This window comes from Dendropsophus ebraccatus, chromosome 4, assembly GCF_027789765.1.
Source record: "Dendropsophus ebraccatus isolate aDenEbr1 chromosome 4, aDenEbr1.pat, whole genome shotgun sequence".
Taxonomy (NCBI): Eukaryota; Metazoa; Chordata; class Amphibia; order Anura; family Hylidae; genus Dendropsophus; species Dendropsophus ebraccatus.
The window spans coordinates 141,891,894-141,963,982 of NC_091457.1; the positions used below are offsets into that span (position 1 = coordinate 141,891,894).

The 72,089-nt window shown below is 46.8% G+C and overlaps 1 protein-coding gene across 3 annotated transcripts; it reads right to left on the bottom strand.

The window, feature by feature from the left end:
* Positions 1-12,843: 12,843 nt before the first annotated feature.
* On the bottom strand, positions 12,844-42,866 carry KCNJ4 (potassium inwardly rectifying channel subfamily J member 4). Of its 3 annotated transcripts, none has more exons than XM_069968897.1 (2): positions 42,817-42,866; positions 12,844-14,411 (listed from the first exon to the last, which is right to left on the bottom strand). In XM_069968897.1, exons 1-2 carry the CDS (start codon positions 42,840-42,842, stop codon positions 13,112-13,114), a joined length of 1,326 nt encoding a protein of 441 aa, XP_069824998.1. In that variant the 5' UTR covers positions 42,843-42,866; the 3' UTR covers positions 12,844-13,111. The 3 variants fall into 3 exon arrangements, with proteins under 3 accessions (XP_069824998.1, XP_069824999.1, XP_069825000.1); XM_069968898.1 differs by lacking the exon at positions 42,817-42,866 and adding an exon at positions 36,649-36,715; XM_069968899.1 differs by lacking the exon at positions 42,817-42,866 and adding an exon at positions 24,888-24,925.
* Between the last annotated feature and the right edge of the window lie 29,223 nt (positions 42,867-72,089).

Here is a 72,089-nt window from a genome sequence, read left to right on the forward strand (position 1 = left end):
GCAGCGGATTTTGTGCTGCGATACGGTAGGTGTGAAGGCACCCTAAGTCTTTCACTGAGTAACATTATAAATAAACCTCTATTTGAAAGTCTTGCGAGTGTGCTTATCTGACCCTATATATATTAAACAGACATTCGCCAGATATGGCACCTCACATTACAGATATTTCTGGAGTGAGTTAAGATAAATGAAACAAAACTTTAAACGCTTCATTGTGAAAAACTAATTAACACTTACCATTGGTGAAAGAACCATTCAAGTACATGGAACATATGCTGAGACTTGTCTGCTTCAATATTTTTCTTCTATTGTTGATAATTAACTGAAAACTGTTACAACTGAAGAATAAAATCCAGTAATAATGAAACAAGGCCACTCTATCTATCTATCTATCTATCTATCTATCTATCTATCTATCTATCTATCTATCTATCTATCTGTTATCTTGGTGCCATACTACTTACTTATTACTCAGCTCTCACCTGAGTCCATCCAATATAAGGCCATGTTCACACAACGTATGTTTTGCATAAATCACAGCCATTTTTGCAATTTGCAACAACGGCCATGATTTATGCTAAACATTTGTTGTGTTTGAAATAATGGAATCCCGGCAGGAGTGTATACACATAGTACACACGCCGGCCGGGATTCCAACCGGCTGCGCAAAAAAACTGAACTGTCAGTTTTGTGCGGACACTATTCATTGAATAGCGGCCGCACAGACATGTCAGCTCACACAATGGAGAGTGCGGCTCCGGCTTCACTCTCCATTGTGTGCAATGTGAATTGGGATTAAGGGCACACAGATGTGCCCGCATCCGAATTCAACAGAAGTGAAGATCATCCAGCCAGTACTGCAGTACCAGCCGGGATGATCTTCACTAACACCGGCCGTTCTGTGACCTGGCCAGGTCACAGAACGGCCGGTGTTATATGCCGTGTGAACATGGCCTAAAGGCCTCTCCTCCTGTGATTTGCTTGTCCATCATGTACCATGCTGATGACCTATAGCTATTTCAATGCACCAACCAATAACCCTTCTTTCAGAGGGCTGAAATTTTGGAGTAGCACAGTACATACCCAGCTACAAAACGTATTCTGCTTTATATTGTTGCTCCCCAGCATCTCTGTCATACTTAGATCGTCATAGGGAATCCTATGCACCAGACAATGGCTTCTGGCACTGTCCTAATTTTTTAAAGGGGTACTGTAAAAAATATGTTATCCAGGCAAAAAAAAAAGTGCATGGGGGGTGCTGTAAACAACAAATAAGTGGACATGGAGAATAAGAAGCTGCTGCACCTCACACCTATGGCTGACTCTAATGCCTCCAGCTACATTTTTAAAAACCAACGCCAGGATGTTGGTATACAATTTGATCAAACCATATTGCCTCATTTACCACGTGCAGGTCCACGTGCATGTATACTAAATCAACCCTGTGTTGGTCAGCGACCGCCAACCCTGCAAAGCGAGCACAAGCAGGGAATGGAGGCCGCGGAATGGCCCTGCAACCCCAACGTCACAGGACCAAACCCCAAGGGTCCCCCCAAACCCAGTAGCCGCCACCGGTGGAGAAAGCGGCCACCAAGCAACACAAGAAGCACCTGTGCACACATGCTAAGTACATCCTGTTTCTCCCATTCTACCTCCGGTGCAGTGGTGAGTAGTAGGACCTTGTTCACACTTGTGTTGCTTGGTGGCCACTTTCTCCGTCGGCGGCGCCAGCTGGGTTTGGGGGGCCCTTGGGTTTTGGTCCTGTGACATTGGGGTTGCAGGGCCATTCCCTGGCATCCCTTCCCTGCTTGCGCTCGCTTTGCAGGGGTGGCGGTCGCTGACCGATACAGAGTTGATTTAGTGTAGAGACTCATGTGAGCCAGGGAACTGCACGTGGTACATGAGGAAATATGGTTTGATCAAATTATATACCAACATCCTGGAGTTGGTGTTTAAATGTAGCCGAGAGGCATTAGTGTCAGCCATAGGTGTGATGTGCAGCAGCTCCTTTCTCTCCATGTCCGTATTTTAAAACAAATAAGTGCCACTTACCGTCCTAGTCCGAGGAAGCTGCCAAAACACAACCTTCCATCTCCCACAGTACTCCTCTATCTCAGCATCATATGAGATGTCTGCTTAGCCAATCAGTGGCTGATGTGGTGTCCAGCCTTAGGAAATGTTTTATTTTGGCCGGAGTTACTCTTTAACTTATTAGGGATTGAAATGATTAATGAACAAGTTATACTGAATCTTTCCCCACAAAGCTGTACACCAACCTTCTCAGCTCCTCCTCTATAACATGATGCTGGCAGATCAGACTACACCTTAAAGGTGACAGGTTCCCTTAAAGGGGTTGTCCGGCGCTAAAAAATTATTCACAGAATAACACACATTACAAAGTTATACAACTTTGTAATGTATGTTATGTCTGTGAATGGCCCCCTTCCCCGTGTCCCACCACCCCCACCCGTGTACCCGGAAGTGTGGTGCGCTATACTCACATGTCACGTGCCGACCACGGTCTCCGATCCTCAGCAGTGACGTCTTCTTCGACGCGGCCACATCATCAGCTGCTCAGCTGCGATTGGCTGAGCACAGTTATGCTTAGCCAATCGCGGCTGAGCTTCGGATGACGCTGCAGAGGGCGGCCGGCACTCGGGAAGATCCGCCGTCCGCCCGAAGAAGACGTCACTGCTGAGGATCGGAGACCGTGGTCGGCACGTGACATGTGAGTATAGCGCACCACACTTCCGGGTACACGGGTGGGGGTGGTGGGACACGGGGAAGGGGGCCATTCACAGACATAACATACATTACAAAGTTGTATAACTTTGTAATGTGTGTTATTCTGTGAATAATTTTTTAGCGCCGGACAACCCCTTTAAAAGCAACTCTGTACCTATAATCTGCCCCCCCCCCCCAGACCGCTTTTACCTTCAGATAGCTGCTTCTAAACCAAGATCTGTCCTGGCGTCTATTGGCAGGTGATGCAGTTATTGTACTAAAAAACAACTTGTAAACTTGCAGCCCTGTGTCAAATTGGCATGGCCTAGAGCAGTGTTTCTCAACCTGCGGTACGCATACCCCAGGGGGTACGCGCCGCAGGCTGAGGGGGTACGCCGGGAGGTGGGGGAAAAAAATATTTTGGGTGCCGGGACACTGCTATCACCCAGCAATGTCCCGGCACCTGTCCCCGCCGCTGCTCTCACATCCTTCCCCCAGCAGCAACCTCACCAGCTTTCTGTACAGGACATGGTGAGGCTGCTGGGGGAAGGATGAAGTCCGAGGATACAAACCAGCAGCCTCTCAACTCACTGTCTCTGAGGCCCTGCTGGTCCGGCCGCCTGCGGGGACATCAGCCTGCATCTCCTCTCCGCCGGGTCACCTCAGGCAGCCTGTTCGGGATTCGTCCCCAGGCTGCCGCATATCCTGCTGGAGCCCCCGGCTGGACGCTGCAACCCGATCCGGGAGCCTCACGCTCTTCCCCCGCGGCTCCCGGATCGGGTTGCAGCGTCCAGCCGGGGGCTCCAGGAGGATATGCGGCAGCCTGGGGGCGAATCCCGAACAGGCTGCCTGAGGTGACCCGGCGGAGAGGAGAGGAGATGCGGCAGTGGCAGGCTGATGTCCCCGCAGGCGGCCGGACCAGCAGGGCCTCAGAGACAGTGAGTTGCGAGGGGGTAGTGGTGCTACCCTGCCCGCGGCTCCTGAAGTAGATTGTGGACCAGGATATGGGGCGCCCCCCATGTCCACCTGCCGCCGCTTCTCCCCGGTCTCCCCTACGGCTGACGCTGCTTCTCTCCGGTCAATCAGTGGTTTGTAGACCGGAAGATGGGGCCCCCCTCGTCCTACGGTTGACGCTGCTGCCTGTGGAAGTGGGGTGCCCCATCTCCCGGTCCACAATCCACTGCAGCAGAAGCCCCCAGCGCACCACTACATCATCACCTCTCTCCCCCCTCCACCTCCTCTCTACCCCCATCATCACCTCTCTCCCCCCTCCACCTCCTCTCTACCCCCATCATCACCTCTCTCCCCCCTCCACCTCCTCTCTACCCCCATCATCACCTCTCTCCCCCCTCCACCTCCTCTCTACCCCCATCATCACCTCTCTCCCCCCTCCACCTCCTCTCTACCCCCATCATCACCTCTCTCCCCCTCCACCTCCTCTCTACCCCCATCATCACCTCTCTCCCCCCTCCACCTCCTCTCTACCCCCATCATCACCTCTCTCCCCCCTCCACCTCCTTTCTACCCCCATCATCACCTCTCTCCCCCCTCCACCTCCTCTCTACCCCCATCATCACCTCTCTACCCCCATAATCACCTCTCTCCCCCCTCCACCTCTTTTCCCTCCATAATCACCTCTCTCCCCCTCCACCTCCTTTCTACCCTCATCATCACCTCTCTCCCCCCTCCACCTTCTCTCTACCCCCATCATCACCTCTCTACCCCCATCATCACCTATGAACCCCCATCATCACCTCTGTACCCCCATAATCACCTCTCTCCCCCTCCACCTCCTCTCTACCCCCATCATCACCTCTCTCCCCCCTCCACCTCTTTTCCCTCCATAATCACCTCTCTCCCCCTCCACCTCCTTTCTACCCTCATCATCACCTCTCTCCCCCCTCCACCTTCTCTCTACCCCCATCATCACCTCTCTACCCCCATCATCACCTATGAACCCCCATCATCACCTCTGTACCCCCATAATCACCTCTCTCCCCCTCCACCTCCTCTCTACCCCCATCATCACCTCTCTACCCCCATCATCACCTCTCTACCCCCTCCACCTCCTCTGTACCCCCATCATCACCTCTCTACCCCCATCATCACCTCTCTACCCCCATCATCACCTCTCTACCCCATCATCACCTCTCTACCCCCATCATCACCTCTCTACCCCCATAATCACCTCTCTCCCCCCTCCACCTCCTCTCTACCCTCATCATCACCTCTGTACCCCCTCCACCTCATCTCTACCCCCATCATCACCTCTCTACCCCCATCATCACCTCTCTACCCCATCTTAACCTCTGTACCCCCATCATCACCTCTCTCCCCCCTCCACCTCCTCTGTACCCCCATCATCACCTCTTACCCCCCCTCCACCTCCTCTCTACCCCCATCATCACCTCTCTACCCCCATCATCACCTCTGTCCCCCCTCCACTTCCTCTCTACCCCCATTATTACCTCTGTACCCCCATCATCACCTCTCTACCCCCATCATCACCTCCCTACCCCCATCATCTCCTCTGTACCCCCATCATCTCCTCTGTACCCCCATCATCTCCTCTGTACCCCCTCCACCTCCTCCCTACCCCCACCACCTCCTCTCACCCCTCATCACCCATCACCTTCTCTCACCCCCATCACCGCTCTCCTCCTCTGTCCTCCTCTCTCCCCTGTCTTCCTCTCCCCCCTTCACCTCCTCTCTCTTCCTCTCCCTTCTTCACCTCCTCTCTCCCCTGTCTTCCTCTCCCCCATCACCTCCTCTCTCCCCCGTCTTCCTCTCCCCATCACCTCCTCTCTCCCCCGTCTTCCTCTCCCCATCACCTCCTCTCTCCCCTGTCTTCCTCTCCCCCATTCACCTCGTCTCTCTTCCTCTCTCCCCTTCACCTCCTCTCTCTTCCTCTCCCTTCTTTACCTCCTCTCTCTTCCTCTCCCTTCTTCACCTCCTCTCTCTTCCTCTCCCTTCTTCGCCTCCTCTCTCTTCCTCTTCCATTTCACCTCCTCTCTCTTCCTCTCCCCCCTTCACCTTCTCTCTCTTCCACTCCCCCTTCACCTCCTCTATCCTCCTCTTTCCTTCTTTTTCCCCTCAGACCTTACTCTCCCCTTAATCTCCTTGTGGCTCAGAGGCTGGAGAAGAGAGGAAGACCCCTCCCCCCCATGGGCGGATAAGGTGAGTATGAATTTTTTTTGTTTGTTGGGGCAGGAGGGGGAGGGTGTAGAATGGTGGGCATTACTATGGGGGCAGGGCAGGAGGCATTATTACTATATGGAGGGTCATGGAAGGGGATATTATTTTTAATGAGGGATCCTAAATACAGGGATAACCCACACACCTACTCACTTTACAGCGCATTACACCAAACAGCGGAATTATTACTGTATGGGAGCCTATAGGTAGGAAAAAGGGAGGGAAGTTAAAGGAAAACTGTGATGCCTAAGATGTTTGGCAGGTTCTCTGGCAAGAGGTAAATTGTAGCTGCAAGAAATCATCATGGTGGTCTGGGCCAGATGGAGAGGAAAAGGAAAAGTGATATACGGCTACATGGGGAGGTATCTGGCTATAGAAGGAGGTATCTTAACTACATGGGGAGATGTCTGGCTGCAAGGGGGTAGGTATCTGGCTACATAGGGGAGGAGGTATCTGACTACATGGGGAGGTATCTGACTACATGGGGGAGGTATCTGACTACATAGGGGGAGGTATCTGACTACATGGGGAGATATCTGACTACATGGGGGAGGTATCTGGCTACATGGGGGAGGTGTCTGACTACATGGGGAGATATCTGACTACATGGGGAGGTATCTGACTACGTAGGGGGAGGTATCTGGCTACATGGGGGAGGTGTCTGACTACATGGGGAGATATCTGACTACATGGGGAGATATCTGGCTACATGGGGGAGAGATATCTGGCTACATGGGGGAGAGATATCTGGCTACATGGGGGAGAGGTATCTGGCTACATGGGGGAGAGGTATCTGGCTACATGGGGGAGAGGTATCTGGCTACATGGGGGAGGTATCTGGCTACATGGGGGAGGTATCTGACTACATTGCAGAGGTATCTGGCTACATAGGGAGGTATCTGACTACATGGGAGGAAGTATTTGGCTACATGGGGGAGGTATCTGACTACATGGGGAGGAGGTATCTGGCTACATGGGGGGATATCTTGCTACATATAAGGGGTATCTGGCTACATAGGGAAAATATCTGGCTACATAGAAGAAGGCCTCTTGACTACATGGGGGAGGTATCTGACTACATGGGGGAGATATCTGGCTACATAGAAGAAGGCCTCTTGACTACATGGGGGGAGGTATCTGGCTCCAGGGGGACATATCCATCTCTGTGGGATATATCCCACCTGCTTCTCTGGCACCCGGTTTACTGACAGCCTGCTCAGCCAATCAGTGCACAGTCCCACCGTAGCCACTGATTGGATGAGTGGGCTGTCAGTGAGCTGGGAGCCAGAGAAGCAGGTGGGAGTACAGGGAGGTAAGTATGATCTGTTAAGGGCCGGCAGCTAATTAGGTAAATAGGCAGCGGCTACATTCTCGCAGCAGATTGAAAATCCTCTGTGAGAATGCAGAGCCATAGGCCATAACAGTAAAGAGTATCGCAGTGGATTTTGCTGTGAAACGTACATGTAAATCTACCCTGGGCAATGTTATTAATGGATGGCATCGTTGGGGGTACTCGGCTGGAGCATCTTGTCGCATGGGGGTACTTGGCCTGAAAAGGTTGAGAAACACTGGCCTAGAGGGTCTGTGCCCTAGGCCTACAACTCCTCTATGTCCCTCCTCCCTGCCCTCTTCATCATGAGGAACACCCCTGGGCAGGATTTCTGTCAGTGTTCAGACAAGTGATTAGGAGAAATCCTGCCTGGGGCATTCCTAATGATGAGGAGGATGGGGAGGAGGAACAGAGAGGCAAACCTAGGGTATAGACACTCTAGGCCACGCCAATTTGACACAGGGCTGCAAGTTTAAGGTTACAAACCCACTTGCCGGATCTGCAGCGAGTCTCCTTGCTGCGTTTTTGCAGCGAGACTCGCTGCAGATCCTGGCCCTATACTTTCAATAGCAGAGAAACTCGCAGCAGGGATGTACATCCCTGCTGCGATTTTGTCTGCAGCCCGCCCCATTAACCCCCCGGCCGCCGGACATTATACATTACCGGGTCCCCGTTCCTGCTTGCTTTGGGGCTCCCGGTGTTTTCGCAGGGCAGCGCACTGATTGGCCGGGCGGAACGTGCCGGGAGCCGCTGAAGCAAGCAGGAGCCGGGATCAGGTAATGTATATCGCCCCCAGCCGCACGATCGCCCCCAGCCCCGCAGCCCCCGACCGCACCATCGCCCGCAGCCCCCGGCCGCACCATCGCCCCCAGCCCTGCAGCCCCCGACCTCACGATCGCCCCCAGCATCGCAGCCCCCGGCCGCACGATCGCCCCCAGCGGGCGATCGTGCAGCCGGGGGCTGCGGGGCTGCGGGCGATCATGCGGCCGGGGGCTGCAGAGCTGCGGGCGATCGTGCGGCCGGGGGCTGCGGGCGATGGTGCGGTCGGGGGCTGCGGGGCTGCAGGCGATCGTGCGGCCGGGGGCTGGGGGGCTGCAGGCGATCGTGCAGCCGGGGGCTGGGGGGCTGCAGGCGATCGTGCGGCCGGGGGCTGCGGGGCTGGGGGCGATCGTGCGTCCGGGGGCTGCGGGGCTGGGGGCGATCGTGCGGCCGGGGGCTGCGGGGCGATCGGGGCTGCAGGGGGGCGGGCAGGATATACATTACCAGGTCCCCGCTCCTGCTTGCTTCGGCGGCTCCCGGCACGTTCCGCCCGGCCAATCAGTGCGCTGCCCCGCCGCAGCGCACTGATTGGCCAGGCGGGCCGTGAAGACACCGGGAGCCCCGAAGCAAGCAGGAATGGGGACCCGGTAATGTATAATGTCCGGCGGCCGGGGGGTTAATGGGGCAGGCTGCAGACAAAATCGCAGCAGGGATGTACATCCCTGCTGCGAGTTTCTCTGCTATTGAAAGTATAGGGCCAGGATCTGCAGCGAGTCTCGCTGCAAAAACGCAGCAAGGAGACTCGCTGCAGATCCGGCAAGTGGGTTTGTAACCTAAAAGTTGTTTTTTAGGACAATAACTGCATCACCTGCCGAATGGACCACAGGACAGATCTTGGATTAAAAGCAGCTATCTGATGGTACAAGCGGTTTGGGGGGGGGGGGGGGTCACATTGGGGGTACAGAGTCGCTTTAAGATAACAGGATACAGAAGTAGCATAAAGAAACAATAGGTTTTGTACTGCAATGCATATTCTTTCGGCAGACTAAATACTGTCATCACAGAAATTAGATAACGAATATATCTACCTGAAGCTGATATTTATCATAGAGGAAATCATATGTTACTAAGAAAGAGTCACCGCTTACTGTTTTTACCTCAGACGGCTCTTTTGGATCTAATTGAAGCTTTTACAATGAAGCTCCAAAGAGTATTTAAAGTGAAACTCCGGATAGATTTTTGTATTCAGTAAAGTAGAGCTAAAAGAGTCATTTACCATTCAGGGTCATTTATGAACTCTGGGAACATTAATACACTATTCCCGGTGAGTCAGAAGTCTCAGGACATGCTTTTATTTCAGAAATGATAGGGAAAGGGGCATATCTGATACCACACCAAGTGATGGGTGAGAAAGAACATGGCCACCATCTTGAAAGACACCATATTGGATTAAGGGCAAGTTTTTTCTTCTGGGAGGGTGGTCATGTAGCATATTAATAAAGACCAGAATTATCTCCGAAATCGATTAGATTTGCTTGTGGGTCAAACGTTCATGACAAATGAATCCAGCGCCTTCAGCTCTGTGTTCAGCACCGGGGACAGCTCTACCTGCTCTTTGTGCATGATGCATGCAGGAGACCATAAGTGTAGGAAGTGATGTGTTATACCAGTGTTCCCCAACTCCAGTCCTCAAGGACCACCAACAGGTCATGTTTTGAGGATTTCCCACTCAAAGAACACCTGTGGCAATACCTGATGCACTGACTAAATCTATCATCTGTGAAATACTAAGGAAATCCTCAAAACATGACCTGTTGATGGTCCTTGAGAGCTGGAGTTGAGGAAATCCGTTATATAGAGCCTAGTAAACCACAGCAGCAGTGGTTATTGTCTGTGGTGTTGGGCATCTATAGCGTACAAAGTAACTTGCATTTAATTGACCAACATGAAAGTGTTAAAGAGGTATTCGGGTTAGGTAAAATACATGTTGAATCATCCCCCCTCCTGGAGACTAACAATTCATTCCATACTTGTTATTATCTATTCAATCTCCTTCCCCCAGTTTTGAACTGCTGCTTTCTGTTGAAGACACAGGAAACTGTGTGTGAGCTGTTTTTTTCATCTCCACTTAAATCTCCTTCCTCCCCCCTTACTTCCGAGACAGCTCATGTAAAGAGTCCCTTACCTGCTGTTTCTCCTCGCTGTAATGATGGGAGGGTTAATAACGGTGAGGTCACCAACAACTTGACCTCAGATTAACCCTCCCAGCATTACAGAGTGCAGAGACAGACAGCCAGGGACACAGTTTCCATGAGCCATCTTGAAAGGAAGGGTGGAGGAGGGAGATTGGAGTGGGGATGGAGAGTAGCTCACATGCAGTTTTCTGTGTCTTTAACAGAAAGCAGCAGCTCAGAGCTGGGGAAAGGAGACAGAGCAAGATTAACAGAATACCCCTTAATGGCCTTCATATATTAAATTAACCAAGTAGGCATATTTTAGCCATTATAAGCATTTTTCCAGATCTTCACTAAAAAATTCTTTAGATTGCAGCGTGTGGCTAAGAAACAAAGTGTTACTGTATTACTAACAGAACATGATAAAGTAAAATGTAAAATGTTGCCAAGGAACAGTTAAAGTGTCCCTGTCGTTATAACTTTCAAAATCTAAATCAGCAGTAGATGTGATGTAAAGCAAGTTTGCAATTTACATTCATTATTTATTTTCTTTTTTAGTTATCACGAAAAACACGGCACTTCCAGTTTTCTGACTGTTTTTTTTTCTCTGTACTGGCTGGAATTCCTGTGTTTTAGTCTGTTTTTTTACAACCAGCACAAGTCAGACTGGACCTGGATTTTTGATAAGTTCAGCTTTGTTTTACAGCATGATAACAACAACAACAACAAAAAATAATGAATGTAAATTGCAAACTTGCTTTATTTCACATATACTGTTGATTTAGCTTTTGAAAGTTATAACAACAGGTGCACTTTAAGAAAGTTATAAATGTTGCATGGGAACCGTGGGAAGTGTAAAGATGGAAGTACTTTTTAAAGAGGGTATCTCACAATCGGCCACTATCCAGCCAAGTACTGGAAACATATTGTTTTCGCATAAAGAGGTTGTCCCACTATTAGAAGTTATCCCCAAATCCCCAATCCACAGGATAGTGGATAACTGCCTTATGGACGGGGTCCTACCACAATCTCAATAAAAGGGATTCAAGGATGGAGCAGCAGTCACATGTTTGCAATACCGCTCCATTCATTCTCTTAGGTAGTGCCACACTTACAGTACACTGCTTAACTATCTCCAGCAGCTGTCATAGAGAATGCAAGAGTGGGAGTCATGCATGAGGAACTAGGACCCGTTTTAACAAGAGACGTGGCTCTGTTCCTTAGATTACAGGGGGACCCAGAGGGTGGACCCCCCTGTGATCATACAGTTAGCTACCTTCTAATATGATTCCGTTAGAATCAATGGAGCCGCGTCATAGAGGGGAGGGAATTCCCTCCCACTGGGGGCAGCCCAGCCTGCCTCCAGTGCTTGAGCACAGGCTGGTAACCGTAGATAGAACAGCGCCATACATGGGAACCGGGCCGCTGTTCGAAAAACGGACCACGGCACCGCCTTGCCCGTCACAGCGCTGTTCTATCCCTGTGTCAGGTTAAAGAGGATGTACCTGATGGTGCATCCTCTTTAAAGCATTGCTGTCACACAGACATGTCAAAACTTTTGATCAGTTGGGTATTCAGTCCCCCACGGCCACGAGATCTGAGATCACTTTACTCCCTGGCTCGCTGCTCTGCCCATCTTGTTCCAGGAGTCAAGTTCCTGCATAGTGATAGAGACCTGCAAACTGACGTGCATGGTTGCAACAGTCCCGATTTTGTCTGGACTGTCCCGATTTTGAGGAGACAGTCCCGGCAAAACCATGTCTCGGGTATGTCCCAGGAAGCTCTGCCCCGTGCCGGCGCAAGTGACATCACTCATGCAGAGCTGGGAGAGGAATCACTGGGGGACTAGAGGAACCATACAGGTGAGTATATATATATTTTTTTAATTACAGATGAAGGGGGTAGTAGTATGATGATGGAGGGGAAGGAGGGTGAAGGAGGTAGTTGTATGATGATGGAGGGGCAGGAGGATGAAGGGCGTAGTAGTATGATGGAGGGGCAGGAGGATGAAGAAGGTAGAAGTATGATGATGGAAGGTCAGGAGGATGAAGGGGGGAATAGTATGATGATGCAGGGGCAGGAGGATGAAGGGGTTGTAGTATGATTATGGAGGGGCAGGAGGATGAAGTGGGTAGTAGTATGATGATATTGGGTGCAGCTGCATCATATGGGCTCAAACTACCAGTATATACAGTCAGTCAGTAGAGTGCTATCCCTGGGCCACATGCTGTATGCTGCTCATTAGGGCACTTACTAGGTATTTTTTCTAGGTTCTTGGCCTCCAGTTCCTTCACTCTGCTTGCTGGACTCGTCCTCTCTTTACTGGGTGTTCCTTTGGAGCATCATGTGACCACCATCATGAAGTTTTACGCTACAATTTTTATAACCCTCTGGGCTCCATGTCCTCTTATGCATCCTTACTATGTGAATGTGCATGCGTGTTCCTTGCTTAGGGTAAGCATGCGCAGTCACGCAGCAAAGAGAGATGGCGCTCCGCAATAGTAAAATAACTGTACTGTACCACGCATGCAATAAATCTCTATAAATATAAATTTCTTTATGCCCTTTCAATAAATAGCTGAAAAAAAATCTCTGTATACAAACATATATTATTTGGAAGAGCACAGGTTAAAGGTTTATTTTTCATTTGTGTCTGTACAAAATATTTCTATACATTGAATATACCCGACCTTTTTTCCTCTGTCCCCTATAAGTAATGTCTCTGTCTCAAGAAAGAAATGGCAAATAAGCTCAATTTACAGAGCATAAGAGCATACGTATTGACCAGAAAAGTCAACGTCTTTCCATCAAAATATATGTTGCAAAAGGTCTTTAGTTTTAAAAGGTTATAGAGTCTTCAGACGCACAAAGTATAACTACACTATAACCCTGATAGGTAGCCATAGGAAATCATTGCCACTCCTTGCCATCATATGGCCGATTCTCTTCTGTATGAAATATTATCTAGTGCCATGGTAGCCTGGAGGCGATCTAGTTCTAGATGACTTCCCATAACATGGATGACCCCTTCATCAGGACCACCGACAGCTTCTTCATCCTCATCCTCCTCCTGACTTAGTAGAGCCAGTTCGTTTTCATAGCAGAAGGCGCTTGGGGAAGGTAAAGCAGTGATGCGACTTTCGTGCAGTTCGCGGGCGCTGCACACCGGGGTACCTGGCACCTGGTATGTTTTATGAAAGTGAGAATAGTCGACTTTGTAATGATTCTTTTCCTCGAATACAACTGGCTCAAACCTATGTCCCCAACGAATCTCACTTGCTAGGTATGAGCTGCGAGCTTGCGTTGTCATAGCCGTAGCCTCAACCATCCCTTCCAAAATGACGACAATCTCAAAGTCTTCCCCCTCCAGCTGCTCCTTCCCCATTGAGTATAAGGGACTCTCCTCGTCAATCTCATGGACTATAATTATGGGGGAAACAAGAAATATTCGATCCAGTCCACTATCATACCCCACATTCAGGTCCTGTTGATTCACAGGTAAGTACTCACCCTCTTGGGTGACATAGGGTCGGATGAGTTGTGCTCTTACATGGGCTTCTACAATGTGACTTTTACGCAGATTACCAACCCTCCACATTAGGCAGAGTTTACCATCCCTTAGGGCAATTACAGCGTGATGACTGAAGAGCAGTGTTTGAGCCCGTTTTTTGGGTCGAGCCATTTTGGCCATAATTGTTCCAATCATAAAAGAGTCAATGAGGCAGCCAAGGATTGATTGTGCCACTACGGCTAGTATGGCTAAAGGGCACTCATCAGTAACACATCGGAATCCATAGCCTATAGTGGTTTGTGTCTCTACAGAGAAAAGAAAAGCTTCCACAAAGCTGTTCACGTGCATTAGGCATGGTTTTGGTGGACCTGATCTTCCGGCAGGAATTGCGCCAGCACCTAAATCCCCATGGAGGAAAGCAATAAACCAGAAGAGGAAGGCAAAGAAAAGCCAGGAAGCTAAGAAAGCGGCAGAAAAGATGAGCAGCATGTAGCGCCAACGGGTGTCCACACATGTGGTGAAGATGTCAGCCATGTAGCGCTGTGATTTGTTGCTAAGGTTTGCAAAGTAGACGTTACATTGACCATTCTTTTTTACAAATCGATTACGTCGTTTCCGTCTTGAATGAGGATGGTGGAGCGAGGAGGCCCAGTGACCATTAAGGCCCATAGCTGGCATGCGGAGGCCTTCCTCATCTGTTGACACAATGCTGTACCTACTGTAAAAGACAGAGAGAGTTACTTCAATTAGTTTATACTGTGTTTAAAGAATACAGTAAGTAGTACTTTTTCTAAAAGAAGAACTCTGTCTGAATCTTAAAAATCCAGTGCTGGCAGGGTGGGAACTTAATGAAAATGGTATACTCACCTGTCCCCATACCACTGCAGCACACCCGCGTCCTGTCAGCCTCTGGTCTCCTGTTTTCCTGCAGTTCCTGTGTCATTACGACCCATGTCCCGCCTCAGGCAGTGATTGGCTGAGCAGTCATGACCGCACCAGCAGATCCAGGAGGCCGGTAGGAAGCTGTGAGTGGTGCAGCAGGGGCACGGGGACAGGTAAGTAGCAATTCTTTATTATGTTCCTGCCCTGCCCCGTCCCCTTTTATTTTTGGTGAGAGTTCTCCGTTAAATGTAATTTCTTAAAGTGCTACAACTTTTGTATTGATTTCAATAGTTTTATTTTCAGTACAGTTTTTATTTAAGCCTTTTAGTCACCTCACAGTGATATGGTGGTTGAAACCATATTATGGCATATTCACATGATACGGCATTAATGTCATACAGGTGGAGGCCCTTTACCTTACAGGGGTATTCTCACCTCAACTAATATAGTTTAAAGTTGTAGAAAATGTATTATTGCCAATACATTTATTTCCCTCTCGCTCTTCCCTCTACTTGTTGATAGCTTGTTGTCTAGGTTACCAACCACCAGTATGCTCTAAAAGCAGTGGACTGCCTGGTGTGTGTATGTATATAGTATTAATGTAGATGTATTAAGATTACACACATAAGACACACATATAAGACATAAGACAGTGTATAGTGATGTCAACAATAGAAGAGAAAGAGCAGCATATCAGGAGAAGGAGGCAAGTTTGCTAAATGGTTTTGCAAAAATATTTTTTACTTGACAAGTCCTACAATATACAGTATAACTATATAGTATAGATAAGAATACCTCCTCAATCTTGTAGGACTCATGAAGTTAAATATTTTTACATTCATTTGGCAAACTTACCTCCTTCTCCTAACAGGCCGCTCATTTCCTTACATTGTTGACAGCTCATTCTCACTGCTCTCTATAAGCAGTGGTCTGGCTAATGTGTATATAGCTATAGGGGGAGATTTATGAAAGGGTGTAAAATATACACTGGTGTAAACTTTCCATAGCAACCAATCACAGCTCAGCTATCAGCTCTTGTAAAATAAAAGTGGAGCTGTCATTGGTTGCTGTGAGCAGTTTATACCACTGTCTGTTTGACACCCTTTGATAAACCTGGGCCATAAAATACAGTGGTACCTTGGTTTAAGAGTAACTTGGATTAAGAGCTTTTTGCAAGAAGAGCTCAGAGTTTTTCAAAATTGTAACCTGGTTTAAGAGCATTGCTTTGGTGTAAGAGCTCCCTGTACTGGGTGGGAGCATGAGTGGGGGAGCAGCAAGGTCTGCACAGGGTGGTCTACAGCCCTGTACTCTAACCCAGCAAGTCTCCCTCACCTTCCAAATCATGGCAGATCCACTTCAGGCTGGGTCTTGCATCTGGGGACAGGACTGTGGAGGTAATCTGTTCATAGCCGTAAACCCTCTCTCCCCGAACAGAGAGTGCTGCATTTATGTACCCACATCTGTCCTGATCATTCCTTCATACTCCCCACAGTCTGTCAGCCCTTGTGTTTCCCATCCTCTTCATTTCTGCTATAATGTGCCTGCACTTACACTTAGCTATACACACTGCTTCTATAATGTGCCTACACTCACACTCAGCTATACACACTGCTTCTGTAATGTGCCTGCACTCACACTCAGCTATACACACTGCTTCTATAATGTGCCTTCACTCACACTCAGCTATACACACTGCTGCTATAATGTGCCTGCACTTAGACTCAGCCATTCAAACTGCTGTATATAAGTTTCCGTCACTGTCCTCCTGCACAGCTCTTTGATTCTCACTTCCTGATTGGTCCATGCTGAACACACACCCTTCCCCACTGCTGTCATGTGACCACACAGACCTCTGACAGCAGCCCTGCTTCTCTATTCTAGCCTGTTGTATTACGCTACTGCATTATGGGAATCTGCATCTCCATTCTGTATTCACAAACTGCTGCTGTTTTTTCAGGCTTATACTATACTGTAACTGTTTCTCATTGATTGTTTCATCTGTTCTACATGTTATTCAAAATAAAAAAAAATATTATTTTGGGGTGTGGAACCAATTGTCTGCATATCAGTGATTTCTTATGGGAAATTTTGCTTTGGTTTAAGAGTGGATTTGGATTACCAGCAAAGTCCTGGAACGAATTATGCTCGTAATCCAAGGCACCACTGTATATACATCAAAACGCCAGCAGCCAGATGCTAGCTGGAGGTCAATGGATGTTTATGACCTGGCATTTTTTGAGTGGCATTTTTATCTCCTTTCTGGAGTTTTTGAGGCTCTTTGGCAATTTTTTCCCATAGACTTTTATGGGGGCAAGCATTGGCTGTGGTGATGGCAAATTTCCCTCAGCGCTTTCACGTAGGCCTCAGAAAAGCAGGCTGTCCACTCCACCCAGAGAATACAGGGCTCAATGGACTGTATTCTTACCCGGCAGATGTAAAAAGAGTGCACCTCAGATTATACTGTCCAGAGAGACAGGGGGCTTGTAAATAACACATAACAAATTCAACAGCAGAATGGCAGATGATTTCTCTATATATATAGCTAGCTGGCCTGATCCACATCCCTGGCCTGCTGGCTTGGGCCGGGAACCCTAAGGGGAGGCTGGTCTGACAAGTCTTGAACCCCACTTCACAGAAGACTAAATCAATGATAATAATAGCCCTGCTTTTAGAGCCAACTGTTCTTTTTTTTGGGGCCCAGCAGCAGTGGGCCCTCCAACGCTAGCCCCCTTGAACTCGACTACTGTACACTAGGTAGCCCTTAACCTTTTGCCTGCCAAGGCCATAGAGAGGTCACAGCGTAGCCAGAGGGTCACGGATAAAACATGAATATGTTTATTCCTCTATCTTCAGATACAATGTTTCAGCGGATACAACCGCCTTTAACAATGCTTGGCAGAATAAACATATCCACATACTATCCATGACCCTCTGGCTACGCCTTGACCTCTCTTTGTGCTGCAATTGTAGTTGGGATGGGGATCCCCATGATATCACCAGGCGGAATAGAGGTGCCCAGTGCTTTAAAGTGACACTGTCACCCCCTTTTATGCATTCTGGCATCTCTACACAGGGGTAATGGGTAAATTTAGCAGTTTTCACACCTTATTTTATATCATACGTCATGGTGCTTGTTTAAGTAAAAAGTCATCTTTTATGAACTGTAGATTGTGTTAAGTGGGCGGGGCCTCACGGCAGTAGCACCACATAGCCCCGCCCACAACACCACCGTTGGCACCGCCCCCTTGGCGGCCATTGGTGGGCTGACCAAGAGGGGGTGGGGCCTAGACCTTTAGGCTAGCCAGTTTCAATGGTTGGTGAGGGGGCAGGGCCAACGGTGGCGTTGTGGGTGGGGTTAAGTGGCGCTAATGCGGTGAGGCCCCGCCCACTTAACATAATCTGCAGTTGATAAAAGATGACTTTTTACTTGAACAAGCACCATGACGTATGATATAAAATAAGGTATGAAAACCGCTAAATTTACCCTTTACACCTGTGTAGAGATGTCAGAATGCCCAAAGGGGGTGACAGTGTCACTTTAAGGTTAATTATCTAGCGATGCGTGCAGCTAACAATTTATAGGGGCTCTGTCTTTAGGCCTTATTACACCTTACTTGGCCGATAACAGACCATTCAGGCCAATAATTGTTTAGTGTAATAGCGCATGTTGAAAGACAACAAGATCGGCTGATGGTGGTCTTTCAACATACTAAACCTACTACGTGTTATAGGAGCGGGGGCAGCAGACCGCCCCTGACTTTAATCTAATCCTTAAGGCCCTATTCCACGGAACGATTATCGTCCGTATTCGGACGATAATCGTCCCGTGGAATAGAGTACAACGATCACCTGACATCGTTCATGTTGGCTGATCTTTGCAGTCGCTTGTTTTTGAACATGTTGAAAAACAAGCGACTGATACAGCAGACGCTGCTGTATCCTATGGGCTGCCCGGACGATCAGCGATCACCCGGGCAGCCCCCCCGCAGCTCTCCGCCGCCCCCTCCCGCTCGCTGCTGCCGCGTTGAATAGCTCTCAGCGCTCGTTTGCTCCTCTAAACGACCCGTGAAATAGGAGCTTTAGATCGTTTGGGCTGTCTGTGAGTGGCAGCAAGCAGAGAAGTGTAAATATGAGCACTTTCTCATTTAATCCTCCCTCTGTGCCTAAAGCCCCTATTACACGGGGCGACGGCTGTCAGCGCTCGTTTGTTCCTTATTCCGCGCTCACTGCCGGTGCTGTTACATGCGTCGGCAGCGAGCGGGTGAGTGCAGAGGAGGCCGCAGGGAGTTGCGGGGGGCTTCCCGGGTGATCGCTAGATCGTCCAGACAGCCCATAGCAGATAGCAGAGGTCTGCTGCCGCCGCTCCTACCCCACGGAGTGGCGGCAGCAGATCGCTGCTATATTAGTCGATTGTCTTTCAACATGTTGAAAGACAAACGACTGCAACGATCAGTCGACATTGTTCATGTCGGCTGATCGTTATGTTCTATTACATAGGAAGATTATCGGGCCTTAAGGGTCCTTTTACACGGCAAGGACACAAATGAACACCAGTCAGCGAGATGGGCACTTGCTTAGAGTGCCTTTACGAACACAAACAATCGCTCTACTGGGTGTGAACAATGGCTGTACTGGGCGCGGCCATTAACATTCGTTGTTATTGGCTGCACGTCTCTTGTTAAAGAGATGTGCATCCAATAGCGATATAATTTATTGGCGCACAAAAGATGCAATCAGCTGTTGAGTGCCCATTTTCCCATTTTTCGGCTGATCACTGACACTTTTACATGACTTGGCCTTTCTTTTACTTTGTGACCTACTCGCTCCCACCATACACAAGCAATTATCAGTCAAATCATTCAATGCATTGCATTGCAGTCAGTTGAATCGTGGCAATAACGGACGTTTTTTTAAAATAGCAAAAGTGTACGCCTTTTCTCTATTTTTAACATTGTGTGAACATAGCCTAATGCAGCACAACTTATACAGTCATGACCAAAAGTTTTGAGAATGACACAAATATTATATTTTCACATGATCTGCTGCCCTCTGGTTTTTATGTGTTTGTCAGATGTTTTTATCACATACAGAAATACAATTGCAATCATATTATGAGTAAAAAAAAGCTTATATTGACAGTTAGAATGAGTTAATGCAGCAAGTCAATATTTGCAGTATTGACCCTTCTTCTTCAGGACCTCTGCAATACTCCCTGGCATGCTCTCAATCAACTTCTGGACCAAATCCTGACTGATAGCAGTCCATTCTTGCACAATCAATGCTTGCATTTTGTCAGAATTTGTTGGTTTTTGTTTGTCCATCCGTCTCTTGATGATTGCCCACAAGTTCTCAATGGGATTAAAGGGGTTATCCAGCGCTACAAAAACATGGACGGCCTCTTTCCCTCTACTGTTGTCTCCAGTTCAGGTGCGGTTTGCAATTAAGCTACATTTACTTCAATGGAACTGAGTTTCAAAACCCCACCCAAACTGGAGACAACAGTAGGGGGAAAGTGGCCATGTTTTTGTAGCGCTGGATAACCCCTTTAAGATCTGGGGAGTTTCCAGGCCATGGACCCAAAATCTCTATGTTTTGTTCCTTGAGCCATTTAGTTATCACCTTTGCTTTATGGCAAGGTGCTCCATCATGCTGGAAAAGGCATTGTTGATCGCCAAACTGCTCTTGGACGGTTGGGAGAAGTAGCTCTTGGAGGACATTCTGGTACCATTCTTTATTCATGGCTGTGTTTTTAGGCAAGACTGTGAGAGAGCCGATTCCCTTGGCTGGGAAGCAACCCCACACATGAATGGTTTCAGGATGCTTTACAATTGGCATGAGACAGGACTGGTGGTAGCGCTCACTTCGTCTTCTCCGAATAAGCTGTTTTCCAGATGTCCCAAAAAATCGGAAAGGGCATTCATCAGAGAAAATGACTTTACCCCAGTCCTCAGCAGTCAACTCCCTGTACCTTTTGCAGAATGTCAGTCTGTCCCTGTTGTTTTTTCTGGAGAGAAGTGGCTTCTTTGCTGCCCTCCTTGAGACCAGGCCTTGCTCCAAGAGTCTCCACCTCACAGTGTGTGCAGATGCACTCACACCTGCCTGCTGCCATTCCTGAGCAAGCTCTGCACTGCTGGTAGCCCGATCCCGCAGCTGAAACACTTTTAAGAGATGGTCCTGGCGCTTGCTGGTCTTTCTTGGGCGCCCTGGAGCCTTTTTGGCAACAATGGAAGCTCTATCCTTGAAGTTCTTGATGATGCGATAGATTGTTGACTGAGGTGCAATCTTTGTAGCTGCAATACTCTTCCCTGTTAGGCCATTTTTGTGCAGTGCAATGATGACTGCACATGTTTCTTTAGAGATAACCATGGTTAACAGAAGAGAAACAATGATGCCAAGCACCAGCTTCCTTTTAAAGTGTCAATTGGTGTCATTCATACTTAATCATGACAGATTGATCTCCAGCCCTGTTCTCATCAACACCCACACCTGTGTTAATGGAGCAATCACTGAAACAATGTTAGCTGGTCCTTTTAAGGCAGGGCTGCAATGATGTTGAAATGTGTTTTGGGGGATAAAGTTCATTTTATAGGCAAAAAATGACTTTGCAAGTAATTGCTGTTAAGATGATCACTCTTTATAACATTCTGGAGTATATGCAAATTGCCATTTTAAAAACTGAAGCAGTAGACTTTGTAAAAATAAATATTTGTATCATTCTCAAAACTTTTGGCCATGACTGTAATCAACAATGGATACTTTTATTATAGCACAGGAAAAACACAATAAAAACAATTAAAAACAAAAGCAAACATATAGCATCACAACAATAAAGTATGCTAAAAATTCTGTTCAAGTAGCTGTTCTCAGCCACCTACATCCCTGATAAGGGAGAGAGGTATATGCGTGATCACAAGTATATACAGGTCATGATAATCTATAAAGATACTGACAACAATAAACTACATATTACAACCCAACCTATATACAAAACGGTGCACAATAAGGTACAACATACAACCTGCACCACAGAAGTACAGAACGGACAGAGGTGGAGAACTGGCCCAACGTGTTTTGTTGCTCTATGCAACTTCGTCAGGAGCTCAGGTTGGGCAGTAATATGTACTGTAGTTTATTATTGTCAGTGTCTTTATAGATTATCATAGCTTGTAGTTGTACCTACCTGTGATCACGCATATACCTCTCTCACTTATCAGGGATGTAGGTGGCTGAGAACAGCTACTTGGACAGAGATGTTAGAACACTTTATTGTTGTGATGCTATATGTTTGTTCTTGTTCAGTATACGAACAATCGTAATTACGATTGAACGATTTGTACATACACAGAAAGATTAGCGAACGGTTAGGAAACGATTAACAATGATTTTATGTTCAGCTCAAAAGATGCGATCAACGTCATTTACGTTAGTGGTTTGATCGTTGCCTGCATACACATGGAAAGATTATCGCTGAAGTTCTAACAGTACAGCTATTTTTCGCACGATAATCTTTCCATGTAATAGGGCCCTAAAATCTCTACAAAGGAACATTAGACATGTAAGAAAAGTCCAGACTATATTATACAATCCCAAGCAGGCATGGACTGGCCCAAAAGGGAACCAGGCTATTCCCAAACGGCTAGCGAGCCCAGGCCATGTTACAGCATTTTGCTGTTATATACAGTATATGTCACAGCAATACCGCCATGATTAGCCATAAACTTGTCTTCAGCCTTCTAGCTCTTGCGGCTGCAAAGTGGCCGTACTACAAACACTGCCTGCATGATAGGGTCCGTGCGGGCAGATCTAAGTACTGCAGAAGTAAGGAGGTAATAGTGGAAGCACGGAAAGAGGGGGAAGGGGAAGGCCCTGATCAGCAGTATATAAAGGGGCAGTAGTGTATATGGAGGAAGGCAGTATTATAAACTAGGGGAGCTCTGGGCAGCAGTATATGTGAGGGGTGGGCCCTGAGCAGCACTATATGTGAGGAGTGGGCCCTGAGCAGCACTATATGTGAGGGGTGGGCCCTGAGCAGCATTATATGTGAGAGGTGGGCCCTGAGCAGCACTACATGTGAGGGGTTGGCCCTGAGCAGCACTGTATGTGAGGAGTGGGTCCTGAGCAGCATTATATGTGAGGAGTGGGCCCTGAGAAGCACTATATGTCAGGGGTGGGCCCTGAGCAGCACTATATGTGAGGGGTGGGCCCTGAGCAGCACTATATGTGAGGGGTTGGCCCTGAGCAGCACTATATGTGAGGGGTGGGCCCTGAGCAGCACTATATGTGAGGAGTGGGCCCTGAGCAGCATTATATGTGAGGGGTGGGCCCTGAGCAGCACTATATGTGAGGGGTGGGCCCTGAGCAGCACTATATGTGAGGGGTTGGCCCTGAGCAGCACTATATGTGAGGGGTGGGCCTGAGCAGCACTATATGTGAGGGGTGGGCCCTGAGCAGCACTATATGTGAGGGGTGGGCCCTGAGCAGCACTATATGTGAGGGGTGGGCCCTGAGCAGCACTATATGTGAGGAGTGGGTCCTGAGCAGCACTATATGTGAGGGGTGGGCCCTGAGCAGCTTTATATGTGAGAGGTGGGCCCTGAGAAGCACTATATGTGAGGGGTGGGCCCTGAGCAGCACTATATGTGAGGAGTGGGCCCTGAGCAGCACTATATGTGAGGAGTGGGCCCTGAGCAGCACTATATGTGAGGGGTGGGCCCTGAGCAGCACTATATGTGAGGGGTGGGCCCTGAGAAGCACTATATGTGAGGGGTGGGCCCTGAGCAGCACTATATGTGAGGAGTGGGTCCTGAGCAGAATTATATGTGAGGGGTGGGCCCTGAGAAGCACTATATGTGAGGGGTGGGCCCTGAGCAGCACTATATGTGAGGAGTGGGCCCTGAGCAGAATTATATGTGAGGGGTGGGCCCTGAGAAGCACTATATGTGAGGGGTGGGCTCTGAGAAGCACTATATGTGAGGGGTGGGCCCTGAGCAGCACTATATGTGAGGAGTGGGCCCTGAGGAGCACTATATGTGAGGAGTGGGCCCTGAGCAGAACTATATGTGAGGGGTGGGCCCGGAGAAGCACTATATGTGAGGGGTGGGCCCTGAGAAGCACTATATGTGAGGGGTGGGCCCTGAGCAGCACTATATGTGAGGAGTGGGCCCTGAGCAGAATTATATGTGAGGGGTGGGCCCTGAGAAGCACTATATGTGAGGGGTGGGCCCTGAGCAGCACTATATGTGAGGAGTGGGCCCTGAGGAGCACTATATGTGAGGAGTGGGCCCTGAGCAGAACTATATGTGAGGGGTGGGCCCGGAGAAGCACTATATGTGAGGGGTGGGCCCTGAGAAGCACTATATGTGAGGGGTGGGCCCTGAGCAGCACTATATGTGAGGGGTGGGCCCTGAGCAGCACTATATGTGAGGAGTGGGTCCTGAGCAGAATTATATGTGAGGGGTGGGCCCTGAGAAGCACTATATGTGAGGGGTGGGCCCTGAGCAGCACTATATGTGAGGAGTGGGCCCTGAGCAGAATTATATGTGAGGGGTGGGCCCTGAGAAGCACTATATGTGAGGGGTGGGCTCTGAGAAGCACTATATGTGAGGGGTGGGCCCTGAGCAGCACTATATGTGAGGAGTGGGCCCTGAGCAGCACTATATGTGAGGGGTGGGCCCTGAGCAGCACTATATGTGAGGAGTGGGCCCTGAGGAGCACTATATGTGAGGAGTGGGCCCTGAGCAGAACTATATGTGAGGGGTGGGCCCGGAGAAGCACTATATGTGAGGGGTGGGCCCTGAGAAGCACTATATGTGAGGGGTGGGCCCTGAGCAGCACTATATGTGAGGAGTGGGCCCTGAGCAGAATTATATGTGAGGGGTGGGCCCTGAGAAGCACTATATGTGAGGGGTGGGCCCTGAGCAGCACTATATGTGAGGAGTGGGCCCTGAGGAGCACTATATGTGAGGAGTGGGCCCTGAGCAGAACTATATGTGAGGGGTGGGCCCTGAGCAGCACTATATGTGAGGGGTGGGCCCTGAGCAGCACTATATGTGAGGAGTGGGCCCTGAACAGAATTATATGTGAGGGGTGGGCCCTGAGAAGCACTATATGTGAGGGGTGGGCCCTGAGAAGCACTATATGTGAGGAGTGGGCCCTGAGCAGGGCCGGCCTTAGGGTAGATGGCGCCCTGTGCAGAATATTCTTTTGGCGCCCCCCCCTCCCGGCTGATTGTAGCCCATCCCAAGCCTATCTCTTGGAGATACACACTGTATGTACTGCTTACACAGACAGATACAGTCACATATACACATACAGACACACGGGGGAGGTTCATCAAACATGGTGTAAAGTGAAACTGGCTCAGTTTCCCCTAGCAACCAATCAGATTCCACCTTTCATTCCTCACAGACTCTTTGGTTGCTAGGGGCAACTGAGCCAGTTTCACTTTACACCATGTTTGATGAATCTCTCCCACAGTGTATATACTGCTTACACAGACACATACAGACACACAGTATATATATCCTGCAAACACAGACACACATACAGTCACATATACACATACACACCACACATACCCACCACTGCCGCACAGGAGCATGCTGGGAGTTGTTGTCCTACCACACAGAGCCACACAGGAGCATGCTGGGAGTTGTTGTCCTACCACACAGAGCCACACAGGAGCATACTGGGAGTTGTTGTCCTACCACACAGAGCCACACAGGATCATGCTGGGAGTTGTTGTCCTACCACACAGAGCCACACAGGAGCATACTGGGAGTTGTTGTCCTACCACACAGAGCCACACAGGATCATGCTGGGAGTTGTTGTCCTACCACACAGAGCCACACAGGAGCATACTGGGAGTTGTTGTCCTACCACACAGAGCCACACAGGATCATGCTGGGAGTTGTTGTCCTACCACACAGAGCCACACAGGAGCATGCTGGGAGTTGTTGTCCTACCACACAGAGCCACACAGGATCATGCTGGGAGTTGTTGTCCTACCACACAGAGCCACACAGGAGCATGCTGGGAGTTGTTGTCCTACCACACAGGGGCATGCTGGGAGATGTCCTACCACACAGAGCCACACAGGAGTATGCTGGGAGTTGTTGTCCTACCACACAGAGCCACACAGGAGTATGCTGGGAGTTGTTGTCCCACCACACAGAGCCACACAGGAGTATGCTGGGAGTTGTTGTCCCACCACACAGAGCCACACAGGAGTATGCTGGGAGTTGTTGTCCTACCACACAGGAGTATGCTGGGAGATGTCCTACCACACAGAGCCACACAGGAGCATGCTGGGAGTTGTTGTCCTACCACACAGAGCCACACAGGAGTATGCTGGGAGTTGTCCTACCACACAGAGCCACACAGGAATATGCTGGGAGTTGTTGTCCTACCACACAGAGCCACACAGGAGTATGCTGGGAGTTGTTGTCCTACCACACAGAGCCTTACAGGAGCATGCTGGGAGTTGTTGTCCTACCACACAGACCCACATAGGAGTATGCTGGGAGTTGCTGTCCCACCACACAGAGCCACACAGGATTATGCTGGGAGTTGTTGTCCTACCACACAGAGCCAAATAGGAGTATGCTGGGAGTTGTTGTCCTACCACACAGAGCCACATAGGAGTATGCTGGGAGTTGTTGTCCTACCACACAGAGCCACATAGGAGTATGCTGGGAGTTGCTGTCCCACCACACAGAGCCACATAGGAGTATGCTGGGAGTTGTCCTACCACACAGAGCCACATAGGAGTATGCTGGGAGTTGTTGTCCTACCACACAGGGGCATGCTGGGAGTTGTTGTCCTACCACACAGAGCACTAACACACACAGAGCACACACAAACTCCACTAACACACACAGACAGAGATAGATATACTCACAGTCACACTGCAGTAGTGGAGGATGTCTCTGCCCATGAGGAGAAGCAGGTAGAGCCGAGGATCACACTGCTGATGTCTCCGTCGGGGGAGGGGTTATGGGCCTCTGTGAGCTGGGAGACGCTGTGGGGGGCGGGGGATGGGGGGCCAAGCTGCAGTCACATGTCCGGGGAGAAGAGCTTCCTCGGCTGCTGTGCTGAGGCAGGGGACGGATATATGGCCTCAGGGGGATGCAGGTGGCGCCCCCCTCCTGCCGGGAGTGCACAGCGCCCTGTGCGGCCGCACTGCTCGCACACCCCTAAGGCCGGCCCTGGCCCTGAGCAGCACTATATGTGAGGAGTGGGCCCTGAGCAGCACTATATGTGAGGGGTGGGCCCTGAGGAGCACTATATGTGAGGAGTGGGCCCTGAGCAGAACTATATGTGAGGGGTGGGCCCGGAGAAGCACTATATGTGAGGGGTAGGCCCTGAGAAGCACTATATGTGAGGGGTGGGCCCTGAGCAGCACTATATGTGAGGAGTGGGCCCTGAGCAGAATTATATGTGAGGGGTGGGCCCTGAGAAGCACTATATGTGAGGGGTGGGCCCTGAGCAGCACTATATGTGAGGAGTGGGCTCTGAGCAGCACTTTATGTGAAGGGTGGGCCCTGAGCAGCACTATATGTGAGGGGTGGGCCCTGAGCAGCACTATATGTGAGGAGTGGGCCCTGAGCAGCACTATATGTGAGGGGTGGGCCCTGAGAAGCACTATATGTGAGGAGTGGGCCCTGAGGAGCACTATATGTGAGGAGTGGGCCCTGAGGAGCCCTATATGTGAGGAGTGGGCCCTGAGCAGAATTATATGTGAGGGGTGGGCCCTGAGAAGCACTATATGTGAGGGGTGGGCCCTGAGAAGCACTATATGTGAGGGGTGGGCCCTGAGCAGCACTATATGTGAGGAGTGGGCCCTGAACAGAATTATATGTGAGGGGTGGGCCCTGAGAAGCACTATATGTGAGGGGTGGGCCCTGAGAAGCACTATATGTGAGGGGTGGGCCCTGAGAAGCACTATATGTGAGGAGTGGGCCCTGAGGAGCACTATATGTGAGGAGTGGGCCCTGAGCAGCACTATATGTGAGGGGTAGCAACAGTTTATGTGAACCATGTGAAGGGGCTAAGCCATACCTCCCAACTGTCCCGGATCTGGAGGGACATTACCGATTTTGGGGTCATGTCCCTCCGTCCCGGTACAGCCCCCATGTGTCCCGCCGCCCCCCGCACCTCACTTACACTGGCAGAGCAGGAGACATCGGCTTCCTGCTCTGCAAAGACTCTTGTGGCCGAAGGCGTCATTCTGCCTCCGGTCACAAGAGGCCGCTCTCTCCCCCATAGCTCCTGCCAGGGCCGGATTATCACAGCTCTGTGGTGCGCCCCCTATACAGTATCAATACCTGGCAGTGAGAGCTGGTGCCGGAGGAGGAGGCTGCCGGGGTCCAGGAAGGGGGCAGAACACATGACCTGCATCACCAGGGAGAGAAGAGCAGTGGTGAGTGCTCCGGGGAGGGGGTGTCTGGGGGTTCTGTCAGGTGTCCCTCAGCAGTACATGGAGCTTATCCCCCCTCCTTCCCCTGCACTCAGTGCCCCTGGGCTTGTTCCCCTGAACCTGCTGCTCTCTCTCCCTCTCTCTCTCTATCCCATCTATCTATCTATCTCCTATCTATCTATCTATCTATCTATCTATCTATCTATCTATCTATCTATCTATCCCATCTATCTATCTATCTATCTATCTATCTATCTATCTATCTATCTATCTATCTATCTATCTATCTATCTACAGTATCTATCTCCTATCTATCTATCTATCTATCTATCTATCTATCTATCTATCTATCTATCTATCTATCTATCTATCTATCTATCTCCTATCTATCTATCTATCTATCTATCTATCTATCTATCTATCTATCCCATCTATCTATCTATCTATCTATCTATCTATCTAGGAGATAGATGATAGATAAATAAATAGATAGATAGATAGATAGATAGGAGATAGATAGGAGATAGATAGATAGAAGATAGATAGAAGATAGATAGATATATAGATAGATAGGAGATAGATAGATAAATAGATAGATAGATAGGAGATACGATAGATAGATAGATAGATAGCAGTAGTGGAGTATAATAGGGGCGTTCCGGGCGGCAGCCCGTGGCCCTGAGCTCTTGGGGGCCCATGACCACCCAAAAAGACTTATACTTTCAGTGGTGTACTGTCTCCTGGCTACACTTCCGCCATGATTTGCAAAAATCACAGTTTTTTTTATGGCAATTTTGCACAAATCAGGACATCATGACATTATCTATCCTGTACTATGAACGCCAGGCTAGTGCCGCCATAGTTACAGTGGGGTGGGGGGGGGGCCCAGGGTTGGTGAACAGCCCGGGGCCTATGGTAAAGTTTATCCGCCCCTGATAGATAGATAGATAGATAGATAGATAGATAACAAATGTCAGCAGCACAAGCCATGATGTTGGTGCCAGCAAATTAAATCTTGACCAGAGATAGATGTCTATACCATACGGATACTTCACGGCACTCCAACTTCTATGTTGCAAAAGAAGTGTTTATTCCATCAACGTGCAAAGCATTAACAAATAGTGCAGCACAGCAAACAGTCACAAACGTGACGTTTCGGCGAGTTAATCACCATCACCAATCACCATTTTTGAAAATGGCGATCGACTCACCAAAACATCGCGTTTATTACTGATTTAGGGGGCGTGTCTTGGGGTTTAGGGGTGTGTCTTTCGGTGGGGTTAGGGGCGTGTCCATGTCCCTCTTTCCTCTCAGCCAAAGTTGGGAGGTATGGCTAAGCAGTGGTATATGTTAGGGGGAGGAAACACCATATGTTGGGGGCAGCAGTATGTGAGAGAGGTGCCGCAATATATGTGAAGAGGAGAAAGTAGTATGTGTGAAAGTCTACATGGGACAGGCCATGGGGAGTAGTGTACTAATTTGGGGTGGGGGTGACCTTGGTCTGGTCAAAACTAGTTATGCAATTTGGCCGGGAGACGGTTATTTTATTATTATACTCCTGCTATGATCTCTGTCCCCATCCTGTTATATCAAGAGCACAGTATTTGGGGGTATTGGGAAGCAATGAAAGTGCAGTAGTGGGGGCACAACTGGCAGTAGTAGGCACAGTACCGGCAGTGGGCACACAGAGTAAATGAGGGGAGTTGTGTTTCTATAAGGGGTGGGGAAGGCTGCATAATGTGTGAGTCATTGCATTTAATAGTCCTACATTCTGTGACTATGTCTTATCTGATCATTATTAGATGGCCATCTGTGAACAAAATCTGATCTCTGTCATCGACCCGCACCTAGAGAGCCTTCACCAGGGGTGAGCAGTCATGTGACCGGGTCACACTAACGATTCCTGGACCTTCTGTGCAACCTTTTATAGCAAACAGCTGTGGGCTGCACATCCCCCTATTACATGGGGGGGGGGGAGCGGCTAATGATATCTTGGTATGCCATAATGGCCTGATTTCTAGACCTATTATGCAGGGCCCTTACCGACCAACGACGATTTGAGAACATGTTGAAAGATCACAATAAACGGTTTCTCCCTCGTTGATTGATCGTTCGCTGTGTTTACACGAGCCGATTATCGCTCAAATGCCATCGTTATAGTGAAAATTCGAACGATAATCTCTCCTTGTAAACGCAGCATTAGACCTTATACATGTCTATAATACAGACTGGGTTTAGGGTCCGTATTGTTTCACGTGTTTAAATAAAGAAAAAATTCACTATAGAATTTATATTTGGACCCTATGAAATGTTTGTGTTATTGCTTTAGATGAGTTTACCACAGAAAATATGATCACCTATGGAACAAGTAATAGATAATATAGCATTTATATGTTGTGGCACATGATGTAATGACATAAGAAGAAAAATTACATGGATCCCTCCCCAAAAAGTGTTCTCTTGTTCCTTTTGCTATCCTGGAGCATTCAGGTGAGTGGTAATACAGTGCCATAGAGGAAAGACATCAGCAATGGTGCAGTGTGCAAGCATTTTGCAGCCAGAAGTTTGGGTGTACATGGAGACCACCACGCCAGGTCAGTAATGTGTACGACCCCAGTTGGATCAGAATGTGGGTTGCGCGCAGTACCAACCCAGCGTGGTCACTTCAATGGATATCCAAACTTTCAGCTGCAAATGGATTGCGTGCAACAGTGTGGCAGGTATACTTTAAAGGGTTACTCCAGAAAAAAAAAAGTTTCCAGATCAACTAGTGCCAGAAAGTGCCAGAGACTTGTAATTTACTTCTATTAAAAAAATCTTAGGTCTTCTAGTACTTATCAGCTGCTGGATGTCCTGCAGGAAGTGGTGTATTCTTTCAAGTCTGGAGAACAGTTTTCTTTGGGGATTTCCTACAGCTCTGGACAGTTCCTGTCACGGACCGAGGTGGCAGCAGAGAGCACTGTGTCAGACTACAGAGAATACACCACTTCCTGCAGGACATACAGTAGCTGGTAAGAACTGGAATACTTGAGATTTTTAAATAGAAGAAAATTACAAAATGTCTGGCACTTTCTGTCAACAGTTAATGTGAAAGAAAAGTAGTGATTTTCCATCAAACCCCTATCTCCAATGAGAGCCTTATACACCTTATACTGATTGCTGAACCAGTCAGCAGCAACAGCTACAGATGACTAAAGTATATAGTGTATGGGGACCTTAAGAGAAGCAATTGTCACTGCCTATCAATCTGGGAAGGGTTATAAGGTCTTTTACAAACTATCTACAGCTTGAAAGGCTCCGCACGGAACATGGACATGGAATGCCTGTAACGGACTCTCCCCCGCCTGGGCAGCATCTGTGATAAGATGCTGGGAGCGGGGAAACTGTACAGATATGCGCCGCACTGTAATGAATCAGCCATGCAGCGCTTTCATTACAGCGCGGCGCATATCTGTACAGTTCCCCCACTCCCAGCATCTTATCACAGATGCTGCCCAGGCTGGGGAGAGTCCGTTACAGGCATTCCAAGTCCGTGTTCCGTGCGGAACAGGGAACATGTGAATGCAGCTTTAGCGTTCCCAAGATACTAAAGTAGAAATATTGGGCCATAATACACAGCACTATGTTTGACAAAATGCAAATAGGGCATAGTAGCACAAACACCTTATACCAGCCATCCAGCATGGTGGTTACAGCGGAGCTGGTCACCTTGCAGTCATCCATGTCGACCATGAACTCCTCTGTATACCAAAGTATTCTAAAAATCAAATGTGAAGCCATCTAAAATAGGTTATATAATAAAACAATGATCTTAAATAGTACCTGTCACAAAGTAAACTAGACCCAATTGGCATACGTGCCATTTGCCGGCGGAAGTTTGGGTATCCATGGCCAGGTTGGATCCGAATGTGGGTCTCGCACAGTATTAACCCGGTGTTGGATACTTAAGCGTGGGAAATGGAATTCATACTATTCGGGTTCAGCATACTTCTTGACAGGTAAGGAATATGTCACTAGGGTTATGCCACCTTAACTGGGGGCAGCAAAAGATAGTGACATAAATACTGAACAGATCGTTGTATTACTGACATCATTCTGTTCAGCCATTCTCCTAATATGCAGGAGAATAGCTTCTCATAAATATCCTCATGCACATAATGGAGAGGACTACTTATTGTTCATGTTATTCAGGAGGATATCTCTGGATCAGCTGCACAGAACAGCTTCTCTGTCACTAGTTAATGCTACCCTTAGGACACCATAAACTTACGGACATCTACGGAGTCTCTTTAAGCACACTAGTAAATGTACAACAGAAAAAATGTAAAAGAAAAAGAATCAAGGTGTTGCAATGGCCTAGACAAGTCCAGACCTCGTCTGTCACAACTAGAGATGAATGAACCTCAAACATGCTTGGGTTTGTCTGAACTTGAGCATGTGGTGTTTGATTTCCGGTGGCTGAAGAAGTTTGATGCAGCCATAGGGAGTCCAAGAAAACATGGATAAAGCCTATGACCTGTGGCAGTATCCATGTGTGGTGCCCCAATACAGGCACCTAAACTTATGTTACACCTGAGTAAGGTAACTCCCTCTGGTTTACACAAGTGGGATGAAGTATCCACTGTAGTTAGTGATTTTCCCACTAGTTGTCACTACTGTGTCTGTTAGCCTATTCTATGCACAGCTGAAGTATACCAAGGGTTAACTATTGTGTGTGTATTGTATTGTGTTGTCCTTTACCCATTCACAGGTGCAGATGCTTTCCCTCCTTCTTGTAGCCTATCTTCTTCTCTCTCTCTGCACACACACAGCCCACCAATCACAGACAGGGTTAGACAGACCCCTGTAGGAGGGACTGGGAGGAGTTGATTAGTTAGTTGTAGTAGTTGGTTGGAGTTGGAGTGAGTTGTCGTCTGACAAGGACACGACTAAGCAACCACAGTTCTTTCTCATGAGCAACAGAACCATTTTGCAGTGCTAGAACTCTACAGGTGGAGAAAAGTCACACAGGGAACACCTTGTCTACGCCAGGAACCTCTCTACAAAGTGCAGGGCAGTTACCTCAGCAGTCATAGGAACTGACCCCAGTGGAACAAAGGTACGGAAAGTCTATGTATTCCACTGCGCAGTGCCAGATGACTGGAAAGTCTTGGAAGTCTGCTTAGCCCAGATAAGGCCTGGGGCTCATATTACCCACTTAGGATGGGTAGCCCGCAACTAGCGGGCAAAAGGCGGTTAGACTAGAGTTCATCCCTGAGTATGAGTATTCTCTTTTTCTCTTCTACACACCTTTACTGTTCAGGGGCGTATTAACTTTTCCATAGGCCCCGGCCTGTTCACTAAGTCTGGGCCCCCCATCCCACTGTGACTATGGCAGCACTAGTGTGGTGTTCATAGTACGAGATAAATAATATCATGATGTCCTAATTTGTGCAAAATTACAGTAAAAAAGCAGCGATTTTTTGCAAATCATGGCAGAACTGTAGCCAGGAGACAATACTCTACTGAAAGTAAAAGTCTTTCTGGGTTGCCATGGGCCCCCAGGAGCTCAGGGCCCCGGGCTACCACCTGAAATGGACCTATTATAATCCACTACTGCTACTGTTCCAGGCAGAGTACACTTCTACATTGGACAAGGCCCCTCAGGTAACCCCTCTCCTCTCTCTACTGTAAAGTTCTTTCTTCTTCAAAGCAATTTGTGTCTACCTCAACAACAAGCACCTGAGTCACTTGCTAGATTGTATTCTTTTTGTATTGCACTAGACTGTATTCCTACCAAAGTACTTTCCTTGAACTGCACTACGTACTCTCAAGTAAACTGTTCTTTTATTTGAAAGCATTGGACTCTGGCCTATTCCTCGTGCACCCATACACACCGGTACACTTGGGTTATCCTTTTGTACTGTGCTGCTGCGGTGGCAAACTGTCCGGGGTGAGTCCTACACCACTCCAGGCTACAGTGACAAGTTCCCAAGTGACCCTAGACCCACTTGTGGTGGTTGGTCAGAGTATAGCTCAGCCAATGGTTGTACTATTGTCACGCCAGTGCCAGTTGGGCACACAGGTATGGAGCCACACCTGCTTAGTTTAAAGTGGCGAGATATACCCTTTCCCCTGTGGTCGGTGACCTTCTGGGCTGTGAGGGGGTCCCTTGGGTACTTATCACGATGGTCCGGAGTGGAGTTGTGACCCACCCATGACTGTGTAGGTGCAGAACAATAATCACTGAGTCCTGTTGTCATAAATAGAATCTTCTTTACTGTGAGAATACTTTGTACAATAGCTGATCATAGACTGTAGATGGAACAGAATGGAATCTGCGCTAAGAGCCTTTAGAGTAGAAGAGCTAAGCTGACTTGGTTTCATGCTGAGAGTGAGCTGAGAACAGTATAAAGGAGTTTGTCCTGCAAGTTCAGAGTAGTGGAGAGGAGTTTGTGCTGAAAGTCCCAACCCAGGATAGATGTCCCAACCCATGTGCTCTGCCGGAACTTTAGAAGAAGAAGAAGTAGAATACTGAAGAATACTTGAAAGTATAAAGATACTTGTGCCTGTGTTTCGACCTTTGTTGTCGCTGTATCACCTGTTGCCCTACAGTGTCAGGTGACCCGTCCTATTAGGGTGATACAAGCCCCAGACCTTGTTACCTGAGTTGAGCAAGGTGGCCACTGTCGTGCTCTTTCAGAAGTGTTCACGGCGTGGGTTGGGGTGTTCTCTGACTTGTCCTCTCCCAAGTAGCTTAGCAATGCATACTAGGAATAGGTGTAGCTTTTATAGAAAAAGTCTCTGGGTCTCTCATGTGTGTCTATCCTCTACCACACAAAAGACTACACTGGACCAACTGGAGGGGGGACCTGGCAGTGCCAGGGCCCAGCTGGACTACAGCAGGGACCGTCTTGTCTTGCGTCCTCTCTCCACCAAGACTTGGGTAAGACTCACTAAGTGTGGCGTGCACTTCCTCTCCCCATGTGACAACTTCCTACAGGAGGTGTAATGTCCCCTGTGAGTGGTGGAGAAGAAAGTGTAAAGAAAAAAGGCGCATAGAGATAGGTGAAGAAAAAGAACAGCTTTCATTGGTGCGCAGATTACAACAAACAATAACCCCTTGTTCACTACAGCTGTGCAATGCATAAGTGCATCTACAGATAACAGCGACATCTTGTGATAAAATGTAGGTACTACTTCATTACCCCGTTTACTTGAAGTACACAATTTTTGTGAGGGGTGTAAAAACTAATAACACCCATGGTGGGAGACCACACACTCAGCTACCACACCACTGCACCAGCTGACCCGGCAGGGAGCCCACCAAAAACTCCCCTTAGGCCCGCGCATCACTCATGTTTTTCAGGCAGTCTCAGGGCTGCATCCAACTTCTTCATCTTCATAGACATAAATGAAGTGGTGTTCAACTTGCTGTCCTAATTCATAACAAGTACTCTGGGCCCTATTCTGGAGTTTGCTTTGGTTAGACCTCCCATCATCTGACACTTATCCTTTATTCTCTGGATAGGGGATATGTTATTTTAACTCAGGAAAATAAGCCCTTTAGTAAACTTGTCAAACTGTCTTCTACAATGGATGGAAATATGGTCTCTTATATAGCAGTGCAATAGCTGAAATGGCAGCAACATGGCAGTCATGCAGTAGCGGAGTATAACAGGTCAGTTTCGGGCGGGCCCTGAGCTCCTGGGGGGCCCATGGCCACCCAAAAAGACATACTTTCAGTGGTGTATTGTTTCCTGGCTAAAGTTCTGCCATGATTTACAAAAAAATTGCTGCTTTTGCACAAATCAGGGCATCATGACACTATCTATCCTGTACTCTTAGCACCACGCTAGTGTTACCATAGTTACAGTGGAGTGCGGGGCCCAGGCTTGGTGAACAGCCCAGGGCCTATCGTAAAGTTAATCCGCCCCAGCAGTCATGATATGTCTAGGCCCATCTGGAATCCCTGAAAGGTCCTAAATGTGCAATAGGGTACTTACACAACTTTGCCCCCAAGTCTCTCGAACATCCTCTGTAACTTGGCATACCTTCATCATGTAGAGATATTGCTCCAAGTACTGTAGTAGTGGATGGTGAGGCCTAGCTAATGGATGATGAGCTATAAGCTACTCCTCACCCTTCATCAGTCTAAGCTAGTCATTAGATGTCAAAAAGCAACACTGCAGTTGTGCCTGCTTATACATGCAGCGATACCAAAGCCTACATACTTTGAGGAGACAAAAAAGTTGCATTAACCTAGTAAAAGCTTTATTTGCCCCTAACAAAGACATGGGGGGAGATTTATCAAAGGGTGTAAAATTTAGACTGGTGCAAACTGCCCACAGCAACCAATCACAGCTCCTCTTTTATTTTACCAGAGCTGGAAGCTTAGCTGTTTGCAGTTTGCACCAGTCTAAATTTTACACCCTTTGATAAATCTCCCCCATAGTGACCAGTAGAAATGAACGCAATTCGAACATGCTCGAGTCCGATCGTTCAGTATTTGAATGCCGACGGCTGAAGAAGTTGGATACAGCCCTAGGGAGTTTGGGAAAGCATGGATACGGCCTATGATTTTCATTGTTTTCTATGAGGAACCTCAGCATCATTATGGTGTATTCTGTATTCTGAACCCTCACACTGTGACATGACACAATTGGAGGAGACTAACCACTTTTCCCAAGATCTACATGTTATGTAACACAGGATCCTATTTTTTGCTCTCGGAGGCTTTATCAAGAACCATCTGTGACTGTTCTACACTCAGCACAACTCAGTTGCCACGGTAACCTGCGGTCCTGGTGGCGTCTAACAGGAGCTCAGGGCTGTAATTTCAACATCAGTTGCAGGCAGGGACACGGCGGGGGACCCAAATGCACCTTCTTCTATCATCCCTCAACTTCCTGGCCCACGCAACCCTGACTCACCCCTATCTACAGGCAATGGCAGAGGAGAGTGATGTCACCTTATGACATCATCATGGGATATGAGTTCTATATAGGCCTCTTGGAATATTCCAAACCTGTTCTCTCTGAAGTTTAAAGTTGCTTATAGTTATTAGTCTTATGCTGCAGTCTCTTCTACTTCTGCTGCTAGTAAAAACTCCCCCATCTAGAAAGGTATATGTCCGAGACACCAGCGAAGTGCTGCTCCAGGGAGTGAGGATAGGTAATACTTTTCCTGGATGGTCCCTTTAACATTTGGATTTGGTTGCCTGTAGAATGGCCTAGATAATTATAGTAGGTGTAAAATGTGGCTCGGATATTAAGGCCTAGATTAAACCCTCATTTCGACAGTCCTGAGAGTAATGGGTTGGGTCAGGTTAAGACCCACAAACCGATTATTGGTCGTATTTGGCCGATTACCAGCTGTCAAGGGCACGAATGTTGGCTGATCATTGTGTTTGAACACTTTCCGTGTATCAGAAGTGGTGGCAGCAGACCGCCGCTATCTTCTATGGGCCACCCGGACGTTTGAAAGAGCTTTCTGGCAGCCCCTCCGGCAGCTTTGCGTGGCCCCCCTCGCTCCTCTCCGCTCACTGTTAGTACGTGTAATAGCACTGACAGCGAGCGGGAACAAGGACAGTTCGGCGTTCGCTTGCTCATTAATATCAGACCGTGTAATAGGGCCCTTACCTTTCCTGTCAGTGCTGGGAAGAAATCTGTAAGCAGGCCTCAGGTAGTCTATGGGGCAGTATTTAGGCAGGAAAATATGTAGGGGGCCAGGGATAATATAATAATTGGGCATCCTGCAGGGACTGCGGTGGACATGTCAGTAAAGTATACTTACCTGTCCTACTCCCCGGCCTCTGTGGATCTGGGGCCTGTCAGTGTTTTGAAAACATCCAATGACTTGATGCTCCCACTAGAAATGATCATTCACTATAGAGTCTATGCTGACCAGTCATTTGCAGAGGCAGCAGAACATCACAGGAAGTTGTTAAAAAAAAAGAAAAAAAAGAAAATGACAGCGTCGGAGAGAGTAGGCCATCTGGCAGCAGCAGGTGAGCAGGACAGGTAAGTATACTTGTCTACTGCAGCTCTGGCGGGATGCACAATTATCATATTATCCTAGATAACCCCTTTAACTCTTAAAAAATAAAAAATCAAGTATTGCAATGTGTGAAATCTTGCCATTTCATACTCGTCAGCTTTCTACAGCTGGGAGCCATTACTAGTAGCTGGAGTAGAACAATCTCTGTGCTGGCTATTCAAAATGGAACAATCATTTAAACAAAGTCGTGACATGTCATGACTTGTCCAGCAAAGCGGTGGCGATCCAGCCGGCGCAGGGGGCTGCGGATGAGCAGGGGGCCGGGCTGCGAGCATGGGGCCGGGCGGCAGGCGGCCAGACTATCGCGTGACGACTGTTTACACGAAACGATCGGCGAATTTTTTGCGAACGACGATTTAAGAACATGTTAAAAGATCAAAATGAACGATTTATCGATCATTCACCGCGTTTACACGTACGATTATCGTTCGAATTTGATCGTTATCGCGAAAATTCGCCCGATAATCGTTCCGTGTAAACGTAGCATAACTCAGTTCTATTGAAAAGAATGGAGCTTAATTGCAAACCACACCTGAACTGGTGAAAAGAGTGGTGCTGTGTCTGAAAGAAAGTGGCCATGTTTTTGTAGCGTTGGATAAGCCCTTTAAGGGTACAAACACACACCGCATACGCAGCGTATTTTCTGCTGCGATAAGCAGCAGATTAGATCTAAATAACTGAACACAGCATCAAATCTGCACCATCAAATCTGCTGCAGATCTGCTGCGTATCTGCTGCGTATACGGTGTGTGTGTTTGTACCCAAAAGGGGTTTTCCTATCCTTTGGGAAGGCCACCAATATCAGATTGGTGGTGGACTGATTCTGTGTCCAATAGAATAGCTTAAGCCCCTATTGCACGGGGCGGCATAGAGGAGCAAACGAGCGCTGTCAGTACTTGTTTGTTCCTCGTCCCCCGCTCACTGCTGCCGCTATTACAAGTGGCGGCAGTAAGCAGGTGAGTGGAGGGGAGGCCATGGGAAGGTGCGGGGGGCTGCCCAGGTGATCGACAGATCGTCCGGGCAGCCCATAGAGGATAGGGGAGCTGCTGCCTCCGCTCCTATTCCACGGAGCGATGGCAGTAGATCGCTGTTAACATGTTGAAAGACAAACGACAGCAACGATCAGCCGACATCATAGATGTCGGCTGATCGTTGCCTTCTATTACACGGAACGACATAGTCCGTAACAGCCAATATCAGCTAAATACAGCTGATAATCGTTCCGTGTAATAGGGCCTTTACTGCAATTTACAGCTGCTATAAAATGTACAGAGCTGGTACTAAAGAGCACACCTAAGCACTGCAGCCCCTTCAATCAGCTAATTGAGCTACGAAAAAAGGTACCATAGACTTATTGCACAAAGTCACATCCTAATCAAGGCAGTACTTGTCTCAAGACACTGGAGAGCCAATGCCAAGAGTGGCAGGTTACAATGGTCAGCATTCTCTGCTAAAAAAAGAAAATGCCCCCACTTTCCACCCCACTTTTTAAAAAAATGAATAGAAGTTGGCCTGAAAGAGCCCGGACGTAGACTGGAGAACTCACCGCCATGTTTCCTTTCTGAAGACAGAAAGATCGAGAGTGGGAAAGAAGCTGGGGTCTAAGATCACCAGGGTGTTCTAACTCACCTTATCCACCCATGTAAAAGAGGAGAATCCCATGAGGAGAGGTGCAGTCTGAAGAGATGGGGGTATTCATGGAGACTAGTCTATGAAATTAAGAGGGCCATCATTATTATGGAAAATTTTCCTGTTTAGTGTAAATAAGGCTCAATATATAAAATATATAACATTTCTTGTTCTAAGCACAGTTGCAGGTGCCATGGGTTAACTGTTGCCACATGTTGTGTTTTCCAACTTTTACAGGTGCAGGCCTTTTCCCCTCTTCTTTCACTTTATTATCTCTCTTCTTTCTTCTACACACACAGCCCCACCAATCACACACTAACTAAGGTAACCCTATCAAAATGAGTTAGTTCCTGGTAAGAAGATCTTTTAATCAGTAGAGGTGGAGAGAGACAGACACAGAGAACAGTTCCTGCTGCAGTGAAGCCAGGGCCTGGCTCAGGCCAGGATCCTAGTCAGGGACCTAGAGACTTATTCTTCTTATGTCAGTAACTATCGCTAGCATGCAGTGCTAGACCCTCAGGAGGGAGGACATCCTCTAAGGAAAACCTTGTCCACGCCAAGAATACTTTCAGCAACACACAGTGCAGCATACCTGGAGTTAGGTTCTGACTCCTGTCTGACAGCTATTCTGTGAAGTCTTGGAAAGTCTGCTCAACCCAGCCAGGGACCTACTAGGGTCCTACCTGCTTAGAGAGGCCTAACTGCTACTGTACATTGGGGCATAAAAGGTCTAAATACTATAGGGGAGCTGCACAGAGGTGCCTAACTACTACATCGGTGCACAGGAGGTCTTTACTATTTGTTGGCCTAAGGGGCCTTAGTACTATGTATGGGCACAGAGGGAATCTACTTACTATATGCGTTTAAGTGGGGAACCTATAAAGTTTCTCTGAGAGATACTGCTGAAAAGAGTCATGGCTAGGGTCAGATGGGAAAGAAAATGGAAAGGGAGACTCCGATTGGAGAGGATGTCACCTTTAAGTCACTAGATAAAAGCCACTGTCATAATTTATACCGTTTGTGTAGCACTGGTATCTACCAATATACAGTATGTCAATGTATAGGGCGATATTGTCTTCATATAGTATAGGATTTCAATATATATATATATATATATATATATACACCCCCACACACAGTTATTGCCATTTTCTCATGTCTGTGACCTCTATCAATCTATCACGGTTCCTTATATTTTCTCAGATTTTCTGATGAGATAAATTATGAAACTTAAATAAATACATTTTGACCCATAAAAATTACACCATCCTACAGAAATGCAAACCCCCGCCACAAGTCATGTATAGGACCTTTTTTCTTTATGTAACCATATGGATGAAAAATATTTCACGAATGTTACTATTTGTTACTGTACAGAGATCACATAGATGTGACCTGCACAGATCTGTATGAATGGATCTAAGTTTAAGTCTATGTTCACACAACGTACTATTTTCTTTTAAAAAGAGGGGTAGTTCTTTTCCAAAATAACGGACGTTCTTTTCATACTGCAATGATTTTGGTTAAAGACAATGGAACAACAGTCGTTGTTTCACAGAACGTATTGAACAACGGCCGTTGTTCAATGTACTTTTTAAAAAATAGTGCATTGTGTGAACATAGCCTTAAGCTGTTGATTTGTATGTATGAGAATAAGATTTTTTCCCCCCATAAATTGACACAGAGCTCTATGTAAAACTGTAAATCTGCAGTAAGGATATAGGATATCAACAGCACTATCTGATCTGTATGACATGGAACTGGTACATGTTTATAATCAGTTCTTAGGTTACTTATAAAAAAAAAAGAGACTAAATGGTCAATACACTTTAGGGAAAAAAATCTGCATGAGTTATTGTGTGTATGTGTGTACATAAAGAATTGCACTATTTCTGACTGTTCAACTTTTTTACCAATTTTCTCATAAGGAGGCTTTTCATCTAAGATATCTAAGTTTTAATTGTTACTAAGCGTCTAGGTAGAGACTAGATGCTATGATGTTTCCCATACACTGTGCAAGGAGATCCTGCTCCTCTCGATCTATTTAACACACCCTCAGAAGCAGCAGCAGCATAGAGAACAAAAAGCAGTATTAAGCAGGGTAATGCTGTGTTTACACGGAGCGATTATCGTTCGAATTTTCGCAATAACGATCGCATTTGAGCTTGTCTAAACACAGCAAACGATTAAGCGACGGGCGAGAAATCGTTCATTTTCATCTTTCAACATGTTCTCAGATCGTCATTGGTGGTTCACTAAAAATTCGCAGATCGCTTGGTGTAAAAAGTCATTCACTGATTTACCCTATGTGTGAGAGAGGCCTAAGCGATGTTAAAACTCTCGCAATAGCGAATTTTGTAAACGATCTCTAGTTCCGTCTAATTGCTGATTGTTATAAAAAACACATTGTGACTTTGAAATCGTTCATCGTTCGATTGGGCGAATTATCGCTCTGTGTAGCATAAGCTGCAAATACAACAGTGGGGTGGAATAAAACACTTACTACAAGCTGCTGGTGCATCCACCTGTTTAGAGCCCTCCTCCACCCTCCCTTCTCCATTGACTTTGTTGAGCATCTGTAACCTGATCTCTCAGTAAGTTCATCTCCTATCTCGTCGGATTTTCAGCCATTCTTTTTAGAATAAACAGTGAATTGGGGGAGGAGGGATGGGGGGCAGAAAGAAGCCTGACAAGTGGACAGATAACCAATACAATATATCAAAATATATATTTATACCCGTAGACATATTTAATTATGAATGTAATTAATAGAAAGCAAACAAAACTTTTTATCCATAGATGAAACAGGCATCTGAAGTGTTATACTGCTATCTGCCTGTTCCATTAGGAAAGACCTGTAAGAAAGTCATGTTATTTTATAATGAAATATAAGAGTGATTAGATTTTAGTACCCAGTGATCAGATTTTAGTACCCACTGCCCACTCTTTTACTCCCATGACCCAAAGGACATGCTAAGGGAGTCGGGATACCTACAGTTGCCTTATCTTGCAACCAAAAAAATTTGGAAATATAAATTATGGGAATCACCCACACAAATTGTATGATTCGGAACAGATGGAGCACATTGTGACTATAGGGATAGTGACTATAGGGATAGTGACTATAGGGATTGTGACTATATGGCTGCGCTCTTACCTGCTGCGAACTGTATCCATTGTCATGTTGATAGTTATATCCAGGAGACAGATATAGAAATCTGTTTGCAGAGTAGACTTCTCCTTAGCTCAGGCCCTCATGGGTGACCATCCAACGCCCATATAAATGCATCACGCCAGCTTAGAAACTTTGGTCCATTGTTAAAGAAGTAATAGATCTACCATCTCTGGGTGTTTGGTAAATGGAAATATAAGAATATTCTTGATCGTCCTTAATCGGGTAGAGACAGAAGAGTTAATCTGAAGTATTTTTCTATTCGGTATTCCAGAGTTCTGCCGATCTATTCCATCCAATCCCGATGCAATGAACTTTTAAAAAAAGCTTTCGATATGAGAGCTGGCATCCTATCAATGGCATCATAATCTCTGTGGCATTATCATAAGAAAGACTTCATCTCTTGACGGGGTAAGAAGTGAGAGTTTCACGGCAGTAAATGATATTCTGTGCGATTCCGTAGCGGTCTTGACATTGGTGATCTCTGGTTATGGGAGAGGACGGCACGTTAACCTGGCAGCAGAGTCTCCGACTGCCCCCCACCTGGGTTGACGAACCACGTTCTCACTGTGGGGAAAAGAAAATAGAAAAATAGCAACAGATAAAAGAAGAAGCAAGCCAAATCCTTCTGAAAACCATCTGCTGTAATGTGCACAGTGGAGAACGCAGGTTATTTATATCTGTTTCTTCATCTTCCAGTTGCATAATAATTCTTGATAGACATTACTGCATATGGATATGGATTTTCAAAGACTGCGATGGAATCAGGAAGTTTAGATTTATATGAAGGCATCTAGGGTTGATAGGGTTAGAGGGTTTTATGGTTTGGCATCAACAGGATAGGGAGAACTATTCTCAAATCTAGGGGAACAGGAGAAACTACACAGAGAACAGATAAATTCCCATTAATACATTTGCATGTACAAAAGTGTCCTACATTACAAGGCCATGTTTAGACCCTGTAAGACAGCGGCCGTTCTGTGACACTGGAAGGTGTGCCCACGTTCCAGTTAACCATAGCAGACAGTGTAAAGTGCGGCCAGAGCCGTACTTTGCATTGTCTGCACAGTCTATTTTGTGTGGCCGCTATTCAATGAATAGCTGCCGCACAAAATTGACATGTCAGTTTTCTGTGCGGCCGCATGGAATACCGGCTGGAGTCTATACAGTGTGGATTCCATAGGAAACCATGTGAATCTGCAACAACGGACGTTATTTATTGAAAATTTACAGCATGTGAATGTATAGTAACAAAATATTGTATACATGGTCCATCGCTGCCGGAGCAATGTTATGTTCTAATCATATAATGAGTAATGCCTTTGAGGTGGTTTCACTCATTTTTATTGCGGAAATTTGTGTGACTTTCCTATTCATCTGACATTCATCTAACATTTCCTATTCTTTGCAAAAAGTAATTTTCCCTGCAGTAGCAACACTGAAAGTCATGATTACTGCAGTTATCTTTTTTTTCCAATCTATCTCTGGTTGCTTAAAAACAAAAACATACTCACCTACCCCAATCACCTGCCACTGTGGTTCAAACAATGTCCAGAGTTGCTTCCTCTAATAAGTTGTTCCCACAGGAACTGTCTGACCAACCAATCACTGACCACAGTAGTGACACACCTCACTCAGTAATTGGCTGAGTGGCAACAGTCCAAAGATAGCAGGAAGCAACACAGAGCAGCAGCAGGGGATTAGGGCTGATGAGTATGGCTGCTTTTTATTTTTTTGAAATGTTACTGTTGTTTAAATAAACTCTTGAGATGTTGACACAGTCATGTCAAAAGTTGAGATCAGTCAATCATTCTTCCCTCCCTGCTCGCCACTGAGTCTGACAGGCTCCATAGACTTATGAAATCAATGAGATTGGATAAGACGTCGCTGAGTGAATCTCGCTATATCTAATGACTAAAGGGGGGTCTCAGGAGTAAGACTCCAATTGATCTAAATGTTTGATGTCTGTGGCCTAAGTGAAATATCACACATTTTTGATCACCAGAATAATCTACTCTAGAAACACATAAGAAAGTTGGCGGTGTAAATCAGAAATTAGGCACAGCTCTCATGTGTTCAAAAATTTTCAAATTTGCCCTATTGTGTCCTGTTGTGATTCTCTCTTCATCTGGTGGTGGCTTATCCCTACTGAGAACAAAAGGATTAGGCAGTAGAAGAAATTAACTGACCAATCCTTCTCAACCCCAACATAATGTGTCAGGAAAGAGTTAGGTCACCATGCACTAACATTGACCACCATCCATTGTACTCTAACGTGTATGGCTTTGGTGAGCCATGCCTGCCAATGCATTCCTAGGTCAGCCATTTATCTCATACAGATGACCTATATTGTGGTGTTTCCTTGCAGTATCTGCCCCAGGGACTATAAGCACCCCTCTGGTGAGAACAGCTGATGGACATTGTTTCTGAGATTAACCTACAATAATTTGCTTCCATCTATCTTGAATAGACAACCCCTTTAATTCTCCAATTACGCTTTCCCAACATGACACACAATGGCTGCTTTGTTAGCTATTGTTATACTCCATGTCTATGTTACAGTGAACTCAGTGATTAAGTTTGCTGATGACATTAAGATCATTGAGATCGCCGAGAACTTTATTTCATCATTAAACCAGGTGGTAAACATCTTAAGGTTGACACTTTCCATCACAATATGCCTTATAACAACTCCCCAACTTCTTCAAGATGACACAAGCTAAAATCTCCAGCTGACGCAGGTAGAGGCATACCATCTGGTGGCAGCTTACTTTATGATGACAAATACACACTTGGGTCTATGACTGCAATGACATACGTCAAGTAAGAGGATTTTTTTGTATGAAGAGAAGGGAGGGGGTGAGATGCCGACGCGCAGACTCTGCTCTGGGGTCCTGTTAAACTAGTTTTTAGAAAATGGTTTATCTTTTAACATTGCAATTTGCTTTATGTTTATAAGTGTTTAATTTTATACTCTTAAAGTATAAAGTATATATGTGGTTACTTACTATGTAAAGTCCCAGAGCGGGTGTGCCACTGCTGTTTAGCAGGTTTATGTAGGTCAGTAGTATTATGTGTTAATGCTTTGGGCTGAAGGCCGCATTCTGCTTTCCTGCCACTAGATGTCTCACTATATTCTATGTGCTTCATAGCACAGCTGAAAGGGAAGTGGGTTAACTGTGGACGTGTCATGTACTTTTCTGTGTATTCCACTGTTCTGTGAATCTTACTTAGCACCAATCTCTGAGCTGGGTACCTCACAGTTGTTCCGCCTCTATTCCTCCAGCCTATGAGAAGTGTTATTCAGTGTTTCCTTATGTCTTTTCCCCCAATCAAACAGTTTCCTGAGTGACATTTATTGTGCGGTACAGCAGATTAGTTAGCTAGTGTAGTCTAGATTTTCATCTAGTAAGAGAGTTCAAGAGAGTGTCCCTACTGAGGAAACCTTCCATGGCCTGGCCTGGCGGCCAGGACATATCTGTGGGGCCTGTGCTGTTCCTGATCATGCTGTCTCTAAAGAAGTCTTAGTACTGGCCTTGCTGGGATATCAACACTCACGGTTAGGCTACTAGAGATGGGGGAGAAAACTTAATCCACATTGGGGGACTATCTTTTTCTAGGGCCCTGATAACTTAGACAGGAGCCAAGAGTCAGCAGTTAGGTAAGAGCAAGTAAAACTGAGAACTTTTCTGCAATTTGCTAGGTGTCCTTAGGTGTCACCCTGACAGCTAACTTTACCCACTAGGTGGGACCTGTGTTCCTGGTTTTGTGTCACTCAGTGCCCATGGAAAGCAAAAAGTGAATCTTCATAGCCTCGGATGCAGGTATTTCTTTTTTAAAGTCCCCACAGTTGAGAGCCATACGGGTCTGGATAAGTTCCTCTCCCTGCAAGTAGCCCACTGTCTTCCAAGTCAGTAAAGTCAAATCTACTTCAAGTATCTTCAAGTGATCCTAAAGCCTCAAGTCTAAAAGTATTCCAAGGACCCAGCTCACTACAAAGCATCTCAGTCAGTAGCCTCAACTACTGTATTGTTGTACCTTATTGGAAGGACTGTAATTTATGGTATACTGTGCCTTTAAGAAGCTTACAAGTTTAAGTTACAGATGGTTAAGTCTATCCTGGACTGTGTAGTTTCTTTGCACAACACCTGCACCTACACAAGTTAATGGGTGTGTGTCTGGGACCTCGGGGAGGGCATATACCACTGACAAAAGCTGAGAAAGTACACCAACACCTTCCCTAGCTAACACCACCTGGCTGCCCTGGGTTACCACAATAGCATAAGAAATGCCATCACTTTCTGGTTGGTGGGGCTGGGACCCCACTATTATCAGAATGAATGACACCTTACATTCATTCAAGCATGAATGAGTGAATGTAAGGGGAACAATACCCTGCTACCAGTCCTACTGCTGTTGTAGAAAAATGGTTGTCTTGTGGCAGTAGATTTGTTTCCATGTATCCAATCCAGTATGGTACTATGGCTATGTATCCCTTAGTATTTGCATATTTGTTATGGTTTAATTTATTTACAATGGTTTATATTCTCTTTAATGCCACCTCTTATGTATTGTATGTATGTCTGAGTGTAGGTCACATGGCCTCACCCCACAGGCTTATCATAAAAGTCACTGGAAACCCTGTGGGAAGAATCCCCAAGTCCAACCCTCCATAATAGAGAGCTAGAACAAACCAGTCTAGTCCTGGCCTAGCTCCACCAGCACTAGTGCTACGCAGAACGTTAGGTCTGGCTGTGCCAACATAACATCTAAGTAAACTCTAGTCTACTCAGCTTAGGGTGGTTTATGGTGATTCCTAACAGTGTACAATAAATATACTCACAAACTGATACCAGTCCACTTTCCCAGGACTACTCAAAAACTTTGCGATCTACCTCCAAGAAGGGGACTGACACTCATCCACCTCCAAGAAGGGGACTGACACTCATCCACCTAGAAGAAGGGGATTGACACTCATCCACCTCTGAGAAGGGAATTGAAACTCATCCACCTCCAAGAAGGGGACTAACACTTATCCACCTCTGAGAAAGGGACTAACACTCATCCCCCGCCAAGAAAAGGACTAACACTCATCCACCTCCAAGAAGAGGATTGATGCTCATCCAAATCTGAGAAGGGAATTGACACTCATCCACCTCCAAGAAGGGAATTGACACTCATCCACCTCCGAGAAGGTAATTGAAACTCATCCACTACCAAAAAGGGGACTAACACTCATCCACCTCTGAGAAGGGGACTAACACTCATCCACTGCCGAGAAAAGGATTGACACTCATCCTCCTCCGAGAAAGGGACTAACACTCATCCACTGCTGGGAAAAGGATTGACACTCTTCTACCTCCAAGAAGAGGATTGATGCTCATCCACCTCTGAGAAGGGAATTGACACTCATCCACCTCCAAGAAGGGAATTGACACTCATCCACCTCCGAGAAGGTAATTGAAACTCATCCACTACCAAAAAGGGGACTAACACTCATCCACCTCTGAGAAGGGGACTAACACTCATCCACTGCCGAGAAAAGGATTGACACTCATCCTCCTCCGAGAAAGGGACTAACACTCATCCACTGCTGGGAAAAGGATTGACACTCTTCTACCTCCAAGAAGAGGATTGATGCTCATCCACCTCTGAGAAGGGAATTGACACTCATCCACCTCCGAGAAGTGGACTAACACTCATCCATCTCCAAGAAGGGGATTGATGCTCATCCACCTCTGAGAAGGGATTTGACACTCATCCACCTTCGAGAAAGGGACTAACACTCATCCACCGCCGAGAAAAGGACTAACAGTCATCCACCTCCAAGAAGAGGATTGATGCTCATCTAAATCTGAGAAGGGAATTGACACTCATCCACCTCCAAGAAGGGGATTGACACTCATCCACCTCCAAGAAGGGGATTGATGCTCATCCACCTCTGAGAAGGTGACTAACACTCATCCACCTCCGAGAAAAGGACTACCACTCATCCACCTCCAATGAGAGGATTGATGCTCATCTAAATCTGAGAAGGGAATTGACACTCATCACCTCCAAGAAGGGCATTGACACTCATCCACCTAGAAAAAGGGGATTGATGCTCATCCACCTCTGAAAAGGGAATTGACACTCATCCACCTTCGAGAAAGGGACTAACACTCATCCATCTCCAAGAAGAGGATTGATGCTCATCCAAATCTGAGAAGGGAATTGACACTCATCCACCTCCAAGAAGGGGATTCACTACTAAACAAGCCAGACAAGATAAGGAAAGAACAAGGGTTCTTCTACCACTGTTTTTTTTAGTGGGCCTCTGGCCTCTGTCTCTATTATTCACAATGTCATGTGCATTCCACATCTGCACCCAGACAGTAGGACTGTTGTCCAGTGTCCTAGAATATGTTCGCATCCATATTTAGGCTTCAAGTCCTGTACTTGAAATTAAAATGTAACTTTTTACCTCCCAAATTTTTGGGGAGGTGGATGTCTAGTTGCTGTTGGTAACTTTGCACTCAGCTAGGAACATTCATTGCTGTTTACTGCATGAAATCCAGCTGCCTACCTTTATTTGTATTAAAGCCACAGGTCCCAGTCTGACAGCTGGTCTAATGCCTTCAACTGTTTGATGAGCTTCCCCCATGTTAGGCTGTGTTCACACATTCATGGTTTTTAATTGCAATTATTAAACAGAAAGCCAGGAACGGATTTGAAAAAAAAAGGAAGCTTCAGTCATTCCTTCTATAATTGCAATTAAAAACCTGAATGTGTGAACACACCCTTAGCAGAAATTGTCAAGTCCTGGTAAAACCATTTGGTGGTTCTTTGCAGATCAGAAAAATATGCAGCACAGCTGCTACATGTGAATGGGCCCCTAGGAAATGAATACAGTTGAAAGCAGCATCTGACCACCAGCAGTTCCAGAGACAGCCACATATCTGACAAATTTATTAAGATTCAAAAATGGATTCCATTGTGAGTTCTACATCTTTTCTATATCCTTATGCTGATATTTTCTCTGTTACATTTGGCGTGACCCACCAGATGTTATAGATGGTGTCTTACAAGTTGGCAGATTTAGTAACCATTCAGAATTGTGCCGCTTCCATCGCACAGGACCCGGCCCGCTTCCCTCTACCTTTTAGCTTCTGAGACGAATGACGTAAAAATATGTCGATTATCCAAAATAATATCAAAGTAAAGGTTTGTTTCGCCAACGCAGGCTCAGAGCAAGCTGTCATCAACGTATGTTCCCCCCAGCAAAACCAGGAGGAGAGTGAGGGGAGGAGAACAAATTTAACTGTTTTCCCACTGGTGGGTGCTGCCTGGCAGGGTATGTTTAGCACTTGGCAGGGGGGAGAGCTATTGTGGGATGTGCTTTGAGCCATCCATGTAAATAGATGGGGAATGCTCAGTCTCAGGCCAAAGGCCGCAGTTCTGCCGTAATCGAGGAAAGATGTATATATAAGTTTTCTCATCACAGAATTGACTGTACTTTTATATAAGCTAAAATCTGATGTGTAGATCGTGGTCCTCTACTGTTTGGTTAAAAGGATCAGGCACATCATGTTCCTGCCAAATTTATAGAGTTAGGGTCCGTTCAAACGGAGTATAACTGGCGGAATCCCGCTAACCTCTGTGTCATAATAACAATCTATGGGAGGCCCGCACATCCCGTCTCTCAGCGTCTCTCCGCACTGAAGAATGGACATAGACATGGTTGGGGGTGTCTTATTTCTTTCCCCTGGCTTCCCCCTCGGCTCAGGACGTCAGGACGTGCGTATGGACATGGGGATCATGGAACAGTGTGTCTGCAGCGTCCACAAGATCCACAAGGGGATTAGGTGAGTGGGGGTGGGGGGAAGCTGGGTCAGGTGGGTGGTTAGCTTACTTTTGGGAGTGCCTAAGTTTAAGGGGGTGTCTTAGTTTGGGGGGGGTATTTTCGGGGGGATGCCTTATTTTAGGCTAGTTGGTAGGATAGTGGGGTATCTTATTATAGGAGGATGTCCTATTTTCAGGGAAACACAGTATTTCATAATTTATCCTGTTCCTTTAGGTAAGGGGTTAATGTTATACTGAGAACATTCTAGACTTGAGGGAAGAGTTAGGTCTAGACTAGTTTCTCTCAGATAAAGAGAGTTAAAGTCAGTGTGATTCAGCTTCCTTGGTTGGTAACGTGTGCTGTCCTTTGGCGAGAACCTGATAAAAAGGTTAAAACCCAGGGTCAAGTAAAGCAAAACTGAAGAAATTACATAATCTTCTGGGGAACCATTCCTAATCCTATACTGAGGGAAAGGAAAGAAGAGATAGAGGAATATCGTCAAAGAGATTGTGAGGAAATATTGGACAGAGGCCATACAGCCACCCTTAGACATTTAAAGGAGGAGTCTGGCGAAATTTTTTTTTAAAGTATTGTATTGCCCCCCAAAAGTTATACAAATTACCAATATACACTTATCACGGGAAATGCACATATAGTGCTTTTTTCCCTGCACTTACTACTGTATCAAGGCTTCACTTCTTGGATAACATGGTAATGTCACGACCCGACTCCCAGAGCTGTGCAGGCTGCGGCTGCTGGAGAGGATCATGGTATAGGAACACTGAGGGACACAGGGCACTGGAGGGAAACTGAGCATCCCTCTGCCATCATCCTCTCCAGCAGCCACAGCCCGCACAGCTCTGGGAGTTGGGTCGTGAAATCACCATGTTATCCAGGAAGTGACATCACCATGTTATCCAGGAAGTGACAACACCATGTTATCCAGGAAGTGACATCACCATGTTATCCAGAAAGTGACATCACCATGTTATCCAGGAAGTGACAACACCATGTTTCCAGGAAGTGACATCACCATGTTATACAACTTTGTAATGTGTGTTATGTATGTGAATGGCCCCCTTCCCCGTGTTTCCCCCCACCCACGCTAGACCCGGAAGTGTTGGTGCATTATACTTACCGCATTGTTGTCGACCCCCGTCCGCCATCTTGTGACAATGACGTCTTCTTCGGGAGGCCGGACGAACCGCTCCATCCGTCCCTCATGCTGGCCACCCTCTGCCGCGTCACCAGCTGCTCAGCCGTGATTGGCTGAGCACAGTTATGCTCAGCCAATCGTGGCTGAACAGCTGATGACGCGGCATGGGGGGGTGGCAAGAGGGACGGATGGAGCGGTTCGCCAGCCTCCCGATCCTCCCGGCCTCATCGATCTGTGCTGCATATCTATGCAGCACAGATCTCAATGAGAGATCAGTGCACTTATACTAGAAGTCCCCCATGGGGGCTTCTAGTATAAGTGCAAAAGTAAAAATAAAAGTGTTATTATTAGTAAAAAGCCCCCTCCCCTAATAAAAGTCAGAATCACCCCCCTTTTCCCATATTATAAATAAAAATAAGCAAATAAATTAATAAACAAACATGTTTGGTATCGCTGTGTGCGTAATCACCCGAACTATTAATTTATCCCATTCCCGATCTCGCACGGTAAATGGCATAAGCGCAAACAAATCCCAAAGTGCAAAATTGCGCATTTTTGCTCGCATCAAATCCAGAAAAATTGTAATAAACAACGATCAAAAAGTCCCATATGCGCAATCAAGGTACCGATAGAAAGAACACATCATGGCGCAAAAAATGACACCTGACACAGCCCCATAGACCAAAGGATAAAAGCACTATAAGCCTGGGAACGGAGCGATTTTAAGGAACATATTTATGTTAACAATGGTTTGAATTTTTTACAGGCCATCCGATACAATATAAGTTATACATGTTACATATCGTCGTAATCGTAACAACTTGCGGAACATATATAACAAGTCAGTTTTACCCCAGGGCGAACGGCGTAAAAACGAAAAAAAAACAAACAAACAAAAGAAATGCTTTTTTTTTTCAATTTCACCACACTTAGAATTTTTTTCTGGTTTTTCAGTGTACTTTATGAAAAAATTCAGCCTGTCATTGCAAAGCACAATTAGTGACGGAAAAAAATAAGGGCTCATGTGGGTTTCTAGGTGAAAAAATGCAAGTGCTAAGGCCTTTTAAGCACAAGGAGGGAAAAACGAAAACGCAAAAATTTAAATTGTCCGGGTCCTCCAAGGGTTAAAGGAGAAGTCTGGCGAAAATTTTTATTAAAGTATTGTATTGTCCCCCAAAGGTTATACAAATCCGCAATATACACTTATTACAGGAAATGCTTATAAAGTGCTTTTTTCCCCTGCATTTACTATTACATCAAGGCTTCACTTCCTGGATAACATGGTGATGTCATGAACCAACTCTCAGAGCTGTGCGGGCTGTGGCTGCTGGAGAGGATGATGGCAGAGGGATGCTCAGGGTCCCTCCAGTGCCCTGTGTCCCTCAATGTCCCCCTGCCATCATCCGTTCCAGCAGCCACAGCCCACACAGCTCTGGGAGTCGGGTCGTGACATCACCATTGTATCCAGGAAGTGAAGCTTTGATGCAATAGTAGGTGCAGGAAAAAAAGCACTTTTATGTGCATTTGTGGTGTGAGCTGGTCGAGCAGTAACTTGCCAGATGGTACTGTGTGACGCCACTACTGTGGTGGTTGGTCGGAGTATAGCTCAGCCAGATGGTGGGTTGTCATAACGCCAGTGCCGTTTGGGCACACAGGTATGGAGGCACACCTGCTTTTATTTTCGGATGTCTGGCTATACCCTTTCCCCTGTGGTCGGTGACCTGCCGGGCTGTGAGGGGGTCACTTGGGTGCTCAACACTGTTGTCCTGAGTGAAGTTGTGACCCACCCGAACTGTCGGCACCGCCACCCACAGAAAGGGGAGATGACCAAAGGAATAATGGTATAACTACTGTGTAGGTGCTTGAGAAATAACCACTGAGTCCCGTTATCATAAATAAACTTCTTTACTGAAGGAACACTTAATACACCAGCTGACAAAAGACTTCTGACTTGACTAGACAGAATCTGTGCTGAGAGCTTTCGAGGTAGACTAATAGTCCTGGCTTGGTTGCGTGCTGAAGAGAGTAAAGGGTTCAGAGTAGTGGAGAGGAGTAGGTTGTAAGAGTTCAGAGTAGTGGAGAGGAGTAAGTCGTGACAGTTCAGAGTAGTGGAGAGGAGTAGGTCATGAGAGTCCCAACCCAGTTTAGAAATTTGCTCTGATGGAACTAAAGAAGAAGCAGTAGAATACCTGAGAGTACCTGAGAGTAGAAGAACACTTATGCCTGTGTTTTGACCTCTGTCATGATACCACCTATTGCCCTGCAGTGTTGGGTGACCCTTCCTAACAAGGTGACACAAGCTCCAGACCAGAGTTGAGCAAGGTTGCCAAGATTACCTGATTAAACCTGCACTGCAAGATAGAGTACGTAGGCTTCTAGCAACTTTGCTCTATTCTGATCAGTTCCTCTAGCTTTAGGATACTGTCCTGCACCTTTAGAGACCTTCAACGGCGCAGGTTGGCACTACATAGTTGAAATTGTTGTGTCTCCCACATGTGTCTGTCTACTACCACACTCCAGACTAGACTACACTGGCCTTGGTGGGGGTCCTGGCAGAGCCAGTGTCTTTAATTAAAAAGTTCATTGACTTTAATACAAAAGATGGTGAAAAGAACGGTGAATTCAATGTACTGTGCGTTAACTACTTAAAATAACGTCCACTGTTCTCGAAATAATGGCTGCAAATAAATGGCATGAACATTCATTGACTTTAATGTAGATAATTAAAAATAGGTTCTTTAAAAAATCGCATTTGTCCTGATTGACAAGCTGAGTTCCGGGCTTCTCTTGCTCCCAGCTTGTCAATCAAGCCTGACTAGTTTTTCTTAAAGCTGATCTAAATCCAAGATGGCCCTGGCCAGGAAACTACATTTCCCATCATGCATTTCCCTGCTTGTCCCAATTGCATGCTCGTCCCCTTAGCTTTCTTTCTTGCCCACTGCTGTCATTACTATTGCACAGTACACACAGGACTGTTTTTTTTCACTGATTTTGCATCACATCACCCCAGTATGTATTCCATACTAGCTGACGCATAGTATAGTAGAGCTGATGCCTGCATGTGCTTCATAATGGGCATCTGTTAACCAGGGGGTGGGGGGTGTAGTGTAGGTTTAGATCTCTGCTTGCTGACTGTGAATGAAAACATTCATTCTAGTTCCATTTAGACTCTAAGAACATCCATAACACTTACAATATACAGAGCTATGACACAAAGACAGGTACATATGCCTGTATTCACTGACAGCACAGGAAGGGGGAAGAGGGAGTAGCATGTTGTCAGAGAGGACACAGAGAAGATGATTTTAGACATCCAGAGTGGGTAAATATGAGAAAAAAAAAAGTAAAGGGTGCAAGGAATACAGGCATATTAGACACACGGTGGTATTGGAAAAAGGATAGTTTGATGGTTTAGAATATTGTTTTTGTTACCCAGATAACCCCTTTAACTGCAAAGTAAAAAGTGAAAAAGCAAAAGAAAAAAACAACTAGAATTTTTTTTATCTCATTTCACACATTATAAGGCCTTGTTCACACGGCGTATTGTATTGGCCGTTCCGTGACGGCCAGTCTCTGCAAATATCATCCCGGCCGGTACTGCAGGATGATCTTTATGGCTGTAGAGTTTTGATGTGGGCGCATCCGTGCGCGCCCACATCAGAACTCCCCACAGCACACTATGGAGTGAGCGGCCGAAGCCGCTCGCTTCATAGTGTGCACTAACATGGTTTCCTACGGCCCCTATTCAACGAATAGCAGCCGCAGAAAACTGACATGTCAGTTGTTTGCGGCGCCGCGAGGGATCCCGGCCGGAGCGTATCCTATGACACCCGGCCAACATATTTTTTCATAAATACGAAAAAATACGTTGTGTGAACATAGCCTAATCCTGTAAATGGTTACATTGACTGAAAATGGAATGCACCAATTTTTTCATAAAATGTGCTAATGTAATGAAACAAAGAGGTATACATATTTGGCATCAATATAATTGCACCAACCTAAGTCTCAATGAGGATGATCAGAGCGCTTGCCTCACATTCCAGTGTATAATTTAATATCTCTTTAACTTTTATAAAAAAAAGAAAAAAGAAAAAAAAAGAGGATTTTGCCATTCTTTATGTTACACATCATCTGGTAGGAAAATGTGTTAGCTTTATTTATGGGTCAGTACAATTCCTAGGATACCAAATGCACATATCATTTTACTCGGTTTTTATACTTTTGCATACTATTTTTACTTTTCGCACTATGTGTGAATTAATTTGCATATCAATGGGGGGTTCTGGGCACACAAAAGTTTTCTCTGGAGTGAGATACTTTCAAAATAAAAAAACATAAGCCATAGGCTAGGTTTATACTATGTAAAAATGACAGCCGTCCTTTATAACAACTTCCATCATTGCACAATGACGGCCGTTGTTATGAAAGACGGACATGATTTTTATGTAGTGTGAGCCTAGCCAAAATCACCTGCCATGTTCCCCGCAGCTGCTGTCCCAATGGCTCCCAGTTCCCGCTACTTTTCACTTCCTGTGATGTTTTGTTCCTACAGGAAATACCCACTCACCCTATTATTGACTGCTCTAATGGTGCGTTTACACAGGAAGATTTATCTGACAGATTTTGAAGCCAAAGCCAGGAACAGACCATAAACAGGGAACGGGTCATAAAGGAAAGCCTGAGATTTCTCCTCTTTTCAAATCCATTCCTGGCTTTGGCTTCTTAAATCTGTCAGATAAATCTGCCTGTGTAAACGCACCATGAGTTTGGGATTTTTCCCCATAAACTTCTTTAATAAAGATGAGCAAACTAGCCGAAAGCTATAAGCTGTATTCATGTTTTGCAGGCTGTGGGATTTGTGTGAACCCAAAGTTTTGGCAAGTTCACTCATCTCTATTTTCTATCAAACTTGAAAAAATATCAGGGAAAATACATATGCAAACTGTAGACACTAATCAAAAAATTCCATCAAAATAATAAATGAAAAAATGTGAAGGCCCTATTGCTCTGTCATATATCTCCCACGTGTGTGTATACTGTATATTGGCTCGTGTAATGAAGACAATGATCATCTGGAGAGCCAATCATTGGCTGATCGTTGTCTTTCAACATGTTGCCAACTGCACATTGCTCCTAGGTGCACAGTTCCACCAACACTGCATTTTTATTGCGCTATTGCATGTGTGAACACAGCTTACAGAGCCACAGGTTGCGCTCCCTTGCTTTAGACTATTGTCAGCTGAATCAGCCAACCATCTAATGTTTATTGCCTGATGCCTGATCTAATGCCTGATCCTTTTGTTCTGAAGGGAAATATGGCAGTAGTTTACGCTCCTTTCCCCATGCAGAACACATGCGTACATGTATGGCCAGCATGTACATTAGAGATTTAAAAGGCATAGGTCATTCAGAATCATTCTACCGCTTACCACCTTTCTAATTAGTATAAGCAGCCTTAAAGGGGAACTATTAGCAGATTAGATGAATCTAACCTGCTGATAGCTACTTATTGCACACGAAGAGCACCGATCGAGTCCGCCCCGGCTGGCCCATTCCATTTATAATCATTAGAAGGGGCGGATCAGTGCTCTGGAGGTAGGGTAGTGCTCCAAATGGTCTTACTAGAGACACAATTACATTAACAACAGCACGGAGATGGCGCCAAGGATGAAGGTAAGAGACATACCTTCATCCTCAGCTCACATGCACAATAGAGGGCTATCAGCAGGTTAGACTCATCTAACCTACTGATAGTTCCCCTTTAAGGCTGCTTATGTGGTGTCCCACAAGGGGTGTTACTGGTGCATACACCCTTTGCAAAAGTCTATACTTTTTGTGGTCTTATTATGGTCAAAGTAGTTTTAAGAGTTGGACACTAGATGTCGCTGTATTGTGTATTAGTGTATGGAAGCTGCAGAGCTAAAGGATCGCAAAGGGTTATTGTGTTTATAAGTTACCAGAATCTGTAGACCAGTAGGATTTCTGCTTTCTTCTTTTTCTATCACCTCTCCTCTCTGTTCTTCTATTGCACTCTTTCCACCCAATCACAGCGCACCATACACGCTGTAGAGGAAGTTAGTCCCATGGGTGGGGGAGGAGCAAAGTTCTTCTGCTCAGGACCGTGTGGAGGAAGGACGCAGACTAAATAGGTTTCCACAGTGGTCTTATTCGGGCCCTGGCCCTCTGCCAGGTCCCCAAGTAGACAGTCTTAGCCAGTAACCCGCATGGGTAGGACACAAGACAGCACACTGTTACCAAACTTCTTACACCAAGCACTATGTAGTGTTAAACCTCCCAGGAGAGAACTAGCCAAAAGATAACCTCAACCCACGCCATGGACAAAGAGAAGTCACAGAGCAGGACAATATCCACTATAGAGCCAAAGAGCTAGGAACTGATCCAAGTGGAGCAAAGTTGCAGTAAGCCTATGAACTCCATCTCACAGCGCGGATGTCAGCAGGGAACCCTCAGCATTCCGCTCAACCCAGGTAACAAGGTCTGGGGCCTGTGTCACCCATTAGTACGGTTCGGCCAACGCTAGTGGGCATAAGGTGGTGTGAAGACTGAAAGCAAAGGTCAATACATGGGCACAGGTGTTCTTCTTATTATTATTCTTCTACAAGTATTCTATTTCATCCTCCAACATACTGGCAGAGCACATTACTACATGGGTTAAGACTCTCACGGCATCCTCCTCTCTGCTACTCTACCTCAGTACAACTCTACCAACATGACTATCTCCTACATTGCACTTATCCTACAGATCTGGTCGTCCTCTGTTCAAGTGTTTATTGGAACTTTGTCAAGTGTATATCTGAGACCTTCTGTAATATCTGTTGCACATTTACAAGTAGTGAACCAACTCAACGTTACTTCAAGAGTCTGTTTTCATTCTTCACCACCTACACAGCATACACACCGCACCCTTGGCACACTTCCCCTTTCTGTGGGTGGTGGTTCCTTCTATCCGGGAATGGTAATTACACCGCTCTGGACACCTGTGACTAAATGATCTGTCACACTATCCCAAGGGACCCGGTAGCAACCCGGCAGGACACTGTCCAAAGGGGAAAAGGGTACAACAGGCCTTACACACTAAAAGCAGACGTGCCATCACACCTGTGTGCCCACCTGGCACTGGCGTCACGTGACAACCCATTAAGGTCCGGCTGTATCTCGGCCATCCACCACAGGAGTGGTGTCACACTGCAACACCTAGAAAGTGACCGGCCGTCCCTCCGATTTAACACCATCTGGGGGTACACCACACTTATACCAACTAGAAAGGTGGTATGCTGTAGCAGCTGATGCTGGCTATTGTAACTGTTTAAATGTCGCTGTCAAAACTGACAGCAGCATTAAAACACTATGGGGAGATTTATCAAAGATGGTGCAAAGTGAAACTGGCTCAGTTGCCCCTATCAGATTCCACCTTTCATTTTCTAAATAGTCTGTGGGGAATGAAAGGTGGAACCTGATTGGTTGTTAGGGGCAACTGAGCCAGTTTCACTTTACACCATGTTTGATAAATCTCCCCCTATGACTGTGCAACAGTGGGGGTTCAGATCAGCTCCCTGTTGTCAAGACAGCCCGAGGCCTACTGCACACCTTGGCAACTGCTGTGACTGAGCCACCTAAGATAAAACAATTCAAAGAAATGTAATGGCAATGCACTGAATTGAATAGGAAATCTAATTATTTCTTGTAGAAGTCCCTTGGGGAAGGGGGGGGGATGAAAATGTTTTTAAAAAGTTTAAAAAAAAATTAAATCCCCTCTATAATAAAAGATTCAAATCACCTTTCTTTTCCCATTTTCAGAATAAAAAAAATGTAAACAAAAAGATCCCATTAATGTATTGCTGAACCACACAGCGAACAGCAGAAACGTAAAAAAAATGTTTGGTCATATCACAAAATATTTTTTATTTAATAAAGTTTCCAATTTTTTTTTCATAGTAAAACATGGCGAGAAGGGTATTGTTGTAATCTACACTCACCGGCCACTTTATTAGGTACACCATGCTAGTAACGGGTTGGACCCCCTTTTGCCTTCAGAACTGCCTCAATTCTTCGTGGCATAGATACAACAAGGTGCTGGAAGCTTCCTCAGAGATTTTGGTCCATATTGACATGATGGCATCACACAGTTGCCGCAGATTTGTTGGCTGCACATCCATGATGCGAATCTCCCGTTCCACCACATCCCAAAGATGCTCTATTGGATTGAGATCTGGTGACTGTGGAGGCCAATGGAGTACAGTGAACTCATTGTCATGTTCAAGAAACCAGTCTGAGATGATTCTAGCTTCATGGAAATGGCGCATTATCCTGCTGAAAGTAGCCATCAGATGTTGGGTACATTGTGGTCATAAAGGGATGGACATGGTCAGCAACAATACTCAGGTAGGCTGTGGCGTTGCAACGATGCTCAATTGGTACCAAGGGGCCCAAAGAGTGCCAAGAAAATATTCCCCACACCATGACACCACCACCACCAGCCTGAACCGTTGATACAAGGCAGGATGGATCCATGCTTTCATGTTGTTGACGCCAAATTCTGACCCTACCATCTGAATGTCGCAGCAGAAATCGAGACTCATCAGACCAGGCAACGTTTTTCCAATCTTCTACTGTGCAATTTCGATGAGCTTGTGCAAATTGTAGCCTCAGTTTCCTGTTCTTAGCTGAAAGGAGTGGCACCCGGTGTGGTCTTCTGCTGCTGTAGCCCATCTGCCTCAAAGTTGGACGTACTGTGCGTTCAGAGATGCTCTTCTGCCTACCTTGGTTGTAACGGTTGGCTATTTGAGTCACTGTTGCCTTTCTATCAGCTCGAACCAGTCTGCCCATTCTCCTCTGACCTCTGGCATCAACAAGGCATTTCGGCCCACAGAACTGCCGCTCACTGGATGTTTTTTCTTTTTCGGACCATTTTCTGTAAACCCTAGAGATGGTTGTGCGTGAAAATCCCAGTAGATCAGCAGTTTCTGAAATACTCAGACCAGCCCTTCTGGCACCAACAACCATGCCACGTTCAAAGGCACTCAAGTCACCTTTCTTCCCCATACTGATGCTCCGTTTGAACTGCAGGAGATTGTCTTGACCATGTCTACATGCCTAAATGCACTGAGTTGCCGCCATGTGATTGGCTGATTATAAATTAAGTGGTAACGTGCAGTTGGACAGGTGTGCCTAATAAAGTGGCCTGTGAGTGTATATTCTTCAAGTTGATACGATAACCTGTCTGTTTTAATACAATTTTGAGAATAACGTTCTTATGTAAAGTGCCTTTTCATTTATATACCTAGACCAGGTGGGGAACCTTTTTACTCTCAAGGGCAATTTGTCCACATTTTTCGAGGGCCATACACTACGCTGCCACCACGCTCAATGTTATACTATGTGCTTCAGTGGCATAGTGTGGGTTGGCAGCAACCGGGGTAAAGCAAAGTATTTCGCAGGGTTTTGTTTGTTTTTTTAAATATATAAGTACAAAACCTGTTAATATTTTTAATATATTATACAATGAATAAAATAATGATACAAACAGTTAGAGACCTGCTCACGAGAGCTTACAGACTAGGATGACTGGAGGTGACACAAGAGGCAGTAAGTGCTTTATTTGGCCAATTTTCCAGTCATTGTACATAGTGCCTATGGGTGATTGGTCAAGCTAGTAAAACGCTGTTGTCTTGTTTCAGGTAGAAAGTACATGGCACCAAGGAGATTATAGAGAGGATGGAGAAGGGATAGAGAGGAAGACGAGATTAGGGAATGTTATCAGCACGCCTGAAGAGATGAGTCTTCAGGACATGTTTGAAGCTGTGGGAGTTAGAGTTAAGTCTGAGGTCTTTGGGTAAAGCATTCCAGAGAACTGGTGCAGCACAAGAGAAGTCTTGGAGGCGGGAGTGAGAGGTTCTGCTTATGGAAGATGTTAGTGTAAGATCCTTAGCGGAACGCAGAGTACAGGAAGGGTGGTAGGTGGAGATGAGGGAGAGAAAGATAAGCCTGGCTGCAGCATTCAGGATAGACTGGAGAGTGGAGAGAGACTGAGCTGTGTCGGTGGTAAGAAATGGGCGGATTCTGGATATGTTTTTGAGATGAAGATGACAGGAGCGTGCAAGGGCTTGGATAAAGGGAGTGAAGGCTAGATCAGAGTCTAGCATAACCACCAGACTCCGAGCTTGATGCACAGGAGTGATGCTAGTACCACAGACTGAGAGTGAGATGTTGGGTTAGGTTGGTTAGAGGGAGGGAATACAAGAAGTTCAGTTTTAGAGAGATTAAGTTTAAGAAAGAGAGAGGTCATAGTGTTAGAGACAACGGAAAGACAGTCACTAGTATTTTGTAGGAATGCAGGGGTGATATCATGGGAGGAGGTATATAGCCATATAGGAATCGGCGCCGCTATAGAATGGTGTCTATAGCACGGGCGGATATGCGCGCCGCCGCAAACGGGTACAAGTGACGGAATCCACCAGAACTTATCCGCGCAGATTCCGTAGTGTGAACCCACCCTTACCTAGACTAACCTTAAACATGCATTCAGAATTTTGCTGATTCTGCAATTGATGGAGCCTGAAAGTAGTAGTTTGTCTCTATTGTAGACGTACAACCTGTCACATGTGAACAGCTTCATTCTGTGGATTTATGGATGTGGGAATGCAGAAAAAGTAAGCCTCCTCCATAATGGCTGATGATTAGAGGAGGTCAGGAGAGGAGGGTGCTGATCTTATAGGGGAGGTCACAGCAGCACAGAGGAGGTCAGGAGAGGAGGGTGCTAATCCTATAGGAGAGGTCCCAGCAGCACAGAGGATGTCAGGAGAGGAGGGTGCTAATCCTATAGGAGAAGTCCCAGCAGCACAGAGGATTTCAGGAGAGGAGGGTGCTGATCTTTTAGGAGATGGTCCCCCTCTTCCCCCCCTTATAGATGGTCCCCTCTCCCTTATAGATGGTCCCCCTCTTCCCCCCCTTATAGATGTTCCCCTCTCCCTTATAGATGGTCCCCCTCTCCCCCCCCCCCCCCTTATAGATGGTCCCCCTTTCCCCCCTCCCTTATAGATGGTCCCCCTCTCCCCCTCCCTTATAGATGGTCCTTCTCTACCCCCTCCCTTATAGATGATCCCCCTCTTCCCCCCCCCCCCTTATAGATGGTCCCCCTCTCCCCCCTCCCTTATAGATGGTCCCCCTCTCCCCCCCCCTTATAGATGGTCCCCCTCTTCCCTCCCTTATAGATGGTCCCCTCTCCCTTATAGATGGTCCCCCTCTCCCCCCTCCCTTATAGATGGTCCCCCTCTTCCCCCCCCCTTATAGATGGGTCACCTCCCCCCCCCTTATAGAGGGTCCCCCTCTCCCCCCTCCCTTATAGATGGTCCCCCTCTCCCCCCCCCTTATAGATGGTCCCCCTCTTTCCCCCCCTTATAGATGCTCCCCCTCTTCCCTCTTCCCCCCTTATAGATGGTGCCCCTCTTCCCTCTCCCCCCTTATAGATGGTCCCCCTCTTCCCCCCCCCCCTTATAGATGGTCCCCCTCTCCCCCCTCCCTTATAGATTGTCCCCCTCTTCCCCCCCCCCCCTTATAGATGGCCCCCCTCTTCCCTCTCCCCTCCCCCCCCTGCACAGCAGATAAAACAAAAACAAAAAACAGCACACAACTCACCTGCCATCCGTTCCCCCGTCAAGTCTCTCTGGTCTGGTCCCCGGCTGATGTGCGGCTGCTGGGGGTGTCCCATCCTGTCCCCGGCAGCGTGCGCATTAGAGAGCTCCCCGTGCGCCTGTGGCAGTGACTTCTGGCGCACGGGGAGCTCTCTGATGCGCGCGCTGCCGGGGACAGGATGGGACACCTCCGGCAGCCGCGCATCACCCGGGGGTCTAAGGCTGCATTCCCACGTTCCGTGATCCTGACGGATCACGGACGTGGAATGCATGTATCAGAGTCCCCCAACGCCCGGACAGCATCTGCATACCTCCCAACTTTTGCTAAGAGCAAAGAGGGACATGTGCGCCGCGGTCCCCATAGCCACGCCCCCATAGTGCCCCTCCATAGCCACACCCCCATAGCGACCCTCCAGAGCCACGCCCCCATAGCGACCCTCTATAGCCACTCCCCTACAGTCACCACATGCTGCTGACTGAATAGTGCCCTATACAGTATCCAATCCCCCCAAAAATGCCCGATATAGTATCCAATCCATTATAGTGCCCCACATAGTATCCAATCCCCCCAATAGTTCCCACACAGTAGCCAATGCCCCCATATAGTGCCCCACATAGTAGCCAATCCCCCCATATAGTGCCCCACATGGTAGCCAATCCCCCCATATACTGCCCCACATAATAGCCAATCCCCCCATATAGTGCCCCACATAGTAGCCAATCCCCCCATATAGTGCCCCACATAGTAGCCAATCCCCCCATATAGTGCCCCACATAGTAGCCATTCCCCCCATATAGTGCCCCACATGGTAGCCAATCCCCCCATATAGTGCCCCACATAGTAGCCAATCCCCCATATAGTGCCCCACATAGTAGCCAATCCCCATATAGCGCCCCACATAGTAGCCAATCCCCCCATATAGGGCCCACATAGTAGCCAATCCCCCATATAGTAGCCAATCCCCCCATATAGTGCCTACATAGTAGCCAATCCCCCCATATAGTAACCAATCCCCCCACATAGTATCCAATCCCCCAAATATGCCCCCCATAGTATCCAATCCCCCCATATAGTGCCCACATAGTAGCCAATCCCCCCATATAGTAGCCAATCCCCCCACATAGTAGCCAATCCCCCATATATGCCCCCCATAGTATCCAATCCCCCATATAGTGCCCACATAGTAGCCAATCCCCCCATATAGTAGCCAATCCCCCATATAGCGCCCCACATAGTAGCCAATCCCCCCATATAGTAGCCAATCCCCCCATATAGTAGCCAATCCCCCCATTTGTGTGGACCGACCAGAAAAACAATAAACCAGTAACTCACCTGTCCGCCGGTCCCAGCAGCTCCTCTCCCGGCAGAGCGCGCACTCCCGTCATCCTCCGGGGTGGGCAGCGGGGTATACAGACACTGACTGTGCCGGAAGTGTTTCATGATGGCGGCTGCAGGTCACTTCCGGTACAGTCAGTGTCTGTATACCCCGCTGCCCGCCCCAAAGGATGAGGGGAGTGCGCGCTCTGCCGGGAGAGGAGCTGCTGGGACTGGCGGACAGGCGAGTTACTGGTTTATTGTTTTTTTGGTGGGGCCACATATAATGCGGGACACTGGGTGCCGTTCCAGGACCGTGGGACAGCACCCCGAAATCGGGACTGTCCCGCGGAATCCGGGACGGTTGGGAGCTATGCATCTGTAATTAGATGCTGGGAGCGGGGGAGACTGTATTCATAAGTGCCGCGCTGTAGTAACAGCACCGCGCGGCTGATTCATTACAGAGCGGCGCTTATGAATACAGTCTCCCCCGCTCCCAGCATCTAATTACAGATGCTGTCCGGGTGCGGGGGGACTCCGATACATGCATTCCGGGAATCAGTGGCAGATTATAATATGGGCGGCCGGGCATGGACCCCCCGGAGCCTCGGGCCCCTGGCGGTCGCCCAAACCGCCCATATTATAATCTGCCATATGCCGCCCCCATAATGACAGCTGGTGGCGCCGCCTGAGGCAGACGACTCAGGTCGCCTCATCATTGCGGCGCCACTGCTGATGATACATGGATACATGAGTAGAACAGACAGAGCAGTGAATGTCAGGAAGAAGTAAAATCAGCAGATGATATCAGCTTGTGCCCAATCTGCTTTGCCTATTCTGCTTTGTGCTTTTCATATGATCCTGCTGCAAGAGTAGAAGTGGAAGTACAGATGACAAGTTTACGTACATTATATAAAAAGACACATACGCACGTTTTTCACACTATCTGACATGAAATCAGAATATACCTTTCCCGATTTAGGCTAATTAGAGTTACCAAAATTATTTATATGTGCCAAGTGCCAGAATAATGAGAGAGAAATTTTTTTTAAGGCATTTATATAACTTTCTGCAAAGTCAAAAGTTTGTATGCACTAAGGGTCCTTTTACACTGGATGATAATTGTGCGAAAAATCGTTATATTGTTCAAATTTAAACGATAATTGTCCTGTGTAATTGCAGCAACGATCGAAAAATCGCTTGTGTGTCGTTGATCGCTGATTTAGATCTGACCCTAAAATGACCATTAATCCTTCGCTAATCGTGCACATCGTTCCTTCTTTTGCTGGGATCAGATCAGAAGTAAACGATCGCAGTAACGACTGTCGTTCTGTATAATATTGTTAAATGATTTCAGGCAAACTATGAACAGTCTTGTTTGAGGTTGTTTATCGTTAATTGCTAATAGTTAAAAATTGCTTCATGTAATAGGACCCTAAGATTGCTATGCCTTTAAGCCCATATGATAAGGTTATGTCTCTGGAAGCTTCTGAGGTTTATTGCCAACTAGAGACACACCTGTGGATGTATTTTATGGCCCACCTGAAACACACTGCTTCTTTGTGTAATATGATAGAAAAATGTAAAGAAATCATAGTAAGAGAAGTGTGGACTTGCACATGTCTGGTTTATCCTTAGGTGCAATTTTCAGATACTTGAAGGTGCCTCGTTCATATGTACAAACAAATATACAAACAAGATGGGACAGTCCAGCCATCATACCGCTCAGGAAGAAGACAGGTTCTGTGTCCCAGAAATAAACGTCCTTTGTTACGAAATGTGCATATCAACCCAAGAAGAAAAGCAAAAGACCTTGTGAAGATGCTGGCTGAAGCTGGTAAGAGGGTGTCAACGAATACTGTATCCACATGGGCTGAAAGGCCACTCTCCGACCTGTAGTCCTGTGGTCTGGTGAAACTAAAATTTAACTGTTTGGCCATAATGACCATCGTTACGTTTGGAGGAAAAAGGGAGAAGCTTGCAAGCCTAAGAACACTATCCCAACTGTGAAACACGAGGGGTGGCAGCATCATGTTATAGGGTTGTTTTCCTCAAGAAGGGACTGGTGCCAGTAGTGGATTATAATAGGGGCGTTTTGGGCCGGCACCCCGGGGCTCTGAGCTCCTGGGGGGCCCATGACCACCCAAAAAGACTTATACTTTCAGTGGTGTACTGTCTCCTGGCTACACTTCTGCCATGATTTGCAAAAATCACTGGTTTTTATGGCAATTTTGCACAAATCAGGACATCATGACATTATCTGTCCTGTACTATTAACGCCACGCCAGTGCTACCATAGTTACAGTGGGGTGGGGGGGCCCAGGCTTGGTGAACAGCCTGGGGCCTATGGTAAAGTTAATCCGCCCCTGACTGGTGCACTTCAAAAAATAGATGGCATTAAGAGGAAAGAACATTATGTGGCAATACTGAAGCCACATCTCAAGATGTCAGCCATGAAGTTAAAGCTTGGGCACAAATGGGTCTTTCAAATGGACAATGTCCCAAAGCATACTGGCAAACTGGTTACAAAGTGGCTTAATGATAACAAAGTCAATGTTTTGGAGTGACCATCACAAACCTATTGAAAATTTATGGGCAAAGCTGTAAAGGCAGGTGCGAACAAGTCGGCCTACAAACATGGCTTAGTTACACCAGTCCTGTCAGGAGGAATGGGCCAAAATTCTTACCAACTATTGTGAGAAGCTTGTTACAGTTTAAGGGCACTGGTACCAAATACTAATGAAATGTATGTAAACTCTTGACTTTGCAGAAATGAATGAAAATGCCAAAAAAAACATTTTCTCTCTCAATCTGGTATTTGGCAAATAATATTTTTAGTAATATTAATTGATCTAAAATGGATGCCAGATAGTGAGAAAGATAGTTTATGTAAACTTCTGGTTTCTATCTGTAGATATGTTCTTTTCATGCACCGAAAACTAGCATGGTAAAGTGACTACGAGTGGCCATGCAGGGAGTCACTGCAGAGTTAAAGGAGATGCTACCGTAACGGAGCTACACAGGGTCTATGTTGATCTATGTTGGGTCAAACAATTTCCTGCAATGTGATATGTACCATACAGTGGTACCTTGGTTTAAGAATAACTTGGTTTAAGAGCGTTTTGGTTTAAGAGCTCACAGTTTTTCAAAATTGTGACTTGGTTTAAGAGCATTTCTTTGGTGTAAGAGCTCCCTGTACTGAGTGGGAGGGGGAGTGGGGGAGGGTATGGTCTGCATAGCGGGGTCTACAGCCCTGTACTCTGACACAGGAAGTCTCCCTCACTTTCCAAATCATAGCAGATCCACTTCAGGCTGGGGCTTACATCAGGTGACAGGACTGTGGAGCTAATCTCTCCATAGCGCACTGGCAGCCTTTTCTCTCTCATGGACCCGGAAGCAAAAGACATCGCTGGACGGCGGAGGCAGGTGACGGTGAGGCGGACGGCGGGCGAATGGAGTGGCGATCGTCACCGGAGGGATGGTGAGTATGGTGTCTGTCTGTGTCTGTGTTTTTTTTTGGGGGGGGGGTCCCGCCGGAGTTGTCCTTTAAACTTAGTGGTGTAGCTGCTGTAGAGGCAGGCAGTTGCTATGGGGCCCGTACAGGAAGGGGGGCCCAGGGAAGGAGGTAAGAGCGTGTGTCCTTCTGCTTAACCACTTATGTACTGCAGTGTGTAAGTGACAAAATGTTTACTTACATGCTGCAACACAAAAAAAAGAGAAAAAAAAGCAGAAGACAAAGAGATCTCCTCTGATAACCCCTGACCACTGTTCTCCAGCTGCACCATCAAATACAGGGCTCCTTGCAAAGGTTAGGGGTTATCAGTGCACCAGCAGTAAAGCAGATACATCTCTTTGTCTTCTGAACTTTGGGTCATTTACACACTGCATTCCATAAGGGGTTAAGCAGAAGGTAGTCTGCTCCTGCACCTATGTATTTAACCATAAGGCTCCTAATGGGCCCTAATAGGTAAAAGCAGTGCACTGATAGAGCAAGCGACATTGGCTCTCTGCTCTGCCAGTGACTCTTGTGCATTCTGTCCAAGATTCTGCCTCTGGCCAACAAGAGATTTTTTTTTTGGGCCACATCACAGAGCATATAATGTAAATATATATATATGCGCAATGCCTTGTGTTGTGTGTAGGGGAGGGGGCCCCTTAAATTTTTTTGCTATGGGGCCCTGTGAATCCTAGTTACGCCCCTGCTTAAACAAAGTCCCAAGTAGGTTCCGGTATGGGAGGTGGGAGTACGGAGGAGTATGTTCACACTACGGAATACATGCGGGGGGGATTTATCAATTAAATTAGGACTAAATTAGGCCCTGACCCCTTTACTCCACCTGAGACGCATGCCTCTCAGCGAATCCGGCCGGCCAGGCATCCGAACCTGCATCTGGCGCCCCAGCAGGTGTAAGTTTGGATCATGAAAAACACCTGCTAGGCCCTGCCGTAACTTTCATAAATGTCCCCCGGAGACTTCAAGCAGATTCCAGCGTGCGGCTTCCGCTTGAAGTTCCGCCCATCCCATAAACTCAATGATATTTGCCAGCGTACTCCGCTGTCCACCCAAAGAATTGAAAGTCAATTCTTTGGACAGACAGCGGAATTTGTCGGCAAGTATGATTGAGTCTACGGCAGTGGCGTAGCTATAGTGGTCGCCACGTCGACCGGGCCCGCTATCTGGGGGGGCCTGGCCAGGCCCCCCTCTGCCACCTTACTGTGTGGTGAGCGCAGCTGATTGCATCCATGGGTCACACAGACCTATGGATGAAACTGCTGCTAACCGTGCACAGCCGAGTGCGGGTCCCTGGCCCCCCTCCTCCTCACCTTAGTTGCCCAGCTACTTGTCTTGTGGCAGGCCGGTCCTTGTGGCCGGCATTAAGGATGGGGCAGGGAGGGGGATGTCAAATAGGGCAACATCTCTAAGGTGGCCCCCTGCAGATACAGACACTCTGTCAGTGCCTGCATACAGTACATCCCCAGGTACAGACACTGCAAACGGAGCTTCTCTGGGGTAAGGGGATGGGGGTGGGGGCTTCTTTTTAAGCATGACATGGTTAACATTTGCTGCTGGGCAAAGTTCAGGCTGCCTGTTCTACCTTAAAAGTCTCCCCTCCCCTCGGCTCAGAGAAGCTCAGTGTTTGCAGCACACTGGGAAGCCTCCTTTACTTCCGGGTCTGCAGCGTAGCTTCTGTCGGGACAGAGGGGATGGGTGCAGAGACAGTGCAGCTCCCTGCCTACCTGCCACCACCTGTATCCAGCATCTACAGACCTGCACACTGCTCTTCAGGAGAGGTATGTATGTATATATGTGTTAGGTGTGTGTGTATATGTGTGTGTCATGTCAACACTGTACATGTGTGATATGTGTATATTGTGTGAACTGTATAAGTGTGTGTGTGTGTGCATATATATATATATATATATATATATATATATATATATATATATATATATATATACAAAAAAAAAGATAGCGGAGCAGCACATCAGTCAACTTAATGGTGCCAGCAGATTGCCCTAACCGCGGGCTTCAGATATATCCATGAGTAGTCCGCTCCCAAGTAGTTAGAGAAAAACTGTATTTATTGCATCATATGTAGCGAGCAGACAGCATTCATCTTAGTGCAGCATAAGAAAAAGTTAATATGAATGTTGTCTGCTTACCACTTTGGTGCAATAAATCCACAGGTTTTTTGCCTAACTACTTGGGAGTGCTGCAGACTATTTTTGCATGGATAGATATAGATATGTGTATGTGTGTGCATGTTATTATATATTATGTCTTTGTTTTTTTTTAAGAAGGAATGAATGGAAACTACGGAGCCTGGTAAGTATGATTTTTTTTTAAATATATTACAAATGGATGATACTTCCAGTGGGGAGGAGGAATACCCACAGGGTGGGGGTGGATTTCTACAGGGGAGGGTGCTTAATACAGTGGGTTAGTGGGTTTGCTATACAGTATTATTATATGGGGAAGGATCACCTACAGTTAATGCCGACAAGTGTGTGTGTGTGTGTGTGGGGGGGGGGATTGCTTACATAGGCATACAGTTTATTGGGGAGGGGGGTTATCTACCAGGGGGTCTACCTTCATGCTAATGCACCGAGGGGATCTGCCTACTATATGGGGAACAGAGAGGCATGTAACTGCTACATGGATACACAGAGAGGGCCTAACTACTATCTAGGGCTGACTTTAATTATATGGGGGCACAGAAAAGACCTGTGCTATATGGCAGCACAGAGCGACCTTATACTATAAGGAGGCACTGAGGGGGTTTCTCTACTATTTAGAGACATATATTGACCATAACTGCTTATGGTGGAACAGAGGGGGCTGAGGCTTGAACAAGGAACCTAAAATGTTTGTCTGGCAGATCCTGCAAAGACGAGGCATCACCAGGAGAAATCTTCCTGATGGCCGGGCAAGATGGTGAAGAACTATGATCAGCAAAAACGTGAGCAGTAATCCATGCAGAGAAGACGCCTCCTGTGAGTCACTGGATATATCTGTTCTGCAATAACTTTAAAAAGTCTGGTCAGTGGGTTTTTGCACCCTGGTCACATATTGATATCCTATACAAAGGATAGGCTATCATTATGTGAAATTAGAACTACGATGGGGGCAATGGGGATATCCGGATGTGGCAGCCCTGCAGAACCTTTATATCAAAATTGTGGCAGGTCTGGAAGCCTTCACTAGGCCTCTGGCTACCATGACAAGCACTTTGTAATAGGGAAACAGAGGGGCAGAACACATAGGGAGCCCCCCTGTTACCTTATCACAATGTGTTTGTCATGGCAGACAGCTGTCTGTACCAATATACCGATAGCGACACTTGGTTGGGGGGGGGGGGGCCGAGTTGACCTCTTGCACCAGGGCCCAACAAACATTAGCTACGCCCCTGGTCTACGGAACGGGTAGAACTTCAAGTGGAAGCCATGCGGCGAAATCAGCACTAATTCCTCAGTGTGGACATACGCTCACAGCTTCGCTCTTTCTATGTGCAAACTGAGTAGATCATCTTCAGATGTGTCAGATTTATCAGTGTGGCGCAGGTTGTTTTACAAGTCTGGTGAATTTAAAGACTGGCTACACTAGTCCCATGCGCCGTCCTTTAGACACACTTGTACATCTGGGTGAAAGAGTATGCACATGTCTGACAAGGTTTTATCCAATTACTCTAGCTGCGAATTATACCAGCTGGAAGGGGTGAAAGCTTTCCTCAGAGTCTCAAAGGTGGAAGAACAGTTGTCATTGAAGATCTGCCATATTTATCATGTAATGAACCTGTGAGCAGTCTGGTC

Coding starts and splice junctions, on each gene's coding strand:
- KCNJ4 (XM_069968897.1), bottom strand. CDS start 42,842: ATGACAATGGATACAGTTCGCAGCAG. Junction 14,412..42,816: donor ATGGATACAGTTCGCAGCAG/GTAAGAGCGCAG, acceptor TGTCTTTTACAG/TAGGTACAGCATTGTGTCAA.